Raw genomic sequence first — 72,089 nt, 5'->3', positions numbered from 1 at the left:
TGCACATAGATAGCATGACTCATACACGGTTAAGGAATGAATTTAAAAATCCTAAAGCAGGGTGTTTAAGTTGTTGAAGCAGAACCAAATTTATTACATGACTCAGATAAGAAGTCAGAATCAGGCCTGCCTGCTGGTTGTAACAGTTAATAATTAAACAAAGGCAGTTCTAGTTTTATTCAGGTTATTACCTAAGGCTTGCCTAGGTGTAAAACAATGCAGTAGTGGTTTCGAATCATTAATACGGTTTGGAGATTGTTTTATTACATAAAACATATTTTTCTAGGTGTTCAACACATAGAATTATTGCCAGTTGATTGTAAAAACTGAGTAAAATTGTTTTATTCCTTTTATGCATTCATAGTTAGCCTAAACGTTCTTAAGCAAATATAAATGAAATCCTAAAGTCATGGTATCTAATGTACAGAGATGCAGAATGATGCAGAATCCTAAGCAGGATTTCTATATGCACAAATATTACAGCGTTTAAACATGATTTCCAGAATATGCAGAAATGATATGTTTGTTAGTGCTGTTTAGCCTAAAACAGGATCTTTAAGTGTACATGGCAGTAGGAACATGATCGCAGAAACTCTGATAATTAACATAATTAACGCAGGATTATAAGTGATATGATAGTGAAATGGACATGCTAGAAACACAAGCGTAAGTCCTAGGGAACATGATCTCTAATGCATGAAATGAGTCCTAAGCATGATTTTTATTGCGCAAGTAGGAAGATAAACCTAATAACATGTTTTCTACCTCTTTTGATAGCTAAAGCATGCATAGTCACTCGTTCCCTTTCCACTATCCATCCCCAGAGTTGTTTACAAGTTATTACAGACCAATGTGATTGACTTACATAATAAAAATGTAAAATAAGAAGTTACAACCATAGGAAGCCTGATTCTAACTTCCTCTCTGAGTTATGTAATAAACCACCTCAAATGCCAATATTATTCCAAAGCCTTCTCATATCTGGGTGTGTCAGAGTTCCCTAAGGACCTCAAGGGATCCCGGGTAGTGCTCACACCCAGAATGCATAACCAAAAGAGTAAGCGTAGTGTGGAAAGGCCAGCTTTCATGTGTCCAAGTTCAGAGGGAGCTCAAGGGCCCCAAGGTAAGGCTCACACAAATGGGGCAGAACCTAGTATTCTAAGAGTATATGTGAGAGTGCTTGACATAATTTGAAAAAGAGTTTGTGTAAAAACTGGACTGTCAACTCTATTTTTTGAAAGCAATCAGTAACAGAGATGATTGAAAGCAGTGGTAGTAGTAAACAAAACTTAAACACCTCAAGATGGGATTACACACAGAATTAGTAGCTACACAGGGGGGTCAAGGGATTTGGGGATACATAGACATTTGTCAGTAAGCACATAACCCCAACAGGGGTTTGGTCTGGACATGCACAACAATAGCTGATACTGGCATAATCACAAACCGACCAAAAGAACATAAACACATGGAAGGGATAGGGATTTGGGATTCATAAGATAGCAAGTACACAATAAGTGATTGACAAAGTATGCCTTAAAACACACAGGGGATTGCATTAATCTAAAGGGGAAGGGGAACATTACAGCATGATGGTAATGTAACTTAACAGAACCACAAGCAGAAGTACACCAAAAATGAAAGAAGCTGAAACAAACAAGGAAGCATGTTGTTGTTGGAGCTTTAAAATTAAACTAGGACATACCAGTCAAACAAGCAAAGTGCAGAAAGTAAAGTTTGTAGAATTCCACAGACTAGCCTTGGCTTTCAGCCGACTAGACAAGCAGTAGCATGCACAAGTAGCAGAGAAAGAAAAGAGAGTTTGAGTGTGTAAGTGTGTGTTCTGAACTAGATTGTTCGTGTCTTGTTAATAAAAGCATTAGGGTATTTATAGCTTTGAAAATAAGTGGAAAACAAGTATTGCCTAATCATAATTATAGAAATAATACAAACTAGAATCAATTAAAGACTCGGACTCCCTTTAATTAGGGAGTCATAGTTCAAACGGGTACAAGTTATATCAAATAAGGAAAATAATTGTTTGCAAGACTGATTTTGCCATAATAGAAATAGTAAAAGCATGGTGCATGTAATAGGGACTAAGTACAGAATATTTTCAAGTAAGGAAAGTATAATAACAGTAAATTAGGCATATAAACAGGCATATTACAAATTGATTTTGAAAATTAGTTCAAAGAATCACGGAGGAGATTGGAAATCACAGGGAATCAGTATTATCCAAGGAAAGTATCACAGAAGTAAGGAAGCAATTTTCGAAAATCAGTATAGAGTTACAAGGAAAATACATAGAATCAAAGGTGTAGACATAAGGAGATCATATAGAATCACCATAAATTGTGTGAGCAATCATTTAAATAAATAGTCGAACCTATAAATAACACAGTTTCGGACAAAATCAAAGAAACCTTAAGAACAAATCAAAACGAGAAGCACAAGGGCATATAGAACACACATAAAGCCCAGAAGGTTCATAATAATCATGGAAACACACTGCAAACAAATTCAAACTTCGAATCGAACCCAAAAGTATTGGGATTTCTTGACAAAAGAATGAATTGAGCCAAAAAGAAAGACTCAGGTAACGTTTAAACATACTAAAATCACAGTAATCAAAAGAAATCATTTTTTTTTTTGCAAAAAAGGGTTTTGAAACCCTAGTTTGAAAAAAATAGTGAACTGTTCAAAATGAGAGAAACATTTTTAGGAAAACAAGTGAAAATCTTGAGAATCCCATAGATCCATCACAGATCTAAAAAATCGGAGGATTTTAGCTAGGTTATTTTAAAGAAATAAAAGAGACAAAGAAAAGACCGGTTAAAACCCATGGATTCATCTAGATCTAAGACAGATCTTAAAAAAAGTAAAAGATCTCAAGAGCTAGGGTTTAAGAGAACCCAGAGAGGACGAGAAACATTAGATCGTTACCAATTTTAGCCGGAAAAGCTGTGGATCTGACTCGAACAGCCATGGATGACTGGAAAAAGACCATGGATAGAAGTTGAGCAAGGACTGGACCAGATCACTTCGAGATCTATCCATGAAATCACACAAGCGGGCCACCAGGGGATGTAGGAGACAAGTACAAGTCTCAAAAAGCCATGGGAGTCCATGGATTGGGTGGGGGTTAAAGGGGATTAGGGTGGATTTGGGTAGCGGCGGCTAGGGTTTGAGTGAAGTTGTAGAGAGAATTGGAGAGGAAGGGGATTCAAGGGCGGCGGGTTGGTGAGAATGATTTAGGTTAGGGTGGTCGTTTGTGTTAAAAAGGTAAGGGTGAACAATGGCCATTGATCTTTGTGATCAACGACCAGGATGAGAAGGGGTATGGGTTGGGTAAGATTTAACTGGTTCAGGGGTGGGTTTTAGTTAAAAATTGGGTCGGGGAATTGGGGCTTGATTTGGTTATTATTGAAAGCTCAATGTGGGTACGAGTTAAATAGCCACTTTTCTATTTTTAAATTATAAAAAATAGCAAATAGTTTTTTGAAAATAAATTTAAAGTACTAAAATGATTTATAATACATAATTAATAATATAAAAATAAAAGACTCAATTTTATGAATATAAAACACAATTAAACCTTAAAATGGCTAATATTGCAATTATGTGCAATTTAGCTTTAAAAATACTAAATGAAATTGTAAAAATATGTAAAACTTATTTTAGCCATATTTTGGCATAAATATAAAAATCCAATAGATGAATTATCAAAATAATAATTTTGGAAATAATTATTGGGATTTTATGGATAAAAGGGGAAATAAATCAATTAAAAACCTTTAAAAATATGGAAAAATAATAAAACCCTTGGACATGCTCATATATGCATACATATGCTATTTTGAAGGTATTTTTCATATTGAAAATATATAGGGAAAAATTGGGTATCAACAACTGGCTCCTTATTTATCAATAATCTTTTGGCCAGGAACCCTTACTTCCTTTTTTTGATGTCGTGCTTACATTACATTCTGGAATCATAGCATATCTGTAGGATTCAGATAAGTGCAATCTCCTTCCTTTCTCATTTTCATCGCACTCTTCCTTTAGCATTTCATAGTTACTAGAACAACTTAATTTTGTCTTAATGCCACATCACTCCATATTCCACCCTTTAGGGGAGTACTAAGATTTAGTGCTATGATGATCTAAGTATAGATGTTTTACCTTTTCATCTCTGGCATCTTTCACATCATCGATGACCTTTACTCGCCTTGCGATAATCCTTCTGTACCAAGGATAACAAAATTCCTTACTCGCGAGGGTGACACTTAGTGTAACTGGTACATACAGTCCTTTAAGCTTAGCTTTGCTCACATTATTTGTTTTAGGGAAGCGTCTTCCTGAATGACCATTCTCTGAATTTCTCTTGAATCTTCTTCTGGTATCCATTCTACTATCGCCGGAACAAAATCTGAAATTTTCATGATGTCGATTATTATCAAATCACTCAGTCCCTAATTCATGTTTAGTTTATCTTATTCACCAATCCATGGTTTCTATTACTCTGGGGTCTAACTTTTCCTTCTATTAATCACGTTAGAGTCGCAAACTTATTTCTCGAAATGAGGATGTGACTGTATGGCCTATACTCTCTTGTTGTCTTAAGGCCTATCACCTCCCGTCTCTTTCTTCATTTGACTATAGATTCTGCAACACTCTACTGTTGCCATCCATGTATCACATCTCACTCATAATGCTTCATTATCCCTCTTCGTACTTCCCTGCTAATATTTCTATTTATCACGTTATCCTGAAACTTTTAACAAGACATTCTTTCGCTTTTTACCTTCCCTTGCTCCATCTACTAGCTCTTCGGGCTACCTAACATTCTCCCTCTACTAGGGACGGGAGCCATACTAAGGTATTATTTATCCCTTCAAGGTTTCTAGTTCCTATCTTTGTAGTACTCATATCTAGCTGTACTATTTTAGTGTGCACCATCTGGGTGTCTCACAAAGAGATCTATTAGCACATTTGCAATATCCTTCGAAAATATCAACTAACACAAATAATTCATCCACAATTTTGCCTCACTCTAACCCCAGCCGGATTGTGATATTATGTCCTCCTCTTAAACCATATTTGCTAGCTCCCATAGAGCATAACTCAGATCGGGGTGGCCAATTATACATACATCTGTTACTGTTGAAGGTAAATCAAAATGCTTATATCTCTCTTCCTGAAGGGTAAATAAGGATAATCTTTATTAACTGGGTACCTCGTACCCTTCTTCACCTTGCTTCTTTTATTTACTGCAACTCGTGTCTAACTTTTGATTCCGTTATTCCTTTTTACGGTAAGACTGGATAAGTATTCTTTCCTAAAAGCTCCTTATCAAGAACCGTACACCTTTTAGTACATGCATGATCTGATGAGGACCTCTCATTACTTATCATAAGCAAGATGTAAAAATTGAGTTCTTCTAACTCAACACTTTCACATCTATATCTTTTATTGATCGTCTTTCTGAATGTAGGCATCTTCTTATTATGAATAGAAGTTTGGGATTTGAATTCTTAGAAGTGAGCTCTACTACGTGATCTAAAGTAAGAAGAAAGAGTGACAGTCATAAATGCCATGTAGCCTCCTACTTATAAGTGCGGTGCACAACACACCCATAAACACGACTCTACTAAACACGGCTTGTAGACTCCCTAGGACAGAACTGCTCTGATACCACTTTTGTCACGACCCAAATCGATGGGCCGCAACGGGCACCTGGTACCTTACTCAACCGAGTACCTACATAACGTATCTTTTATATCATACTATCATAGGTAAATAAGCCAGAGAGGCTTGTCATGAGATAAGTACAATAATACATGGAGAAATACTCGACATTGGACGATCCAACATGTAATCCAAACTTATACATATGACGTACGGGCCTATAAAGCCAAAATAATCGCTCGTATACTGAACATAGGCCGACAAGGCCATACAATCGTTTACGTACATGACATTTGTCTACAAGCCTCTAAGGATACATAATTTTCATAAATATCGGGACAGAGCCCCACCATACCAAATAATACACATCTAAATTATACTGACCAAACAAGCAACTCCGGAGCAAATAGAGTGCACCAACATCTTCCGCTGAGCTGATCGCCTACTTGGAGGGATCTCGACCTATCTATCGAGACCTGCGGGCATGAAACGCAACGTCCCCAAGTAAAATGGACGTCGGTACGAATAATGTAACGAGTATGTAAGGCACGTAAATAAATACATAAGAGACATGGAAGAAATATAGAGTACATGACTCAACCTGTAAGCCTGAATAACTTTATAAATCACGAAATAATTATAGTATCATGCATATGCGTATGAATGTTATGTCATGCATAGGTAGATGTTTCATAACATCAGCAGCCTCTGAGGGCATCCCATCATATCATCTTGGCCATTGTGGGCAAAATCATCAACGTATACCAGCTGATCAGGTGGTGGTGCGTATATAATTCCATAACCTTTCCCATATCCCATATACATATATACGCATATATAACACCATCTTTGTCATGGGTCAATGCACATGTATAAATGCATGAAATGCATAAGAAATACATTAATAAGATTTTCTCGGAATGCCATAAAACTCCATATGCCTTTCGGATAAACTTTATCAAATGCGTATTTTTCTGAGACCCATGAACAGAAGATATAATAATAATCCACATGGGGAATCAAGAATATAGACACCCCTAGTATTTCTATGAATAGAGTCATTTATGAAAGTTATGTATTTTGCTCGTTTCATTTGTATTATTTGGATCATGCCAAAAAGAAAGAAGGGATAGCCATAACATACCTGAGCAGATTCTCTTAATAATCCCTCTAATCCACGTCTTTGCGACAACACGTAACGATGGACCGGAGAAGGGGAAAATCCGTATGATATTCTTGGGAAAGATTACACCGTACTTCCTTAGAATCGCAAAATCTCGTCGCTGTTACGTAGTATAATTTTGTATGAAAAATTCTGCACAGAATCATTACCTTGCTGAAATTTATACTTGTTGGACTCATTAAGAGAATCCATCTCTTAATATATTAGTCTTATACCTTAGTGGGTGTGGGCCTCTCTAAGGTGATGACTAAGACCTTAAGAATGACACATTATCAATTAATTTGAAGAGTCATTAAGTTAATTAGGTTGTTTCCAAGTTAATTGTTAGCCATTCCCAACCAATTAGATACCAACATCTTAATTAATTGTTAATCTCCCACTAAAATTAATAATTATCCGATTATCTATATAATTAAAAATTATCTCAAATTACTTAAAATATTACTTATTTTTAATATACTTTATACATCCTACTATCATGGTCATATGGTACTAGTCCATAAATATCGGGTATTAACGCTCGACCCGAATTTTATCCCAACATGCCAAACTTGGACGAAAATTTATTTTTTTGGACTTGTTTCCCCTCTCACCTTTAGGAATTTACTCATCACTTGTTTGAAATAGCATAATCCTTATAATCTCCAAATAATCTTTTCCTTGGACTGATGTCAATTACCTTACGACAAATTCAACATACAATACTATAGGGTGCAACATCGTCGTAATTTAATACTACGAAGCGTAACATCATCATAATGTAGTACTGCAAGGCGTAACATTATCGTAATATCGACGTAATATTACGGGGTGTAACACTTCAACTCTTTCGGAGCCATACATTATGGTGAAATAGAGATAGGCTGGGTACCTAGCACCAAATCAATACTGAAACCGATATCACAATCCGGTGGCATGCTTGGTAAATTAGAAAGAAACACATCGGAGAACTCTCGCACCACGGGCACTGAATCAATCATAGGAGTCTCTGCAGATGTATCTCGAAAATAAGCCTGATAATCTAAAGAAACCTTCTCGACCAGGTGTCAAGCCTTTAAGAAAGAGATAACCCGACTAGATTCTCAAATAGATGAACCCCTCCACTCCAATCTAGGCAACTCTAGCATCGCTTAGGTAACAGTTTTAGCATAGCAATCCAGAATGGCATAATACGGAGACAACTAGTCCATGCCTAGTATGACCTCAAAGTCGGTCATGTTGAGCAACAAAAGATCCGCTTTGGTCTTATAACCACAGAAAGTCACCATACAGGAGCGACAAACCCATCCATAACAATAGAATCGCCCACTGGTGTGGACACATATACATGAGCACCCAAGGACTCATGAGAGCATCCAGATAATGAGCAAATAGAGAAGAAACATATGAATATGTAGACCCTGGATCAAATAGTACTGAAGCATCCCTATCGCAGAAAGAAATAATACCTATGATCATGGCATCTAAGGCTACTACATCTGGTCAGGATGGAAAGGCATAAAACCTAGATGGAGCGCCACCTAGCCTCCACCTCTAGGGAAACCCCTACCCACCTGCTCTCCATCTCTAGCAGGCTGGACGACCGGTATAGCAACTGTTGCGGTAATCATGGACTGATGGCCCTATTGCATGGCCTTGCCCCAAAACCTAGGGCAAGATCTCCCCATGTGACCAAGCTCCCCGCACTCATAGCAACCTCTCGGTGCGGATGATGGCTAACCATGAGTCTGACCCTAGGGACTTAATTACCCACTGGAATAACCCTGAATAGTTGGTGGACGGTAGGAGCTCTTTGGAATGTCAATGAAATAGGGTGGCACTAGTGCATCCCGAGAAGGTATTGGTGCTGAATAAGTGGGTCTGCTAGACTAACCCCTCACGAACTGACCTCTACCCCATACAAGGCGATGCTGAATCCTCTAGAATTTTGAGGTATCTTCTCCCATATCATATACAATTGGCCCTAGTTGTGGATACCCTCAATCTGTCGAGCTCTCTTCACAACCTGCTCATAAGGAGTCCCTATCTCCACCTCTCGGGCCATAGTAACTTGAATATCATAATGCAAGCCTGCAGCAACCTCTACACTCTCTCTAAATCGGTGGGAAGTATCATAAGTGCATGGCGGGACAACTCAGAGAACCTCGCTTCATAATCGGTCACAACTATCTGACCCTGCTGGATCCGCTCGAACTGAACTCGTAGCTCTTCTCTCTGAGAGAGTGGAGTATATCTCTCCAAAAAGAGACGTGTGAACTAGTCAAGAGAGGCAAACCCTCTAGTCTGCTAAGAAGATAGGACTGCCAGCATCTATGAGACCTACCCTCTAACTAAAATGTGGCGAAGTCCACCCTGTTGGACTCCAATACGCTCATGTTGTGCAGCCTTTCTCTACAACGATCAATAAAATCCTGAGGGTCCTAATGTTGCTCACCACCAAAGGCAGGAGGATGCAATCTGGTCCATATGTCCAACAGGTTATGTGGCTCGGTGGTCGCATCTGGTCTGTGCTAAATACAACCACTTCAACTGGCTAGACTCTGCCGATAGGTAATGCACCTGGGGTCTGATATACGGCAGTAGCGTGCCATGGAGCCTGAGTAGTAAAGGTCTATGCTCCCCCTTCTGACTGAGATGTGGCTGGGTCTTTTGAAAAAAACCAGTTTGCGTCATAGAATCCTTGAACCATAGTACACAGCCCATGGCCTATTGAAATCTCGGCGCTGCCGTGAAATTTGTCGGGGTCGGCTCAGCTGCAGGCACCTCACCCTACTCCTTAATGATAGGATCCTTCACTGGATCTGCTGGTGGTACGACGAGAGCAACTCTACTCACTCTTCCTCAAGTAGGAGTTGAATCCCTCCCTCGGCCTCTGCCTCGGCCTCTAGCAATAGGGGCATCAGCTCCTCTACCACCAAGTACATCTGTCACGCACTTTCTCACCATCTGTGAGAGAATAAGAGAAAGATACTGAGCACAACATCAATTGTACGATATGAGATGAAGAAAGAGAAGTTTCCTAATACCCTATAGCCTCTCAAAGATAAGTACGGACGTTTCTGCACCAATCCATAAGACTCTATTAGGACCACTCATTACTTGTGAAACCTATGTGAACCTAGTGCTATGATACCAAGCTATCATGAACCAATTTCCACTATTGGCCGTGATGGTGCCCAACATCGCCGTTAGGCAAGCCAATGGTGAACTACCCATTTAATTACTCGTTTTAGTATTTTTAAAATCTTTGATTTTTATTTAATAAGTAAACAAATAGTAAGTGAGCGTAGCAATGTAAAGGATAAACTAAACGTGAAAGTAAGATAGTGCATTAAATAATCAAAACCCATGAGTATCTACTAGAATTCCCAAAAACCAGTGTCACAAGTGAACGAGCATCTAGTAAAATATACAAAACTCTCTAAGAACTACTGTGTGAAACAGAATAGACATAAATGATAAAACATATCAAGAGAAAGCTCTGGGTGCTATAGAACGAAGCATGAGAAGAAGCTCACCACTAGGCCTCCGGGTAATACAGATGCGCGATCGGAAGAACTCTAGATGTACCTGCCTCAGAACCTACACAATATGTGCATAAGTGTAGCGTGAGTACATAATATACATAATGTACATGAATATTTAATAGGCATGAAATACAACATCAATAATGGAATAAGAGGCAAAAATTAAAGGATCCCTTAACAAAATAACAATTAAAAATCCCCAAATATCACATGCTAATCTCAACAAGGAGGGGGGAAATATGTGTTTATAAATTCTCAAGCCATGAAAGACATATCAAGTATAATCGGGCTCCGAGTGACAACATGCATGAGTTATGCCGAGGTCGTACGACATGATCCATAATAATCGTGTACATACACTACCAAGGTCGTACGGAATGGTCCATGGATGCATCCCATAATATATATATATATATATATATATATATATATATATTGTCGAGGCATTTGGTCCGATCAACTGGAATAGGAAAACTCTTCGGATTATGGTTTATGTATTTACAACTCCAAGGTAAGACCATAAATGAAAATAAATTTTCATCAATAAATAAAAATTCTGCCAAATCTCTAAGTAATGAAGCGTGATTTAACATAATCTTTAACCAAATTTTACTTATTAATTCAAGCAATTAAACTAGCAAGTTAAGTTCAAATAGTGCAAGTAATAGCTAATAAAGGCCTATGTCTACCCAGACATAATATGAATTTTAGCTATGCTCGGACTCTCGTCACTTTGTGCGTATGTAGCACCCACAATTTGTAGAAAATAACAAGTTAAATACCTATGAGGTTAATTCCCTCTTATAAGATTAGGCAAGTGACTTACCTCGTTCCAAGTCCACTTTCCGGTTCACAAATCACTCTAAAAGTCTCAAGTCGGTTTTGAACAATCCGAAACTAGCCAAAGGTTGTACAAACTAATCAATAATTGCTCAAAAGCTCATAATTAACTATTAGAGTAATTACCCAACCCAATTTGGAAGATTCCTAAAATTCACTCCCGGGCCCATGTGCCTGAATTCCGAAATTGTTTTGAAAATTATTATTACCCATAACCTCACAAACATAAATATATAATTTCTACTCAATTGCATAACAATTTTCATGGAAAAATCTCATTTTTATCAAAACCTAAAAATATTCTATTTTTTTTTTAATAATTGTTACCCATAACCTCGCGAACACAAATATATAATTTCTACTCAATTCCATAATCATTTTCGTTTTACAACAAACTCCTAAAATTGCCACATTTTACATGTTAAAATCTACCCATAATCTATGTATTTAACTTGCAATATGCATAAATCACTTACCTTCAATAGCTAGGTGAAAACCCGTCTCCAAGAAGCTCTAGAATCGGCCAAGAAATAAGAGAAATGAAAAAAATAGGCCAAGTCCCGTTTTTATTAGGGGTGTGCATTCGATTTATCAATTCTATAGGAATCTGTAAATAAATAGGTTTTTCAAGTACAGGAATCATAGGGGGAGATAGCAGAGAAAGTACTATTGAAGTACGCGGAGTTCACTTTCTCTGTTGGGTTTGCAGTTCGCGGGAGAGAAGGAGAAAGGTAAAAGCGGCGCTGAAGAATGGGTAAAGGAAATAATAGGGTTAGGGACTTAGGATAAAGGAAATGGTATTATAGAATAAGGGTATATTTGTCTTTTTAGTATATCTTATCGGTTTATCGATAAACCGATAACCGAAGAGGATAAAATCGAAATTGAAATCAATAACTCGATAAGAAAAATTTCGAAATCGAAATCGATAAACCAATATCGATACACCAATAACAAATAATCGATTCGATTTATCGATAAATCGATTCGAATGCACACCCCTAGTTTTTATTAGAGTCCTCTTCCCAAGCCTTCTTTCTTCACGATTGCGAACAATCCCTCGCGATCGCAAAGGCAAAATTGCCTAAGCCCTTGAAAACCTCTTACACGATCGCAAGAAAGCCTTCGCGAACGCAAAGCACAGTCTCCGTCAACCTACACGAACGCGACTATCCTTCGTGAATGCGAAGGGTATTCTACCTGACCAGCCCCCAGGTCCAGGTCTTCTCTGCTAACGCGAGATGGCCACTGCGAACGCAAAGGCCACTGATCCCAAGCCTCCATGAATGCGAACACTACTTCGCAAATGCGAAGAACAACATCACCCAGTCCCCAAATCCTTCATCGCGAACGGGAGGGTCCTTCCGTGTTCGTGAACAAGGAAACCAGAACAATATTTTCTGCAATTTTTGACTTAGCTCCGAGTATTCTGAAATGCACCCGAGCCACCTAGGACCCCGTCGAAATGCACCAACAAGTCCATAAACATAATACGGGCCTTCTCGAACTCTCAGAACACGTAAAACAACAACAAAACTAAGAATCGCACCCCAAAACCAAATTGAATCAACTTATGAACTTCAAACTTCTCACCTAGCTCTGAAAGCGCCGAATCATACTTAGACTACTCGGAATGACACTAAATACTGTGTATAAGTCATAAATCACCATAAGGACATATTCCCATGCTCGTAATCGGAAACAAACCTCGATAACACCAAATTCTACTCCAAACCAAATTTAAAGAACTAGAAACCCTTCAATGAACCAAAATTATCATACGAACCCGATCCGAACATATGCCAAGTCCAAAATTATCAAACAAACCTATTGGAACCATCAAATTTTGGTTACGAGGTCGTTCACTCAAAATGTTGACTCAAGTCAAACTTGGTCATCATAGGCCACTATTAAGGAACTAAGTGTTCCAATTTCAACCCAAACCTTTCTAAACCTAAACCGACCATCCCCCGCAAGTTATAAAATAGTAAAAGAATGTACGTGAAGGGGGCTTTTTCCCTTTGTGTTCGCATGAGCTAGACCACGTTGTGGAGGTCTGGGTCCTCTATCCTTCGCGTTCGTGTGACCTGGCCCACGTTCCCGTAGAGGAGGCTGAGCTGGGTGGCCGCTGATCATTCTTCGCATTTGCGAAGAATCCCTCACAATTCGCGTAGGGTAGGCCAAGCGAGCCTCCATGTTCATGAGGCTCCTGTCGTGTTCAAGATGGGTAAAATTTCCTGGGCCTGTTCTTGCCTTTGCGAACTCGAGGCCTATTCCGTGTTTGCCAAGAAAGAGGCAGCTGGACAGAGAGTTTTAAAAATCGTGACTTAGCCATTTTTGGGTTCATTTATTGCACACTTGGGCGATTTTGGAGCTTCAAAAAGTGGGATTTCAACCTAGCTATTGGGGGTAAGTAATTTCTACCTAATGTGAATTTAATATATAGATTATGGGTAAATTGTAACATGTAAACTTGTGGAATTTATGGGCTAGATGGAAAACCTAGATTTTTGATAAATATGAGATTTAATCACGAAATTGGATATGGATTTTAGTGAAAATCATATATTTGAGTTCAGGAGGTTATTGGTAACAACTTTCTTCAAAATTTTCCGAAATCTGGGCACGTGGGCCCAGGGGTGAATTTTAGAAATCTTGCATTTGGCGTTGGGTAATTACTACAATAGTTGGAATATGGACTTTTGTACATGTATTAATTAATTTATATACAATTTGACTAGTTTTGAATTGTTCGACACAAAATTTAAGAGTCTGAGAAAAACCTTGGACCAGAAAGTAGGCCTTAAGACGAGCTAAGTCTCTTTTCTAACCTTGTAAGAGGGAATTAACTCCATATATAGGTAAACTAAATTAATTTGTGCTGATATTTGTGAGGGCTACGTACGCATGTTCACTGTTATTTGATTTTATTTGTTAATTGTATCGAATGGGACTAAGTTAAGGATTTTAAGATTACAAAAGTTTCAAGTTGAAATTCTTTATTTTGGAAAAATTGAGGGATATTATGGTAACTTGAGAAATTTATAGTAAACCGTGTCGCAAGTATTTTCCACGAGCGAGGTAACTTTTCCACTACTCTCATGGGAGCGGGCCGTTCACCTCGGCAGGTTAATAGATGTATCTATGGTTCGTGTCGTTTGACTCTCGGCTGTGAATATAGTTATGTATATGTATATTTGGATCGAGTCATACGTCCTCGGCATAATTCGTGTGTGATAATAAAACTGGAAGTCCTTTTATATTTGATATTAATTTATTGGCTTGAGAAATTACTTGTTTTAAATGAGGGAAATAATTAGGTTCTTACTAATAGTGAAAGGATTGTTCATTTATTTCTTACTCTAAGTTTTATTGTCATTTCTATCTATCATGTTTAACTAGAGTTTCATATTATTATATTGTTGGCCCTTAGTAAGTGTCGGAGTCGACCCCTCATCACTACTTTTTCGAGGTTAGACTAGCTACTTACTGGGTACATGTTGTTTATGTACCCACGCATGTACCCACGCTACACTTCTGCACTTAAATATGCAGGATCTGAGGCAGGTGCATCTGGTTATCAGTCCGGCGTGCTCACTTGATTACCACTTCGAGACTTTACGGTGAGCTGCATTTCGAGCCGTTCTGAAGCAACTGGAGTCTTTCTTTTGCTTATAGTTTTCTGTCTATTTCATTTCAGACAGTAGACTATTATTCTTTTGTATAATCTACTACAATGCTCATATACTTGTGACACCAGGTCTTGGCACACACTAGTAGACATATGATTTGGGGATCATTTCTATGATTATGATTGCACTCAGTTGCTTTCGTTTTATTATTTACATCTGTTATTTCCTAAATTTTTTAAATTGACGAAAGTTATTTACTTAGTAAACTTATTAAAAATGGGAAACCACTAGATTGTTCAGTGTTAGCTTACCTAGCAACGGTGTTGGGCGCCATCATGGCCTATAATAAATTGGGTCGTGACAATATGGTATCAGTGCACTAGGTTCACGTAGGTCTTACAAGATATGGGCAGGCCTAATAAAGTCTTGCAGATCGATGCGGAGACGTCCGTACTAATCTTCGAGAGGTTATAAGGTGTTAGGAAACTACTCTTTATTTATCTCCTATTGTGCAGTTAATGGTATACTAAGTTCTTTCTCTTATTGTCTCACAGATGGTAAGAACACGTAAGGTGGATGTTCCAAACCTGAGAGGAGCTGGTCCCCTTGTTGCTAGAGGCTGAGGCAGAGTCCGGGGGAGAGCACCAACCCGAGGTAGGAGACGAGGACGTACCAGAGTTTCCCTAGTTGTACCACCAGTGAATCCAGTGGAGGATCCCACTATTAAGGAGTAGGGCGATATGCCTACAACAGAGCCAGCCCCGTTGATTTCATGTCAGCACTGAGCCTTCAAGAGGTCATAGGCCGTATGTTGTGGTTTATGGATACTATGACCCAAGCTGGTTTATTTCCAGTAGACCCAGTCATATCACATGCAGGAGGGGAAACACAGACTCCTACTACTCAGGCTTCTGGGCATGTACCAGCTGTATATCAGACCTCGGGTGTACTACCCATGGGCGAGGCCTAGCCAGTGGCAGCAGCCTTACTTAAGCCCAGACCAGCTGTGGCCGGTGAGCCGTATAATCTTTTGGACAGATGGACTAGGCTACATCCTCATGTCTTCTAAGGTGAGCGACATGAGGATCCCCAGGACATCATGGATAGGTGCAGGGACAAACTTCACAACATGAGTATATTGGAGTCCCATGGGTTAGATTTCACTACCTTTCAGTTGGAGAGCAGGGCCCGTAGATGGTGGAAGCCTTATCTTCTTGACAGACCAGTAGGTTCTCCTCCCATGACTTGGGACCAGTTTGCACAGATTTTCTTGGATAGGTATATCCCACCCTCCTAGAGGGAAGAGTTGCAGTGTCAGTTTGAGCTGCTCCAGCAGGGTCAGATGTTAGTGACCGATTATGAGGCGAGATTCTCTAAGTTGTCTGGCCATGCACTAATGATACTTCCTACTGACGCAGAGAGAGTACGGAGGTTTGCTGCGAGGTTGCATTCTGGTATTTGAGTTAGTATGGCCCGGGAGGTTGAGATGGGCACTTCTTATCAACTAGTAGTGGCTCGAAGGATTGAGGTCTACTGTCAGAGAGGTAGAGAGCAGATGCAGCGAGACAAGAGGTCCTATTTTTCTGGAGAGTTTAAGGGTGCCCCGGATGGGGGCAGAGGTCAGTTTGGGAGGGGTCATCCTAGCAGGCCCACATATCCAGCACCACCACCTTCGTGGGGTACTTCAGCGTAACCCTATTTCAGTGTCATGCCAGAGGGTTTATACAGCCCACCAGCTATTCAGGGTTCTTCTAGTGGGTACTAAGGTCATCAGGGTTCTTCCAGCGCCTATTTTAGTGCCATGCTAGAAAGTTCATACCGCCCACCAGCTATTTAGGTTTTTTCTAGTAGGTATTCAAGCCAGCAGGGTCAGACTTCAGTGCAGCAGTCTCTTGTACCGAGAGGTTGTTACGAGTGTGGGGATCTAGGTCACATGAAGAGATTTTATCCCAGACTTTGGGGCAAGGAAGTACAGTAGGGTCATCATCCCATAATTACAGCACCAGCCGTCTAACCGCCTAGAGGTGGAGGGAAGGCAGGTAGGGGCCATCCTAGAGGTGGAGGCTAGGAATGGGGAGGTCAGCCAGCTACTGTTCAGTTAGGCAGAGGCCAGCCAATTAGTGCTCCAACTAGGTTCTATGCTTTTCCGACCAAACTAGATGTAGTGGCCTCAGATGTCGTGATCACATGTATTATTTATGTCTGCGGTATAGATGCTTCGGTATTATTTGATCCAGGGTCTACCTATTTATATGTATCATCTATGTTTGCTTATTTCCTGGATATTCCTCGCAAGTCCTTGGGTACTCATGTTTATATGTCCACTCTTATAGGCGATTCCGTTGTTGTAGATCAGATCTATCGGTCCTGTATGGTCACATTTTGTGGTTACGAGACTAGAACAGATCTTCTATTGCTGGATATGACCAAATTTAAGGTCATCCTAGGCATGGACTGGCTATCCCTATATCATGCCATCCTTTATTTCCATGCAAAGACTGTTACCTTAGCAATACCAGAGTTGCCTAGATTGGAGTGGAAGGGTTTGTCTATCGGTACATCCAGTTAGGTTATCTCTTTTCTGAAGGTTCGACATATGTACAAGAAGGGTTTTTAGCTTATCTAGCTTATGTTCGGGGTACTACTGCAGAGAGTCCAGCGATTGATTCAATGCCAGAAGTCCAGAAGTTCGCCGATGTGTTTCCTTCTAACCTTCCAGGCATGCCACCAGATCGTGATATCGACTTCTGTATCAATTTGGCTCCAGGCACCCAGCCTATATCTTCCCCACCATACCGTATGGCTCCAAAAGAGTTGAAGGAGCCAAAAGGAGAAACTTGAGGAGTTGCTAGCAAAGGGGTTCAGCAGACCAAGTGTATCACCTTAGGGTGCACCAGTGTTATATGTGAAGAAGAAAGATGGGACTTTGCGAATGTCATTTGATTACTGCTAGTTGAACAAAGTTACCATTAAAAATAAGTACCCATTACCGTGTATTGATGATTTTTTTTGACCAGTTGCAGGGTGCTAGGGTGTTTTCCAAGATAGACTTGATATCGGGGTACAATCAGTTGAAGATTTGGGACTCGGATGTTCCGAAGACTGCTTTCCGTATTAGATATGACCATTATGAGTTTCTAGTGATGTCCTTCAGCTTGACTAACACCCCAACGACGTTTATGGATTTGATGAACAGGGTGTTCAGACCTTATATTGATTCGTTTTTCATTGTCTTCATTGATGACATATTGATCTACTCGCATAGCATGGAGGAGCACGAGCAACATTTAAGAGTGATACTTCAGACCTTGCGAGAACAAAAGTTATATGCTAAGTTTGTGAATTTTGGATAGATTTTGTGGCATTATTGGGCATATTGTACCAGACGAGGTTATTAAAGTGGATCCCAAGAAGATTGAGGCAGTTCAGAGTTGGCCTTGTCCCACTTCGGCGACTAAGATCAAGAGTTTCTTGGGGTTAGCAAGTTATTATTACCAATTTATGGAGGGCTTCTCATCCATTTCAGCACCTTTGACTAGATTGACCTAGAAGGGTGCTCCGTTCTGTTGGTCCGATAATTGTGAGGCAAGCTTTCATAAGCTCAAGATAGCTTTGACTATAGCACCAGTTCTAGTGTTACCTTTCGGTTCGGGGATGTATACGGTGTATTGTGATGCTTTGCATATTGGCTTGGGTTGTGTACTGATGCAGGAAGGGCAAGTTATTGTGTATGCTTCATGTCAGCTGAATATCCATGAGAAGAATTACCCTGTACACGATCTAGAGTTAACCGCGATTATTCATGCTCTTAAGATCTGGAAACATTATCTTTATGGGGTGTCCTATGAGGTTTACACTAATCATCACAGCTTGCAACATTTGTTCAAGCAAAAGGATCTTAATTTGAGGCAACGCAGATAGCTTGAGTTACTGAAGGATTATGACATCACCATTCTTTATCATCTGGGCAAGGCGAATATGGTTGCGGATGCCTTAAGAAGAAAGGCAGAGAGTATGGGTAGCTTGGAATTCATTTTAGTAGAGGAGAGGCCATTAGCTTTGGACATTCAGTCCTTAGCTAATAGACTTGTGAAGTTGGACATTTCAGAGCCCAGCCGAGTTCTTGCATGCGTCGTTGCCCAGTCTTCACTATTGGAGCAAATGAAGGCTCGACAGTTTGATGATCTGCATTTGATGGTTCTCAAAGACACGATACTACAAGGTGGTGCCAAGGAGGTTTCTATCAGCGAGGATGGTGTTCTGTGACTCCAGGGTCGTATATGTGTTCCTAATGTCGATGGCTTAAGGGAGAGGATTATAGAGAAGGCACATAGTTCTCAGTATTCCATTCACCCAGGTGCTACAAAGATGTATCGCGACTTAAGACAACATTACTGGTGGTGGCGGATGAAGAAAGATATAGTTGAGTATGTAGCCAAGTGCCTAAATTTCCAATAGGTTAAGTATGAGCACCAGAGGCTAGGTGGCCTACCCCAGCAGATGACTATACCAGAAAGGAAATGTGAATGCATTACTATGGACTTCATAGTTGGGTTGCCGTGGACCTTGCAAAAGTTTGATGCAGTTTGGGTCATTGTCGACAGGTTGACCAAGTCGGCACACTTCATTCCAGTTGTGACGACGTATACTTCAGAGAGGTTGGCCTAGATTTATATTCAAGAGATAGTTCGGTTACATGGTGTGCCTATTTCTATCATATCAGATAGAGGCCCTCAGTTTACTTCTCTTTTATGGAGAGCCATACAGAGTGAATTGGTGACCCATGTATAGCTTAGCACCGCATTTCATCCATAGACCGACATGCAGTCGGAGTAGACAGTTCAGATCCTGGAGGACATGCTTAGAGCATGTGTGATTGACTTTAGAGGGTAGTGGGATTGATTTTTGCCTTTGACCAAGTTTGCTTACAATAACAGTTATCAGTCCAGCATCGAGATGGCTCTATTTGAGGCTTTATATGGTCGGTGATGTAGTTATCCCATTGGGTGGTTTTAGCCTGGTGAGGCTAAGTTATTTGGTACTGATTTGGTGAAGGATGCCTTGGGAAAGGTAAGGATGATTCAGGATCGACTTTGCACAGTACAATCCAGACAAAAAAGTTACGCGGATCAGAAGGCTCGTGATTTATCATTTATGGTAGGCAAAAAAGTTCTCTTGAAAGTCTCGCTGATGAAGGGGATTATGAGAATTGGGAAGAAGGGCAAGTTGAACCAAAGGTTTATAGGCCCATTTGAGGTGCTGAGAAGAGTTGGGGAGGTTGCTTATGAGCTTGCCTTACCTCCCAGTCTATCGGGAGTTCACCTAGTTTTCCATGTGTCTATGCTCTGGAGGTATCATGCCGAATTGTCACATGTGTTAGACTTCAGCACGATTCAGTTAGATGAGAGCCTGGATTATGAGGAGGAGCCAGTTTCCATTGTTGCTAGACAGATTTTCCAGTTGAGATCCAAGAGGATTTCCATGGTAAAGTTTCAGTAGAGGGGCCAACCAGTCGAGGAGGCGACCTGGGAGCCTGAGGAGGACATGCGGAGCAGATATCCACACTTATTCAACACTCCAAGTATGATTCTAAACCCGTTCGAGGACGAATATTTTTTTAAGTGGTGGAGAATGTAACAACCTGACCGTTTGTATTGCTTGCTAGAACCATGTTCCCCTAAATAAGATTTCTCGTACGTTTTTTTTACTGTTTTATGACTTGAAATCGGAACACTTGGTTCCTTAAGGTTGGCTAAAAAGGTCAAGTTGACTTCGGTCAATATTTTGAGAAAACAACCTCGGAATCAGGATTTGATGGTTCTAATAGGTTCATATGATGATTTCAGACTTGGGCATATGTTCGGATCAGGTTTTGGATGACCCGGGAGCGTTTTGACGCCTAACAATGAAAATTGGTTCTATGAAGGTTTTTAAGTTCTTTAAATTTGGTTTGGAGTAGGTTTTGGTGATATCAAGGGCCGAATGGAATTTTGAAACCGGGAATAGTTCTGTAATATCATTTAAGACTTGTACGCAAAATTTGGCGGCATTCCGAGTAGTCTAAGTATGATTCGGCGCTTTCGGAGCAATTTCAAAACGTGAAGTTCATATTTTGATCCTATTTGGTTTTGGGGTGTGATTCTTGGTTTTGTTGTTGTTTAACGCGTTTTGAGAGTTCGAGAAAGTCTGTATTATGTTTATAGATGTGTTGGAGTAGTTGGACAGGGTCCCGATGGGCTCGGGTATGTTTCGAACCGCCCAGAGTTAAATTGAAAAGAACCAAATTTTCTGGTTCCTTTTAGCAAACGCGGACAGACCCTCGCGTTCGCGATGAACGATTGGGATACTATGGGCTGGGGGGGATTTTTGCCTTTGCGTTCACGTGAGCTGGACTGCGTTCGTGGAGGTCTGGGTCCTCTAGCCTTGGCATTCGCGTGACCTGGCATGCGTTTGCGTAGATGAGGCTGAGCTGGGTGGCCGCTGATTATTCGTTGCATTCGCGTAGGCTAGGCTAAGCGAGCCTCCGTGTTCGCGAGGCTCCTTTCCCATTCGCAATGGGTAAAATTTCCTGGTCCTGGGCCATTGCCTTCGCGAACGCGAGGCCTATTCCGCGTTCACGAAGAAGGGGCAGCTGAGCAGAGAGTTTTAAAAATCGGGACTTAGCCATATTTGGGTCCATTTATTGCACACTTGGCCATTTTTGGAGCTTCAAAAGTAGGATTTCAACCTAGTTATTTGGGGTAAGTAATTTCTACCTTATGTGAGTTTAATATATTGATTATGGGTAGATTTTGACATGTAAACTTGTGGAATTTATGAGTTAGATGGAAAACCTAGGTTTTTGATAAAAATGAGATTTAATCACGAAATTGGTTATGAAATTTAGTGAATATTATATATTTGAGTTCGTGAGGTTATGGGTAACAACTTTCTTCAAAAATTTCCGGAATCCGAGCATGTGGGCCCAGAGGGGGGAGGGGAATTTTAGAAATCTTGCATTTAAGGTTGGGTAATCACAACAATAGTTGGAATATGGACTTTTGAACATGTATTGATTAGTATTGGATTGTTCGGCACTGAATTTGAGGGTTTGAGCACAACCTTGGATCGGAAAGTATACCTTGGGACGAGGTAAGTCTCTTTTCTAATATTGTAAGAGGGAATTAACCCCATAGATGAACTAAATTAATATGTGCTGCTATTTGTGGGGGCTACGTACGCACGAGGTGACGAGAGTCCGTATGTAGCTACTATTCATGCTTATATCCGGGTAGTGTTAGGTTTACACCATGCTTTATTGACACTGTTATTTGATTATATTTGTTAATTGTATCGAATAGGACTAAGTTGAGGATTTTAAGATTTCAAAAGTTTCAAGTTGAAATTCTTTTTTTTGGAAAAATTAAGGATATTATGGTAACTTGAGAAATTTATATTCAACCGCACCGCAAGTATTTTCTGCGAATGGAATAACTTTTCCACTACTCTCATGGGAGCAGGTCGTTCGCCTAGGCAGGTTAATAGATGCATCTATGGTTCGTGTCATTCGACCATCGACAGTGCACACAGTTATGTATATGTACATTTGGATCGGGTCATACGTCCTCGGCATAATTCGTACGTGATAATAAAACTGGAAGTCCCTTTATATTTGATATTAATTCATTAGCTTGAGAAATTACTTGTTTTAAATGAGGGAAATGACTCGGTTCTTATTAATGGTAAAAGGATTGTTCATTTATTTCTTAATTTGAGTTTTATTGTTATTTCTATCTATCATGTTTAATTAGAATTTCATATTATTATATTGTTGGCCCTTAGTAAGTGTTGGAATCGACCCCTCGTCACTGCTTCTTCGAGGTTAGACTAGATACTTACTGGGTACATGTTGTTTATGTACTCACGCTACACTTCCATACTTACATGTGCAGGATCTGAGGCAGGTGCATCTGGATATCAGTCCGGTGCACACACTTGATTACCACTTCGAGACTTCACGATGAGCTGTCTTCCGAGCCGTTCTGCAGCAGCTGGAGTCTTTCTTTTGCTTATATTTTTCTGTCTATTTCACTTCAAACAGTGGACTATTATTCTTTTGTATATTCTACTAGAATGCTTATATACTTGTGGCATCAAGTCTTGGCACACACTAGTAGACTTATGATTTGGGGTTCATTTCTATGATTATGATTGCATTCAGTTGCTTTCATTTTATTATTTTACATATGTCATTTCCTAAATCTTTTAAATTGAGGAAAGTTATTTACTTAGTAAACTTTTTAAAAATGAGAAACCACTAGATTGTTCAGCGTTTGCTTGCCTAACAACGATGTTGGGCGCCATCACGACCTATAGTAAAATTGGGTCATGACATATTACTTGCATTACTGTAAAATAACTGAGTATTGGCTTAGCAATGTTGTTGATGTTTCCAAACTCTTTCAATAGGTTATGTTTATACACTAAATAAATATATTCTAACATATGAAATTTATTTAACATAGGTGATAAAGAATAGTCATAAAATATGTGCACTTCTTGAATTTTAATCAAATTCATATAAACATTAGAGAAGAGAATATGAGAATTCTCGATAGAAAGAAAAATGCAGCGCTAAATTCTCTTGCGTTACTTTTCGTTTAAGTGTTGTTTACAAATAATATATTATTTGTTATAATAATCTATATATATATAGAGAGAGGGCCACAAGCACGGTTACGTGTCATCTCTCATTGTGCAAAAATATCATTTATCTTTTTTCCCCTGATCTTGCAGACTTTTTCCCCGGATTCTTTAAACTTTTGAAAGCAACTTTTACTTATCCTAATGAATGCGTCTCTTCATCTTCTAACTTATTTCTTCCAATTATCTATTCCATTCTTCTTCAGTCACAACGCCTCCCTCTCACACCACTTTTACAACTCCTAATGAACAAGAATTTCTCATCTGGCGGAGGTATTAGGGTATGGATTAATCCCCTAGACAGAGGATAAAGAACATGGATTGCTTTCTCCACGGAGGATTAGGGCTTCATCCCCAATAAGGATTACACAGCGCAAGGTAAATCTCCTCTTTCTACTTATACCATTTTTCGGTATTCATATTCTACGTTCTCCATTCTTTCTTTATTTCAGGTAACTTGTACCAACCAAATTTACATTTCTTGGTTATTTTTTTGGCCCATTTTTGCGAGATTCCTTTAATCTTGAATGGAATAAACATAAATTACATTCTTTGCACATGGAAGATTTGAAAATTGACAGTAATTAATTTTCTTCAGCTATTGAACGAGCAGAGAACGAGATTATAAGGAGCGCACCCAATTGAAGATGAACAATATGTGGAGCATATGTTACCATCTTTTGCATTGTTTTTCGGGGAAAATGATGTATACTTTACTTTGTCTTCCCTCTTTACTTTGTTACATTATCAGACTATTTGTGCATATATATGTAAGGATGCATTAAGGATGCTCTATCTATTTTTAAAATATGTCGCGAATCTTCTAACCTCTCTGTGATCTTAGGCGAGACCATGCATCCTTTCATATAAAGGGGACACGTAATGTCTGACACGGCAGAGGAAATCTATAGAGAAGAAGCAATCTCCAGTTATGGGAAATATTGGCTGGTACAAATTCTTCTTGTTTGTCGGTGGTTAATTCCATGCGTCTCTGTATTAAATCCTTTTTTCCCTTTTTTTTTTACGTTAGTTTTTGGCAGTGTACGACTACAAGTCTCCCAGCTTGGGAATTTGGATGAAACTGTTTAATCTTCTTTTTCTATTCCATTTGGATGTTATCGTGTTTGTCTAGAAAGCGTGATTAGTGGCATGTATGAGGTCAAGGATAGGGATTCGGGCGAAACTTTGTATCCTCTCCTTCTTCCTTTCCATTTAGCTTTCACAGTATTTTTCTTGAGAGTCTGATTTACGTTTAAGAGAAAAAGACTTAAAAATAAAAAACTGTGACAACGAAGTTACTTTGTTTGATTGTTTACAAGAAAGAATCACCAGTTAAGAATAATCTTCCTCTTTACCTTCTGTTCTTCGAGCCAAAAATTCAAATAGTAACTAATTGTAGCAAAGTTGGATGAAGAAAGAAAATTGAAAAAAATAGATGAAGTGGAAGGGAAAAAGAAAGAAGGAGACAGAGTGCCAGGAGGATGTGAGAGGTAGTGGGTGAAAAAGATTCAGAGAGGTTCCAAAGATAATAGATGATTATACTTAAAAGTGTAGAGTCGTAGGTTTTTTACGATTGTCAGAAGCAATATATAAGCCTTAATAGAAAGGTCGCAAAATACATTATTCAATCAGTTTCATAAAACATCTCACCACCATCAAATAGCATATCATCTTATTGGCTTTGCTATGTACATGTTTTTGTTCTCATCTCTGTCTTTCAACATTTTGTTCTAATTTATATTCTAGCTGCATTAGTTAGAATATACCAACTCATTTAGTATGACTTTTCTTAATTGAATGTTCCTATCTAATTTTCCTCATGAGGCTATATAATCAAGATTTTTTTTACATTTTAGATTGAAAAGGAACTACTGAATTTGGTTAGTGCATTGGGTATAATCAATTGCTCAACAAGCATCAATTTACTTTTCAGTTCTATCCATTATTTTTCCATAGTCTGGATATGGATGAATTCATTGGTCGAGTGACTATTAAAGATAAATGTTCAACTCCTTTACCTAATCGGCATAGTTAAGAAGTAGCTTATATACAGTTATATCTCTTTGAATTTTCAAGATTCTGGCCTAATAACTAAGGACTCTATTGCTTTTGGGAATTTGGTTATATCTGTTAGCTATTTTGGGGACTTTGTTTATATTGGAGTTTGGTTATATATGGTAGAATTACTTTTGTTTTGAGATACTTTGAAGTGCTGCTGCTAGAAGAGCAGTACACAGTGCTCCACTTATTAATGCTGGAGATTGTCCTGGACAATCAAGCCTAGTTTTGAATCTATTTAAAATAATTTTATTTCTGAGACTTGAGACTGAATAAGTTTGCTTGCCTTTTTATCCTAGCATAATTTTAGTACTTTAATCTGGTGGTTATACACTAAAGAAAGTTTATCAATATGTGAGGACTGATTGATTCGTTAAATAGGTGGGTGTTGCAGACTTTCGCCGGCTGAATTTTGAGGCTTTATTAAGAAGATGGAAGTCCTGGTTGTTGCTGAATTGAGCAACCAATCAAGCGGGCACAACTGAAGCAAAGAAGGAGAAGGAAATAGTGGTTGAAGCCGAAGCTGAGAATGACGAGAAACCGGCACCATAAAAGTTGTTGTTCCTCCTAAAACAGAAGTTAAGAATAGTAAAGCCATATTAGTCAAAGTGGAAGAACACCAACAACAGAAACAGAAGCACAAAATATTTGATATGACAGTTAAAAGACAAATTTTACCCTTCATTATTCATATGTAAAAATTTTCTTATCATCATTTTCTTTTCCCCTGTCCTATTTCAATTTTTACAGGAAGACAATTTTTACTCTTCATTATTGTTCTCTCTTTCTTCCCTCCCTATCCCTTTTTAAGTTTGTGCATAAATTCTCAAACCGTTATTTCCTTTTTGATTCCTTAGAGCCTTTTCATCAATATAGTACTTTTTAAAAATCCACTTCTAAAAATTGTATTTCAATATTTTTGTTTCTTAAATCGTATGATAATATGGAGGTTTATTTAGACGATAATAGAGGTGTTGTAACTTAAATTTTGTTTCACTTTCGAGTTAGTAAAAAAAACTTAATGCATAAAAATTTTAAACTTTTTTACTTAACCAATTGTGATCATTGTAATAGTTTATGGTAAAAACATGAAAAAAAATGTTTGATTAGTAGAGATTGATTGAGTTCTTTTATGTTCTTAATTATTTAATCATTTTCTATTTTAATTTACGATCGCGCGAAGCGCGTGCAAATTTACTAGTATAATAATAATAATAGTAATATTTATTAATAAATGTAGTTAGAGACTTTGAGCTCTAATGAGGAGAAAGAAAGTTAAAAATGAAAGAAGAATGATTTTGGGTATCACGCAATTACTAAGAAAAATGATAAATATCTAATTAATAAGCAATTATGGGAAAAGGGGAATGTATGAAACATTATAAGAAGATTTAAGAAGATGATAGTTTGAGTTTATAAACGAAATGGTTTAAAGAATATAATAAAATCGAGGAATAAAAAAGACGCAAGACATTATTGAGATAATTTACTTAAACAATATATATATATATATATATATATATATATATATATATATATATAGTAATTACATATTATTGGGCGTTAATGTTGAGAAAAAGTTTTAAAATAAGAAAAACATAATTGTATTTTCTGGTTTAAAGATAGATTATGTCACCTTTCCTTGATATAATATTTTAATTAATCTAATTAAGCAGGAAAGAATGGAAAGTGAAGGCAGAAGGAATAGCAGATATAGAAGGGAAAAACAGCAAAAAAAATAGAAATAAGCTATAACAATAAACAAATAGAAAGACTCCACAAAGAAAATCACTTTACTTTATTTTAATTGACTATTACATCAACATCGTAAGAGTACTAATTTCTTGAAACTTATTTTCAATTAAAGAGATCAAAGAGCAGTTTGATTAAGGAAAATACGTCAATTTTACATAAAACTATCTCATTGCATGTGAGAGATATTTATCTACTACTTGAGGTGAAAATAACTCCAATTTATTTTCAATTGCTGTAATAATTTTATGGGGCGCCTTATTTGGCCGCCCCCATTTGACATGTACCCTCTTTTTAAAAAAAAAAATTAATTAGTATCCAAAGTACATGTAACTTCAAGTTTTTTCCTCCTCCTCATCCTCCTTCTTCTTAGCTACTTTGGAAACAAAGGTGAAGGAGAATTTACATAGTATTTGTGAGCAAGTTTTAAGGTAGTTTATGGTGTTTTACAGTAGTGAGTTGCTGCAGCGCTCCTTTCTTTGCAATTGCTTAGGGCTTCTTCATCTCCTTCTTCATAATTGCAAAATGGGTCTGTTAGATTTTTTTTTTTGACAAATTTATGATTGTGTTTCTTCTTTATGATAATTGAATGTTATGTTTTAAATTTGAGATAGTTTGGAGTAGATTAGATATTGAATCGTGTATTGAATTATTGAAATTTGAAAAATAAATTTCTGTTTTTGGGCAACTTGCACTTTAGACTTATTTGGCCTTAAGTGCATGAAAATATTTGATGCACTTCAACCTATTTGGCCTCAAATGTAAATTTTTCACTTCAGACCTATTTGGCCTTAAGTGTATGAAAACATATGTTGCACTTCAGACCTACTTGTCGTAAGTGCAAAGTTTCACTTCAGACCTTGTACTTCAGAACTATTTGGCCTTAAGTGCATCTTAAGTGTAATTTTTGCACTTTAGAATTAATTGGCTTTAAGTGCATTTCACTTCAGACTTTTTTTCTTCAAAAGTGGGTAGACTTGCAAATTTTTGTGCAAAGTGGATATAAGTTCAATGGTAACCCCAAAATAAAATATAGATGCAAATGCCCCCCAACTGCTTCACCCACTGTATTGGTAAATATTTGCATTATTTGTTACACCTGCAACAAAACCTCAGCTTTAACACAAGTTGGGGTTTAAAATATTAATATTTTAGATGAATCATAATCAGAAAACTATATTGAGTAATAGACATATTATAACGATTCGACCGGTCGTTTTGTGTATTTGAGTCTCGTTTCCCCTTTTGAAGTTTTACACGTGTATTTTTCCTTTATGGCTTGCGAGATTGGTTAATTTCGTTCCGGAAAAGTTTTGGGTTAATCTTGACCCTTTGTTTCTTGGTTTAAAGCCTAAGTTGAAAATGTTGACTAAAGTTTGACTTTTGTGAAAAGAATCCCGGAATGGTGTTTTGATAGCTTCGTATTGTAATTTTGTACTATGGTGTATGCCCAGAATTTAATTCGGAGGTGTCTAGGTTGATTTGACTTGTTTTGCCGGAAGTTGGCAATTTGAGGTTTAGAAGTTTCACTAAGTTTGACTATAGGTTGACTTTGTGGCTATTGGGTTCAGAATCTGGTTTTGGACTTGGAATAGGTCCATTTTTCTACTTGTAACTTGCCTGTAAAATTTGGTGTCATATGAATTTGGATTGATAGGATTCGGACGTTTGGTTGCAATTCTTGAGGTTCTTGAGTTTTCTTTTGAAATTCACACGTTTTGATGTCCAATTCATAGTTCTAGATGTTATTTTTGTGTTTTCATTGTGCGAGCGAGTTCGTATGATGTTGTTAGACTTATGTGGATATTCAGTTTGGAGCCCCAAGGGCTCGGAAGAGTTTCAGATGTGTTTCAGAATAGTTTTGAACTAAATTAGGATTGTTGGTGCGTTGATGCCTTAGGTGTCGCAATTGCGAACACCAGCATCGCAATTGCGATCTTAGTAGGGGATCTCAGGTGTCGCATTTTGCGATGCCTGGATCGCAATTGCAAAGTAGTACCTGGGCTGGGTAGTATCGCATTAGCAATATTTCGTCGCATTTGCGACTGGAACAGGCTTCGCAAATAAGAAGCCAGTATCGCATTTGTGACTTTCCCCTTAGGTTGTTAGTAGCCATAATTGCGAGACTTTCTTTGCAATTGCGAGGGTTCACAATTGCGAACCCAGTGTCGCAATTGTGACATCTGCAACTGAACAAAAGGCTGAAAAGTCAGGATTTCATCTCATTTTCCTTATTTTAGAACCATAGACTCGGTAAGAGGTGATTCGGAGAGGGGATTTTCACCAGCAATCATTGGTTAAATAGTTTTAATTATTTTCCAACTATATTTCATGATTATATATGAGATTTAACATCAGATTTATGAGAATCAAAGAGAAATTTTGGGAATTTTTGTCTAAGTTTTGAAAAATGAAACTTTGATATTTGAGAGTCGAATTGGACTCGAATTTGAAAACAAACACATATATAGACTTGTGGGGTTACGGGTAGTCAAGATCTACCCTTGGGGGGAAAAGGGAACTATCCTTAGGATCTGGGTTGATTGTGTTATTTGAATTATGTGGAAGACGTGTACACGAGATGACGAGTATGTACACAGGCTTATATGTGGTATTTTGACCGTTTTAGACTCTTAGGCTTCTTCCATGCATTTAATTGAAATTGTCATAACATATTATATCTTCCATGGTTAAATTTACTCTCACATGCTCTATATTTGACGTTGTTAGCACATGTTCTATCTTTTATTGTCAAGTTTGCTCTTATATGTTTTAGTTGAAGTTGTTACCTCTCTTATTGTCTTGTAACCTCTTTTATTGTTGCAATATTCTTGTTTGAAGTTGTTTATTATTAAGATATCTTTTCTCATTGAGTATTTCTCATTTATTTTGTTATTATTGAGATTCTTACTCATATTGTGGTTGAGTCGTAGGCTATATGTTGTAGTAACATTGGTATTGTTGATTTTTGGCAAGTGTTGTGGCATATGGGCACGTGTGGTGCGAGTTGATTATTGTGTTGTGATATTGATACACATGCGATGGTATAAGGATAGGGGTTGATAGGCATGTGGTGAGATAAGGTGAGATTTATACGCATGTTACTAGTATGAGAATTACTTGAAGCCATGCTGTGAGATAAGGGGGCTAAAACGCGTGTAGCTATTTCGGGAAAAATATTTTCAAAATAAATGCAATGCTCACGAGGTGATATAAGGAAGATTGTGATTACGACCGGTGAAATGAGTCCGTTCGGTTATGATTTTTTTTGTACATTCCATATTAAAAAAGGCTTGCACTAGTCAATTTGAGCTAGAATTGATCATTCATCTTCTTGCCTGGTTCAACTATTTAATTAACCAAATCTGAAATGAATTGAAAGTCACTCAAGAAATTAAACATTAAACAGCTCTAGGTCAAAGATCCATAAGGTACCTTGATGGAGAAGCGCAGAGAAGACAAGTACAGTACAGTAAGGAAAACTGCTATTGGTATTACCTCTGATGATTGACAAGAAGAGTTGGGAATATCTTTTACAAGTAAACAGGCACCAATACACTCGAGCGCGCGCTAGGAGTCCTTGACCACTGGTGTCTTAATTATCCTACTACTGCAGTTATTTAACTAATGAATGGTTTTGAGGTGTTGAAATTATTGGATAAGAGCATAATTTGTGTCTTCGATCAACTTATCACCAGCTGTCGGGGGCAAGTTATGCCGAGAAATATGCTTATGAACCTGTGCGTGAGTCTCAGCCTCATGTTGGAACATGTTGACCAACTCCTGCAACTCAAGTTTCCTAATTTCGACCTGCTCTTCACTGATCGGCTTTTTTAACCCGAGGTATAGCAAGCCAACAGCAATGAGCACGATGCCTAGGACGACAAGGAGGACTGAGAATAGACCGAACGCATAAGGTGTGTTCGCAGCTCCAGGGATCCCGTCCACATTGATTCCAAAAAGACCGGTGATGATCGTAAGAACAAGGCCACATCCACCAAAGACAGCTAAATTATGAGAAACTCTGAGACTCTTATCCTGAAATTGGAACAATGTCCGAAAACATTACATTAGATGTTGAGAGAACTCTTAAGGAAAGGCCTTAGTGAAATGAAGTTTAATCATCTGGTATTAGAATGAAGTGGAACCCTAGTCGATTGAACATCAAACAAACCTGCAACCATGCACGGAGATTGCTCTGCATGACATCTTGAATTGTAAATATGCGTCCACGAACTGCTTCTTGCTCTTCAATCATTTCCCTCGTACTCTTTCTTATTCCTTCAAGTAGAATTCTAGTTGTATTTCCTCTCAAATGCTGAAGAAGTTCAAAAACAATCTCTTCCCTAGCATGAAGTGACCATTTCACTCTAATAACCTGCGTTACACTACATAACCAGTATCACTCGAGAACAGTTCTCATACTTGAACATTCAACAAAGCATGCAAAAGACAAGGATAAACGGCCTATATTATGTTGCCAACATTGGAATTTGAAATACATGATATGGTGAATAAATATTGCATTTTGAAGTGATATCAGTCGACTCCATCCCCAACACGAAGGTCTAACAGGGTTAAAATGTACTTAACATGTTTTGGCGAATAGCATACTCCCAGGAAAGTGATTATCAGCACAAGATCAAAAAGTCCTGAAGAACTTAAAATTCATGTAAATGCTACCCAAGGTAAAAGTTTGAAGAGCCTAAACACAGAACTTTTACTGTCACCGGCTCTCCGCTATTTAATACCACCAACCCCCTGATACTTAATAATAGATACTCAAGAAGGGTTCTTCAAAATTTCACTTTTTGGATATAATGTCCCGATCCATAGGATTTATAGAATTGGAAAAGGTGAAGTCAGTTTTACTTCTTGAACTGGGATCTTGTTCCCAACCACAGCACCTCCTTCAAATAGGAAACTTGAAAAGCAAATAATAATTGACAAACATGATAAGAATATATTGGAGTAGCTGCAATAAAGTTCGCAATGTAAACAAATACCTTCCAATGGATATGATTGAAGAAAAAGCTGAATGGTCATCTTAGGCGGTGTAATCCTATGGCAAGACCCATAGGATAGATAAGCAGCTTAAGTAATATATACTGTGACTTGCTACTAGTAAATTTTGTGCACTTCTCTCAGTAAATTCAGCTGAAGAACCCAGATTTTCTATACTTGAGTCAATTTACTACGATAAGCTGTTAGAAATTCTGAAAACCACAGAAATCTCTCTTTTGTTTGATATTTCATTATGATGGCAGGTTCATCTTCTTCTATTGGCGTCTAAAGGGAATATGACACAGCAACCAGTCCAACACTATTAGGTGATTCATCTATAACAAGATAAAATGCTAGTGTAGGTCATATTTCTTGACCCGGAAGGAATTTTCATGATGCAAGGAAAGAATAGCATGCTTCAAAGCTAATCCAGAATTACCAAGATATGACCAATAATATGCAATAAGTTGTCATGATTGATACTCCCTATTTGATATAGAAAGATTTGGGAAAGTAAGAAATTCAATCAGGGAACAAGGTAGACCTGTCTTGATAATCTTCTGATTTCCTGGTTGAGAATTATTACTAAGAGATTCAGATCTTCCTTGTTCCTCCTATTAAAAGAAAAGAAAACTTATTTATAACAGAATATGCGACATGAAAGAGTAATCGCTTCCAGGAAGCGAAACTATGACATGAAACTCTTTTACCTGTTAACAAACTTCAATTCCACTTCATCCGCTCCACCAAATATCGATTTCCGAAATAACCTTCGGATAAGCACGAAAAAAGAATTAGGTTAGGATTACTAGATAATAAACATCTGTTGTGTCATGGTTTTTCTTCACTCTGATGCTTAGAACCGTTACATGTCAGTTAATTATCCAAAATTCTGTAAAACTTGCATTTAAGGACCCTTCTGTTAGTTCTCTGACAAATAAACAAGTTTACACCGTAGTTTGCTAAAATTATTGGGATAAGACAGAACAAACACTTAAATTTCCGTCGAAAATGACATAACTGCACTGTCCTCACCCCTCTTTCAGCTCACTAGTACAACACCATTGATTTTTTCTCCACGGGAATATAACACCATTGACTTTAAGTGACAAAAATCACTATCACCCATCACTTTCACCACCCCCATCCCCCAAACAAAAATCACTTACTAAACACTTCACTACCTCCTATGAGAGTATGAAGAGTAAAGCATGAAGCAGACAACAGGGATAAATTCATCCACATTGATTGAAATACAATTTTTAGTGTCCTCATGCTGACACAATGAAAACAAGGTGTACCCTTTGGCAAATCCGATTTACTGGAGCAAACTTTTAGCAGGATAATAGCACTTACGGCAATGGTGAAATGACGTTGTCTTACGGGGTTGAGTAATATGGTGATGCTGCTTAGGTGAATGTGGCAGCAATTGGACCTCTTTAGTCTAAGGGGCAAGAGAGAAAGAGATGGCTACTAGGCTTAAGAAGTTCCTGTTCTCTTTGGAATAGAGAGTGAAGTAGAAGACGATAAGTGAACTGAATACACCTTTTAAAGTAATTGACCAGCATAAGTGAGCATAAAATTGCCATGTTAGCGGAAATCAAGCATATATATTGGACCTTAAGAGAAGGAGTGTGTTGAAGTGTGTGACCATCTCATCTAAAGTATAAGTTGTTAGAGAGAGGCCACTACATTTTTATTTACTTATTATATCTCCAACACTCCTTCTCACGTGCAGGCCTGATACTTTTTAATGGGTCAAGCACATGGAAATTCTTTGATAATGGATGGCGGTAAGACTCGAGCAGAGGCACTCTACCTGCTCTAATATCATGTTGAAGTGTGTGACCATGTCATCTAAAATGTTTAAGCTGTTAGAGAGCACACTTTGATTTACTAAATTAAGTTTTCAACAGAATGCAATCGTGCATGTGCCAATTTCATGAGCCTGAAGATGCTAACTGCATTTTTGAAACCCTATATAGTTACAAAAACCAAGCAATTACTTCCATATCAGAATTAACAACTTCTCATTTGACCTTAGATGAATGAACCTTACATGAACAGAAAGTTTCTCACTGTAGCTAGCAATTTGGTAGTTGCATATAATGGTAATTCTAGTCTCATATTTTATTAGAAGGTAACAAAATTTGTAAGGTGAATCTTGCAACATCAAATTGCAATGTTTTCTGAAGCCAACCCCTCTAAATAGATTTGGCTCAAACAGTGAGGCCCTTTGCAGATGCGTTTCTATAATAGTACAAAATAAAGAACATCCATAGCAAAAGGATTGCATACTCAACAGAAAGTGTTTGCATACTTAATATGTTAACAGCTCGATGAGTCTCTTCCTACACAAGAACAATTTGATATTGGACGCTGGGGCATTGCAGAAAAGCGTCCACTGAAGTTAGGCTTCAAATGTTTTCTACTACCAACTAGTTCTACAAGACCACACAGTTCACCAATTTCGAATGAGAAAGCAGTTTTCTTACCTGTCATCCCACCTAGCAAGGCGGCTAGCTAAATGCGCAATGACTTCATGTACTGTCCTTGGTGCATTATAGCCACCAGCAAGAAGAAGTTCCTATAGTGAAGAAATCAACAGATTATATGAGCCAAAATGTTAAGAGTCAGATACAAATACTTCTGCAACCAAAAACTAGAAGTCAAATTGAGATAAGAAGGATGTAAAGCTGAATAAGCATAAACGACCAGATGGACCAACACATAAGTTGTGAGAAAGGGCAATGTTTAGCATCCATAGAAAGGACAACCTGAACTTCTGTGATACCCAAAACATTGATGCTTTTTGCTGATCCTTTCACGTGCAAAACCGTAACTAAAAAGTTCTGTGCTTGCCAAGAACGAGTTACAACAGGGATGTCATCTTCATCAACATATGGATCACCAGCAGATTGCCCCAACAGCTCAAATAATAGCCCTCCAGCCACCCTTACTGGGACCTAATAAAATCCAACTTCTGTGAAAATGACAATATGATCTTCATTTCTTACAGCAGAAAGAAGGCAATCCCTTTCATTTTAGCTCTTTTATATTATGATATGAGGTTGTCACTGATACAGATAAGATTATTATCTCTTTACCTCCTCAATTCACAATGACAAGAAGAGAAGGCATGAAGCAGAAAAAATTGTAAATGTTGTTAGAATATTACTTTTGCAAGTCCAAACATTATAACTAAAACTGTTACATTAATCTAATAGAAAAGGAACATCACAGACAGTTGATAAATTAAGAAGATCCAAGATGGTTAGAAGCAAATATGTTAAACCCACTAATTACAATAGTCACTTCTGAAGCAGGTTGTTGAGATAATCCATATGTAATAGTAAGTTTTCAATCTCAAGGATGAAATGAAGATGGGGATAGTATATTTATCAAAGTACAGAATCATTCACCTCAGTAGCAGTTCAAAGATTATCAACTTCCATAGAAAAAAATATGATTGCCTTGGGATATAAAATTGGTGCCAGAACTAATAGTCATTAACAAAACACCGGTCTACCCATCTACAACCACCTATGATAAAATATCATGAGAACATGATCATTCTCTATAAACAAAATTTATATCAGATTACTGTTGATTCAATCAATTTTCTTAGCCACCAAGTGAAACATGTTAAGACAATCAAATTACTGCACTATCTTATAAGCAGATATATTTCTCCAAATGAAATTCACAAGTAATTGAAAAAGAAAACTGCAGCTGTAATATAAAAAAGTTTATCACGGTTAGAAACTTTTACACTTTTTAACACGCTCTTACCCCCTCCGTTCCAATGTATTTCCTTTTAGTCTATCCAAAAAAGAATGACACCTTTCTATATTTAGAAACAATTTAATTTTAAATTTTCCATTTTACCCTTGTGAAATGATTTATAGCCATACAAAAGTCTTTCTTTCTTTCTTCACTCCTTGCCCACTCAAACACCATTTGAGTTATGCTTGTCAATTAATGAAATATTTTTTAAATTACAATATAAAATTTGTTGAAAGTATAAATAGATAATCTTTTCGTATTATTAGGTTATAAGAATAACAATAACTTTTCCTAGATATTACCACAAAGGTTTTGAGAAATCAAAATAAGTCATATAATTACTATCATGGGCATAATTTCTTCCTATATTCAACTACCTAAATAAATCAACATTATCTTTCTAAGAATTTACACTTTTTTCTTTAATTTGTATTGTATTTTATAGCACAAAGACATTATTTAATAATAATATATATAATTTTTTAAAAACTTATATGCTTATTGGTATAGAATTCACGCGCAAAGCGTGTACCATGAGACTAGTTATATTAAAAGCGCGAACGCCCGTACCGAAATATTGTTCGTTTTTTTATCCTTAAAAATAGAATTCACAAGGGACAACAACAACAACAAAAAGTCCCACAATTGAGGTTTGAGGAGGATAGTGTGTACGCAGACCTTACCCCTACCCTGGGAGGGTAGAGAGGTTGTTTCTGATAGACCCTCGGCTCAAGAAAAATGGAAAGAAACAGTAGAAACAAGCAGAATTCACATGGGACAACATTGTCATTTAATTATTATGAGGACTTTGAAAACAATAAAAATTCTACTTGTTAAATCATTCCTTATTTGAACTAGGTAGGCAGTCCTAATATTTAGAATTTTAATATAAAAGAGCTTTATTTCCTTATAGGTCCCTTTAATTTGCTGAATGAAATGTAGTGAGATTATTACTTCTTCCCAAGTTTATCTTTTTCTTTTTCTTACTTTGTTAAAGTTAATTTAATCGTTTTAAACTAACTTAATTAGATTATCAATAAATTCATTAGTTAAAACTTAATACAATTGACCATTGTAACCAATAAATATATGACATCTATAAGGATTTAATGCATTGGTGATCGTGGTATGGATTTAAGTTGTATAATTTTCGAATTCTTTTTATAATATCAGTGAATTGTAACACGTGATAGTTGTTAGGTACCATTTTTAATATATTACAATGTTATATGAAGAGATTACCTGTAATTATCTTATAAGTTACATGGTTGGGTAAATACTTTCTACAGCAGTGCATAGAACTTAAATTCAATATGATAGTGATATAAAGGACACAGTGAGGTTTGTTGACAGTACAATTTGTTTAACAAAATGTATAGTAAGGTTTTCTCCTTTAATTTTATTAATTAAACTTACTGTGAATTGATCTATATTCAAGAAAATTATTAAGATAGAAAAACCATCGTATTTGTTTTATTTCAATTTGAACATCTCTTTCAACCTTTCCTATTTTCTTTCTTCTTTTAACAAAAAAGGAATCTTAAATTGAGATGGTAAATAAGTTTTTTGGATAGTAAATATTTTATTTTAGACTAATAATTAGTGTTTTTGTAATGTCAGATTCCCAGGGAAGCTTCTTCTAAGCCAATACTTCAAAACATACATTAAATTTATTTCATCTTAAATCCTCAAGGATAATTTGTTGTTGTTGAAACTGAAAAGGAAGCATAATAGTCTGAGAAATTAAAGTGATAAAATTATGAAACTGAAACAAATTCTAAGTTGAACATCTCGACGGATGATTAAGGACTTCTATATTATAATTTCCTTTATCAAGTTAGCGATATAAGATCAATATTCATTTTTTTTCATGAACATACACTTCTCTTTTATTACTCAAACACAAATTTTCATAAAACATTTATGCAATTTTTTTAAAAAGTTGTACTCATTGAGATACTATACACGAGCAATGCGCGTACCTAAAGACTAGTATATATAAATATATTTCACATGTTAAGCAACAGATAAACTACTAAATGTCAAACAGGTCAAGAACTAAATGTCAAACAGGTCAAGAATGCGCAGACATCAACGGAAAAAAAAAAAGTAAGCGAGTAGAGTACCTCGTACAAGAGGTGTTTCATTTTTTCACTTATTAGCCGACCTTCATCTCTTAAAGCAATACTAATTGCAGGATGTAACCACAGGGCATGGCTGAGCCATGCATCTACAGAAGGATGACCAGCAGTCACATGGCACCACCATATAGGTCCAGCTGGACGCTCCCAATAGGGAGCGGCTAAATCCGCAACAGTGAGGCCATCTTCATCATCCATGAGATCAAACTGCTGGGTGGACCATCCAGCATCCGCTTGAACAGTTTGCACCAGTTCAAAAATCCTAGCCCAACCAATAGGAATCCAACGGCTCCCTCCAACTCTATCCAAATTATGAAGATGCTGGTGGGGAGAGCTTTGGCTGTCCATCTTGCCATCAGCTGGAGAAATTTCCTGTGCTCTCGACTCAACAATAGGGGTAGAATCCAGCAAACTGTCCCCGTTGGTGCTCTCAGCAGAAGCCTCGGCCGCTTTAGAAGGCTTTCTAACAATTTCATTATCTATTTCATAAAGTGGTAAACCCTTTGTAGAAGATTTTGATCCAATTTTTTTCTGTCCACTAACAAACTCGAAAGCACAAATAAGACCATCAGTCCAGAGCTCACTCCCTGGCATGACATCCTTATGGTAGTGCCCTCTATTACTCTCTGGCTTCCTTAGCCTATAGCCCTGCGAAGAGTAGCCCTCGCTCATACCACCTTTATTCACTTTCATGAACAGCAGAAGCACAAGAAAATCACAAGTCAGCTATTTTCTTCTCAGCATAAGGAGTTTGCAACACGAACAGTGTCTGTTGATATTAAGTTAACAGAAAACCTTCTGAATTCGCAATTATGATATTACTAGGATGTTCCTCAAAGGCATGCCTGAAAAACTAGGATCACGAGTCTAGTTGAGAGGGCATGCAAACGAGTAGCTCAAGATTAAATACACTAAAATAGTAAGACATGTTTTACAAACTTTTTGTTATTTTTATCCTGCAATTGGAAAATGAACGAAGCGCCATTTGGTTGGGACCACCACCACCACCACCACAACAACAACAACAACAACAACAACAACAACAAAAAAAAACCCAGTGTTTTTCCCACAAGCGGGGTCCGGGGAAGGTAGTCTGGTTGGGACTAGTGGTAAGAATAATCCACGCACAAATTTCAATATTTATTAATATAATATTTGGTTTCGTTTATCTTTTTCACATAAAACTTAGCATTATTCAATAGAATATTTGATTCCATTTTTAGTTTTTCCATAATTAATACCCATATAAGTTATACTGTAATCAGTGTATTATTTATGCAGGACATAATGAGGAATACATGGAAACCACCAAATAACAAAATAACCCGTCAATATAGTATCAATATTTTATTTTGCTAAAAGAATAAAAACATATTTTGAACTATACATGGTATAATAACTTTTAACACAACAAACCAAACATTCAATAATAAGTAATCCCTACATTGCACTCCATGTATTACTAATCCATGCATTACTAATCTTATATCACAATTCGTGTATTACTAATCCCCGGACAGCTCGCTTTTAAACCAAACAACCCCTAACAATTGCTCCACATATCAACCCAAGAATACAGAAACACACCAAAATAGTAGTAGCTAAGTTGCAGGAACAAGCAAGGGATAGAGGGAAAGACAAATTTTATAAGGATACTAAGAGTATTAACCATAATAAGTTGTCTTCCCACAAGCTCATCCATTTATTTAATATACAAAGGTTTAATTAACACTGGAATTCAAACTATCATACAACTTCAATTACTTAATTGACTATCAGAATTTTGCCCATCATATAACAAGCAAGATTTCAAAATTACCAGTTCATTAAAGCAAAGAACACCGTAGAGTGAATTATACATGTCTCCTAAATTATGCAAGACTCCATTTATCTTGTCTTTAGTCAAAATGTTTTTAACAACAAGTATCAAATTGCTTTGTGAATTCCTCCCACTCTATGAAGTGTAAACAACAAATGTTACTTTTAGATGCAGTTGCGTAATCTGCAAGCATAAGAGACCCAGAAAGTCCAAAGAAGAAGAAAAGAAATGACTTACATATCTGTGAAATCGCCAATGGAAGTATGGAAAGGATACGATCCACAGGACACACGAAATCAGTAAAGTAAAGATGATACCGATAATTAGCTCATTTCTTCAGTCACGATCAAAATATAGAAATGGGTTATGGAAACTACAGACATCCATCAATAGCACGAAGCCGAGCGAATTGGACTAAACTGTAGTTTAGTTTTTTCTTTATTTTTTTAAACTCATAATAAGTACTCCCTAGGATGGATTTTATGGTCTTTTTTCTCATGCTCCGTAATATTTGATTTTTTCAAATATAAATTTTCTTTTCCAAAGTTGCCATAGAAGTAAAGAGCTTAGGAGTATTTGTTGTAACTGCAATAAAAAAAATTAAGGTTAATATGGTTGTATATGGGTAAAATCGCGTTAACGCATACCTCGATTTTTCGGTGGAAAAAATGAGGTAAGAGTATGAATATATGAGATCGAAATCGAAGCTGAGAACTCTTTGTATCGAGGCCCGAACGGAGTGCCCACCATCGAACCTGATGAGACAAGACTCCCCGAACCCAGAACGAGCTCCAAGACCTCGGAAAACATGGCAAACAGCTGCACAAACAGGGGACCATGATATCCGCATCCAACCGGATATCATGGCGCATGTAAGGCCCCAAAATTTTTTATCTAAAACCCGGAATTTTATGGTGCCAAGTTCGATTTATGCATTATTCGCCGCGGTTCGGACTTTTTTGGATTGAACAGTACGCTACAGAGTTAAAGGAATATGTTTTGCAGAAGTACGGTTTCTGCGGCCCATTATGCGGCCGCATAACCACTTTGCGGGCCGCACTTTGGCCGCAGAGTGGGGCAGTCTTTTTGGCCAATTTTGAGGTTAGTTTCACGGTCAATTATGCGACCGCATAACCATTTCGTGGGCCGCACTTTGGTCGCATAATCGTCCTTGGACTTTTGCGACGGGAGGTTCTGCGGACCGCATATTGGTCGCAGACCGGAGCAGAAAATTCAAGTCCCTGAGGGCCACTTTTTGCGATCATTTTGCGGACCGCATAACCATTATGCGGTCGCATATACAACTGCAGATCCTGTTCCGGGGCTTCATATTGGGGTTTTTATAACCCGACCCAATCTCGTTATATAAGCATTTTGGATCATTTTTCTGGTAAAAACTGATACTTTTATGGTGAGAGAGAGAGAGATTAGAGCGGGGAGGTGCTCTTCAACCTATTACTCATCAATTCTTGCTCAAATCATTGAAGATTAACAAGGAAATTCACTAAGTCTTCACCTTAAAGATAAGAATCTATGCCCAAGCTCTTAATTTCGAAATTCCACTAAAAATGAGTACTTAGCAAAACCATCTGTGGGTAAGGGAGTTGTTATCTTGCATGCATGTGTGATGAAAGAGTGTAGGAGGATTGTGAGTTAAAAATGATAAAGAATGGGGTGTGGGATGATGGAATCTTTCACAAAAGGGTCTTACAAATATAATGCACACCTAGTGTTTGATAATGAGCTCATATGAGCTAGAATCATGATCATCTTTCTAATGTTTGGTTCAACTTATTATATTGCTAGAATAGATTGAAGATGCTAAGAGTTCCGGAATATAGTAGGATTTAATGAAGCTTTATTGAGGTATGCATGACTAAAACCCCCTTTTCTTAGAAATTGAACCCCCTTGATGTCCATGCAATTAGTGTAAGTTCCAAAATTGATCGATGTAGAAATTGCTATTCCAAATGTGCTTGTGTTGCAAGAATATATGTGCAATACGTATTTCAATACTCTCATTATGATATCTTGCCATTTGAGGATGTGTTAAAGATATGGAATATGTGCTAAAATGCCTAGACTTCATGTCGAGTTTGAATAAAGATTGTTATGCCAAAGTATGTGAAAGCCTTTATACACCTACGATTTTTAATTGATCTCGTGTGTCCTTAACCTCTTGAATTAAAAGGCTTGTTTGTTGGAAATGATAATAATGTGAAACGTAGGAAAGAACTTGAATTATGAAATGCGGCCAAGTGCCAAGTGTGTTGTAACGATTGTGGCCACTAGTGCCGAGGAAATTGAAATATGTGAGGGAAATATGAAATGAAATGATTGATGTAAAATAGTAATGTCTTGAGTGAGACGGCCTAGCCGATCGGGCTGTAATCGGACGCCATGCCACACACATGGTGGTATTGTACTGGAAATTAAAACTGGAAGTTGAAACAGAAGCTGAAACTGAAATTGTGATTGTGATGAATGTCTCCAATGAGACGACCTAGACGATCAGGTCATGATCGGTCTCCGTATAAAAGTACGGTGGTATTATGGATGATGAGGTATCAATACTAATAATGTCCCAATCTAAAGCTATGGAAATTTACTTGAAAGTTTATGTGATCCTTGATTTGGTGTTGTGATGCTGTTTAAGGCTTTTATTGATTTGATGATTACTTCCTTCTTGAATTATTGTTCTTTCTAATGAGATAGTGTTTAGTTATACATACTAGTGCTATTCGACGGTACTAACGTCCCTTTTGCCGGGGGCACTATATCTTTAATTGATACAGGTGGTTCCACAACAAACGACATCGACCGGTGTTAGCGGTATACTCCTCCCAGCAGTCTTGGCAAGCCCCATTTTATTTCGGGGTCGTACATCTTTTGTTCCTTATGTATTGTACTTGAGGTACAGCTGAGGCCTTGTTGCCAGCACTTTTGTAGTACTCTCTTTTGTATCTTTAGAGGCTCCGGAGACACTATGTGGGTTATATATGGGTATTAGAAAGGTCAATGAATTATGTTGCATTTTGGACTTTTGTTCCACTAAATCGTAATGTGTATGTATTTTGGAAATCTAACAATGATGTAGTAAATTTGAAATGATTTAGTAATGTTTGCATGATTTTCCTATTATTTACTTAATGAAAATACACCTCCTTTTGATCATAGTGAGTTGGGTGGAAAGTGTCTAACATGCTTTCTCATCTGGCTTCACTCGGGTGAGCGCTGGTCACGCTCCCCGAGGTTGGGGTGTGACAAACTTGGTATCAGAGCCTAAGGTTTAAAAGTGTCCTAGGATGTCTCGGAGCCATGTCTGGCAGAGCCCTTCTTATTGGTGTGTTGTCAACCACATCTATAATTATAATTAGGGGGCTACTTGGAGATTTAGGAATAATATCCTTCCTTGTTGATCTATATCGTGCGATAGAACTAAATGCGAGGCTGTTCTCCTCTAACTCGTGCATTGATCTAACTTTCAGTAAATGGAACCTATGAAGAAAGCAAGAATTGGCCAAGAAGCCAATGCAACCCCATGAGTGGCTGTTGATTCCTACTTGATGGTGTGGGTGAGGATAATCCCCCAACTATTACATTGCCTGATTCTTCTATATCGGAACAGACTGCACCAGCTCCTACATCTACCGAGGGTGCAACGATCCTTCCACTGATATTCCTGTTCCACCTCCAGCCCAGCTTCCGGTTCTGGTATTTCTGATGGGGATCTTAGGGGAGGTATCCAGATGCTGACACAGTTAGTGGCTTCTCAGGCCTAGAGATCAAATGTTGCACCCAGCTTTTCTAGCCAGCAAGGGAATTCTGTCAGTTTTAGGGTAAATAGATTTCTTCAACTAGACCATCTAGTGTTCACAGGTGCAAATCCCGAGGAGGATCCCCAGGATTTTATTGATGAGATGCACAAGACCCTAAGGGTTATGCGTGCAACTGAGACCGAGGGAGTGGAGTTGGCTGCCTACCGTTTGAAAGGGGTGTCCTATTCCTGGTTTGAGTTGTGGGAAGACTCCCGCGAGGATGGGAGCCAACCGCCAAGGTGGAGTGAGTTTGCTGACGCCTTTATGGATCATTTCCTACCTGCTGAGACAAAGGCAGCCCATGCAACTAAGTTTGAGAATCTAAAGCAAGGGAGCAAGAGTGTGTGGGAGTACCACATGGAGTTCGCACGCCTATCCAAGTATGTTATTCACATATTGGCCACTATGGAGGCTAGGGTGCGTCGGTTTGTTCAGGGCCTTATTACTTTCATTATTAATGAGGCTTTTACAGCTGCCTTGAATTCTGATATGAATTATGGGAAGATGTTGGCATTTACTCAACCCATAGAGAATCGTAAACTGAAGAACAAGATGGAGCGAGAGGGTAGCAGCAAGGCCTGATCTACGGGCAACTTCGGGGAGTCAGTTGGTGGGGGAAGATCAGCCTTTAGGGGAGGTCATCAGGGCCATCCCAGTCTGTTGCTCAGTCTTCAGCTAGTGCAGTGGAGTCATGGCCCAATCAACAGCAGCAATGGAGTCATTTTAGGCCCAGTTAGGGCAACAGGGGACCCCACCAGCAGGGTCGGTCAGGAGGGAGATCCCACTAGCAGAGGAGGCCCTCATGCCCCAGGTATAGGAAAATGCACTTAGGGATTTGTTACATGGACTTACCTATATGCTATGGGTGCGGGATGAGAGGCCATATTTAGAGGGAGTGTCGTGTATCCCGCCAGGGTGAGGGCCGGGGCACAACACAACCATCCAGTCCTACAGCTGCTACATCCTCAGCACCCTCTCCAGCTCGAGGCACTCCAGCACTCGCAGGGCATGGTGCAGCTAGGGGTGGTGCGCAATGTTTGGGAGGACCCAGCCATTTCTATGCTATGAGTGGTTGCCATAGTGCAGAGGCGTCTCTAGATGTTGTCACGGGTATTCTGACTGTCCAGTCTCATGATGAATATGCTCTTATTGATCCCGGCTCCACCTTGTCCTATGTTACCCCTTATGTTCCTAGGAAATTTGGGATAGAAGCGGAACAACTTCATGGGCCGTTCTCTGTATCTACTCCAGTTGGTAAGTCTACTATGGCCACGCAGGTTTATAGAGATTGTGTTGTCACGGTACGTGGTCGGTATACCATGGCGATCTCGTCGAATCAGGGATGGTTGATTTTGATATAATAATAGGAATGGATTGGCTTTATTCATGTTTCACCAAGATCGATTGCCGAACTAGAACTATGAGGCTTGAATTTCCTAATTAGCCAGTTGTTGAGTGGAAGGGGGATAATGTGGTGCCAAAGGGCATGTTTATTTCATGCCTTAAGGCCACGAAAATGATTAACAAGGGGTGTATCTATCATTTGGTCTGGGTCACGGACACCGATGCTGAGGCACCTACACTTGAGTCTGTACCAGTTGTGAATGAATTTCCGGATGTCTTTCCAGATGAGCTCCCTGGGATTCCGCCATATAGGGAGATTGATTTTGGGATCGATGTGATGCCAGGCACGCAACCTATATCTATTCTACCTTATAAAATGGCACCGTCAGAATTGAAGGAGCTGAAAGAACAATTGAAGGATTTGTTAGAGAAGGGCTTAATCCGACCGAGTGTGTCGCTTTGGGGCACACCGGTTCTCTTTGTAAGAAAGAAAGATGGATCGCTATAGATGTGTATTGACTATCGGCAACTCAATAAGTCACAATAAACATAAGTACCCACTACCAAGGATAGATGATTTATTTGATCAATTAGAGGGTGCTAGGTACTTCTCCAAGATTGACTTACGATCCGAGTATCACCAATTAAATATAAGGGAGCAGGATATTCCGAAAACAACTTTCAGGACCCGGTATGGGCACTTTGAATTTCTGGTAATGTCTTTTAGGCTAACAAATGCCCCAGCAACTTTCATGGATCTTAGCAATCGAGCCTTCAAGTCTTTTCTTGACTCTTTTGTGATAGTGTTCATTAGCGACATTCTTGTATATTCACGAAATCGAGAGGACCACGCCGGTCATCTCAGGGCAGTTCTGCAGACTCTTCATCAGCACCAATTGTATGCGAAGTTCTCAAAATATGAATTTTTGCTTGAATCTGTTACATTCTTGGGCCATGTCGTCTCTAGAGAAGGAGTGCAGGTTGATCCTCAAAAGATTGCAGCAATAAAGAATTGCCCTAGACCTACCACTCCAATAAAGATTCGTAGTTTCTTGGGTTTAGCCAGGTATTACAGAAGTTTGTGGAAGGGTTCTCTTCTCTTGCCTCTCAGTTGACCAAATTGACGCAGAAAGAGGTTAAGTTCCAATGGTCCGATGCTTGTGAAAGGAGCTTTCAGGAATTGAAATCAAGATTGACTACGGCACCGGTATTGACTCTGCCAGAGGGTACATAGGGGTTTGTGGTATATTGCGATGCTTCAAGGATCGGGCTTGGGTGTGTGTTAATGAAACATGGCAAGGTTATAGCTTACGCTTCTAGGAAACTCAAGAATCATGAAAAGAACTATCCAGCACATGAATTAGAACTTGCGGTGGTGGTTTTTGCATTGAAGATTTGGCATCATTATCTGTATGGGGTCCATGTAGATGTATTCATGGACCACAAGAGCCTTCAATATATTTTTAAATAGAAGGAGTTGAATCTGAGGCAGAGAAAATGGCTTGAGTTGCTCAAAGACTACTACATCGACATTCTATATCACCCGGGAAAAGCCAATGTTGTGGCGGATGCTCTTAGCCGGAAATATATGTGAAGTTTGGCTCACTTGGAGGCGTATCAAAGGCCGTTGGCCAAAGAGGTTCACCAGTTGGCTAGTTTGGGAGTTTGTCTTGCGGACTCTAATAAAGGAGGAGTAATTGTGCAGAATAGGGCTGAATCATCACTTGTGGCGGAGGTAAAAAAAAACAATACAATGATCCATTATTGGTACAACTGAAGGAGGGGATTCATAAATACAAAACCACAACTTTTTCTCTTGGCATGGATTATGGTACACTACGGTACCAAGGGCGACTATGTGTTCTAGATATTGATGGTCTTCTGGAAAGAATCATGGCGGATGCTCACACTTCTAGGTATTATGTGCACCCAAGTTCTACAAAAATGTATCATGATCTCAAGGAAGTCTATTGGTGGAATGACATGAAAAGGAATGTGGCGGACTTTGTGGCAAGGTGTCCGAATTGTCAATAAGTGAAGGCCGAACATAAACTTCCTGGTGGGTTAGCACAAAGCATAGAAATTCCCATTACAGAAACGAAAGATGATTAACATGGATTTTGTGGTAGGGTTACCGCACACTCTGCGCAAGTTTGACTCAATTTGGGTTATTGAGGACCAACTCATGAAATCAACACATTTCTTGCCAATTAAATCTACTGATACGGCAAATCAGTATGCTCAGTTTTATATCAAGGAAATAGTTAGGCTTCATGGAGATCCATTTTCCATCATTTTCGATCGAGGGGCTTAGTTCAAAGCTAATTTGGAAGATTCAAACGCTTGAGGACATATTGTGTGCTTGTGTTTTTGATTTCAAGGGTAGCTGGGATGATTATCTGCCACTCATAGAGTTTGCTTATAATAATAGTTATCATGCTAGCATTCAGATGGTACCATTTGAGGTGCTATATGGTAGGAGATGTAGATCTCCCATTAGGTGGTTCCAGATTGGGGAAGCTGAATTGATTGGACTAGACCTCATATATTAGTCTATGGAAAAGGTTAAGATCATTAAGGAGCGGTTAAAAACTACCTACAACCGTCAAAAGTACTATTCAGATGTTCTTGGGAGATTTGGAGTTCAAAGAAGATGATTGGATATTCCTGAAAGTTTCCCCCATGAAGGGTATAATGTGGTTTGGAAAGAAAGGAAAATTAGGTCCGTGGTATGTCGGGCCATACAGAATCATTTAGAGGATTGGTCAGGTGGCATACAAGCTTGAGCTACCACCCAAGATGTCATTGGTGCACCCGGTATTTCATGTGTCTATGGTGAAGAAAGTAATCAGAGATCCGTCGCTTATCATGCCAATTGAGACTATTGACGCTAATGAAGAACTATCATATGAAGAAATTCTAGTTGTCATTCTTGATATGCAAGTCTGAAAGTTGATAAATAAGGAAATTGCCTTCGTGAAAGTGTTACGGAGAAACCAACAAGTTGAAGAGGATACTTGGGAGGCCGAAGAAGAGATGAAGAAGAAGTATCCTCACTTGTTTGAATATTTGTGTAATCTTTTTTATGAAATTGTCACCTATGAATTTTGTATCACTTGTTCAGTTAATGTAAAGGTGTTCCCTTTTGGTTATATGTTGTTTATATAGCCACGTTTGGTGTTATTTTCTGTTGTGTTACGTCAGTGGATTATGTATATGTTGTTAGGATGTGTTTTTGGGGTTCTCTAATAGATGGATAGGCTTCAACTTATGAGATTATTATAATTCAAACAGCTTAACCCTTCCCGATAGTTGACCCTATATGAGAGAACTAAAGATACGACACCTTGTCTTCCAAATCAAAATGTTTGTGATATGTGCAAAAACCTAAAACATTTAATCTGAACCCTTTCATGAGTGAAACCACATAGCCAGGTCATCTAAATATTGGGATGAAATCATGTATTGGTGAGAGAGAATGAACATCTATGAGTTAGACATGTTTCTGCCATAATAACTCTCGGGCTGCAATACTAGGCCACTTCATGGGCAACTACAATACTATGAACAAAGTGAGCTACTTACTGTAGAATGATCTACGTGGGCACGAAAGTCATACTGCAATGGGAAAACAAAAGATCTTCCTATGTCGGGTTTGTGAAAACCTCAAATTTCTCAGAAACTTTATAGGGACACGTGACTACTTTAATTGACATGCACACATATGATAAGAGCTGAGATATGCTCTCATGTTACTAGACAGTGAAAAGGTTTCATGATGATACTCGCAAGAGAGTAGAGTCACTGTTCAAACCATAGAAGCCATATACACCAGAGAGTAAAAGAGTGACTCGAGAAGGATCACAATACTGGGCTTCTTTACATTGAACTTGACCCACATATGTAAACTTTATGACGGTGCATGCATAAGCACAAGTTAGCAGATGTTATCCATTTGATTGAAAAAGTTTTGTAAGAAATTCATCAGGTGTAGTCCCTTGTTGAGATGTTTAGGGAAGCAAGTGGGAAGTATTACCCTAGGATTATGACTCAATTCAAGAAATCATTATAAAACTCAATTCCCCAAGAGGTTATAAGTAAGATAATTGTGATAAAGAGGTTTAACGAATGATATGCCTCTTTTGAAGAGTAGATGCAAAGAATGGCACATAAGGTTGTTTCGGCTCTATCCAAAATCCCATAGAGACATAAGGATTGACATATGACAAAGTGGAACCGGGATCAATAAGAGCATACACATCATGAGATTGGAAAGTCAATATACCTGTAACCACACCTGGAGAAGCTTCCGACTTTTGACGTCTCCTTATAGCATAAAACCTGTTAGACCCTCCCGAGCTCTGAATACCACCCCTAGCTACTCCATGCCTTGTGGGCATTATAGTGCATCAAGCTAGGGGAGGCGCTATGGATGTAGTAGCGGCAAAACTGGCTGGCTGTGATGCACCCCGCCCACGCTTTGGCAAGACAAATAACAATCCCTTTGAAAGTGACCTGCCATACCACACTTGTAGCATACATTGGTACCCTAATGACATACTACCAGATGACATCTCCCACTCATCACACAACGTAGTTGAGGTCCACTAAACTGACTCGCTCCACTGACTTGATATTTATCCCCTTTACATACATCATAAGCATCCCATGTATCCTTCCTCCAAGCTTCCAATGCGGGAGTACAAATTCCAGTATCGGTTTGTTGTGTGGGCCTTTGGAATTGCCCATATTTACCACCCCAGACACGCTGATGAACATACTCACAACATGACACCAAATGTTCCTTCCCGCCTATTGGATAGACCGGGATTGGTGTACCCAACCTAGGGCATTTGTTCTTCTTGTGCCCTCTCTTTCCACAATCATAACATATTTCAAGAGTCATCCAACATCTCCCCAAGTGACACTTCTTACAAACCAAACAATCTGGCTCATTAGCACCAACAACCCCCTTTTGTTTCTTAGGTGCTCTTACCGCATGATTTGGTGGTGCCATGACATTGGTAGGAACCATGACACTTCCCCAAGAAAGAAGTTTTTCCAACCCTTCCACAGCTCGAGGCATTCTCCCAATGAACTTGTTTACCGTGAAAATGGTAATAACAATTAAATTTGATTTTATGGTTCTAAAAATACATGATCTATTTTTATACTAGTTGTTAGGCAATGAGTTCTAAAGTAAGAGACTAGAAAGCAAGATTATAGCTAGAAAACGAGGTAATAGTCAAACCAAATGGCTGGAGGTCGGGGCCTCGAGCTGCCGTATACGAGGCCCCGAGGTCGAATCTGGAGGCCGGGTTAGGGCAATAAAGGGGAAACTAACAGTTATGAGAGCTAAAATGATAGCTCCTTATGGTCAATGGTAAGCAATGAATAATGAATAATAAATAGAACACAATAAATATAAGCAATAAATGAAGTAAAGAGATAAAGAGAATATGTTAGAGAGTATAGAGAATGTTCTTGTGTATTTAGTATTGAGCAACATATGTTTACAAAGTGACAAGGATCCCATTTATATATGAGGGGGAATCCTAACATAGTACAAATGCATTAATTACAAAGATATGGAGACGGTACAACTAGTTAATGCTTTGATTCATTTTTGGACTAGTCCACTAGACTTTGTCAGCCTTATTTATGTGCCTTTGGGAACTCCCCACTTTCTCTCCGTAACTGTCAGTTTGTACTGCCCCGAGGTTGAGTGTTGATGGAGCTCGAGGGATGAAAATCGACCGTAGTCTTCAAGTCTTTGAGATGTGCTTACGAGGTGTCGTAACGATGGAAAATTGGACCCTTCGATTTTACCGTATACAGCTAGTCCCCGAACTTCCTATGATGATGTTATACTGATGATGTCATACTTATGACATAAGCCCTTGTGACAACTGAGGCATCCTGTCGACCTATCTTTCCAGAATTACTCAATGTACTGCTGACTCTTATTATTCAAAGCGATAATATCGCCATCGGTCTAGTTACCAAAAATGTATTGACCGTGTCTGCCTATATGTCTTTCAAGGACATTGATGGCGCTGTCGGTTATGTTTTTCAAAAAAATTAATTGTGCCTGTTGGTTATGCTACCCTTTCTCTATAAATGGGAGCTTTCTGGAACCAATTCTTTATTCAAGTGTTGTTCGATAGCCTTTCACCCCTTTCTTCTCTTCATCCTCATCCATTATTATTTCCCATGTTTGGGGCCCACGTCCTTAAGGTTACATGATGACGTTCTCATCAGTCGCGCTATGGCCTTTTTCCAAGGCTTTCCCTTACCGAGCGAGATTGCACTAACTTCTTCTTCTTCTTCTTCTTGTTGTTGTTGTTACTGCTATCATCGTTGGCTCGAGGCGATGAGATCGGGGGCCGATTTATTCCGACTCAGGAAAATGTTTGGACTCTACACCGCTACTCAAGAGGGTGTTCGTACTTTACACCGCTGCTCACCTCCCTACCCCAGCCTAGTGTGGCACTTCATCTCTTTTGCTTTCCGCGGGGTGAAGTGGCATTTCTGGCGGGTAACTTGCATGGAACAATGTCCCAAGAAGTGGACTCAAAGTAGCCATGCAGGTAAGGCTGACGCTCGCCAAGTCTTCTATTGAGCCGTGATCTTCTTAGCCTGGTAAAAGCTTTTGCTCTTTGGCGGGCTATGACTTTTTCTTCATCTTTTTCTGCTTCTTCACTTTCCTCTTCTCCATCTTCTCACTTTACTTTTCTTCATCTTCTCCCTTGGAGATACCATATTGGAAGACCAAGAAGAGACCCCTGAGGAGGTGGTGCTCGAAGATACTGCTGCCAAGAATGTACCCCCGAGAATAGATTAGGCTCTTGGCTTTTACTATATGTATGCTTTTTTTGCTTCTTTGTTTATGTGTAAGGGCCACTTGTGGGCTTTTGTAATCATATGTAAGGACCCTTCATGGGATTTTGTAATCGTGTGCTTATGAATACAAAGATGTTTCTTCAATTTGCTTATGATTTATGCTATATTTCTTTTTATCTGCGTTTGCGGAGAATTTGAATGCACGACACCACCGATTGGTGCGAGTATCGATCCCGGGTGCAAGTATTTCTTCTGGCCCTTGATTGATTAAAACGATTCCCCGTAGAACCCTTTGCCGTTCCTTGGACCGGGCCCGGATCAGTTTGATAAACTCGGATCGTCGGGATCCCCGAATTTGAGTTGAATGGGAGTAGGTCTTTGAACTTTCAGTATGAGACTTAGCCTTTTAGTCCCCGTGATAGTCCTCGATGAGGGGATTTGCTCAATGCCTGAGGATAAAAATAGCCTTTGGGCTTTCGGGAGCAGTCCCCAAGTGGGCTCGGGCTACCTAGAGACTTGTTTTGAACTTAGTGTAGATTGCCTTAAGGCGTTGTAGATAGATTCTGGATGAGGGCTTACCCTGTTTTAGATAGTACCTCGAAGCCCAGCCCGTATGAGTAGGTTTTTAGAGCTTATCTTCTTTTTGAGAGAAGCCCTCGAGATCGGGTACCATCTCGAGTCTCGCAATGATATTAATGGCTCCTTAGAACATATCTTCTTCTTGGTGGAGGTCCTCAAGATCGGGTACCATCGTGGGATGTGTATAGGTGCCAATGGCTTCTTGGAGCCTATCTTCTTCTTGGTGGAGGTCCTCGAGATCGGGTACCATCTCGGGACGTGCAATGATGTCACGGGCTTCCTGGAGCCTACCTTCTTTTTGGCGAAGGTCCTTGAAATCCAGTACCATCTCGAGGTTCGTAATGATATTGATGACTCTTTAGAGCCTTTCTTCTTTTTTAACGAAGGTCCTCGAGATCTAGTACCATCTCGAGGCTTGTAATGATATTGATGGCTCCTTAGAGCCTTTCTTCTTTTTGGCGGAGGCTTTTGAGATTGGGTACCATCTCGAGGCTTGGTTGATGCAGGGGTCTCTACCCCCAAAACATTGTATGGCGGTGTCAAGTTTATGACATGGTTACGAAATGACCGAGGCGATCCCGCCGGCACATCCTTCCAAAGCGATAAAAGCTTCAGCCAGTATTTTTAATTGACCTTTGAGGCAGGTGGGTGGTCGCCTCTTTTTCCATAAATAGGGTTGTCTTCGCCCTTTTAGAGATTCCGCTATTCTATGTAGTTATCCTCTTTTATAGAGTTCTCCTTTCCTGCGTTAGGTCCTTTCTCATTTCAATTTTGATGCCCTTGCTCAAATTCCCACTCCAATTCTCTAGTTTTATCACAATCATGGCTTCCACGTCAAGGTCCGCTCAGCAAGGAGAAGGGAGCGTCGAAATCTCTCGTTAGAAAAGACTCCCAATGTTCGAGGTTATTAGGAGTATGCCTCGAAGTTCATTTCTTTAATAGGAGAGGAGCACCTTGAGTCAGTGAGAAAGGACTGTGGATAGGGAGAAAAGGTAGCATTGCGGGTACCTTCCCCGGAGGAGAGCATCATGGACCGTGCCGATGGATTTTTTAACATGTACATGTACCCCTTTACGCTAGGCCCCCTTGATAGGGTTGTGCTCAACTTCTGTCGAAAGTACCAGGTTACTTGGTGCAGATTCACCCGTCATTTTGGCGAATAATATTGATGATTAGGTTCCTTACGGAAGAAGTAGGTCTTGAATTCGCTCTTAGTCATCTCATCAAGCTGTATCAGCCCTTTCACCATCAAGGCCTACTGACCCTGCTATGCTGATCCACCATACCTTTCGTTGTTGACGATGAAGAAGATGAAGATCGGGGATAGATGAGCCGATTCGTCCGGGTACAGACTGTCGATATTATTTCGGTGGAGTTTCTGCCATTTCCTGAGGAATGGAATATTTCACGTAAGTGGTACACTCGTGCCTTCGTAGTTTTGTTTATGGCGATGGCAGGCTTTGTAAATGTGACTTATTTTCCTTTTCTGCAGTGGTTTCGTGGATGCCGGGCAAGGTTCCCGATCTATCGAATTGGGTTCGAAAGTTGGCGACCCACTCAACTTACAATGAGCGTAAGTGGCGAGCTTTATATAAGGATAGGTGGGAGGCAAAACACCACGGTACGTGCTATATGATTTTCTCCCCCTCTCTCGAAAGGGTGCTTTTTCTTTTTGTGCACTAAATCTGTCACCGTAGGCATTGGGGAGTCCCTTAAAGCAAGGTCGTGCCTTTTAGGAGAGGGATAAAGACCGTCGGCTTCAGGACTGAGGGATGATAATAATAACAATAAGCAGAAGAGATCTTTGTAGGACGATAGTGATTGTAGTAAGACGAGTCTGACCCGGAGGCTTAGAGAAGGCATATCAGCCGAACCTGCAGCACCTAAGGTCTCTGGCTTCAGAGAAACGGTCCCACCTCCACTTCCATCTTTCTTTACTGTCGATGGTACTTCGAGGAGTGAGGGTTCTCTGCCGCTGGCTTCTTCTCCCGTCAAAGGCACTTCGAGGGATGTTTGACGCAAGGGGTGCATATATCGGGCGACCATATCCCAAACCGGGGCGATTCTTCTGGGGTAGATGGAGCCAGACCAGTAGATGTACGTTTAACACTTGAGGAAGCTCAGTAGCTTTACTTGGAGGTAGGTCCAGGCCGTTCGTACTAGTTTTATAGTTTTGTAATTTTCACTTTCTTACCATGTTTCTTTTCCAGAAGCTTTTAATAAGCTCAAATCTAAGCTGCTTCATCGTGAGGCCAGATTGTGAAAAGCCATTGACGGGGAGAAATCCCTTAGGTTTCTTTGCGATGAAAGGGAAGATGAGTTGGCACGTTTACGGTATGAGGCAAGTCAATGCTCGGATTGTGAGAGCTACCTAAAGGAGCAAGTAGTTTTGTTCTGAGAGAGCGTGTGTTCCTTATTCTAGCTCCCGAGGCTAATGTTTTGTTTATTTTAGTTCCAGAAAAAGACAGAGGACCTAGAGCATCTTCGGAATGGAGCTGACCGAGCCAAGCGCGAGTACGATGAGTTGAAGGCTCAGGCGGACGTTCAAGCTTCAGTGGGGAAGGGTACTCTGGCTAGGGCCTCCACCTTTGAGGTTCAACTTTGCTTAGCTCGTGATAATAAGTTGGTTCGAACAGATATGATTACAAAGCTCAAGTTTGAGCTTTTGAAGATAAATGCCGAGGTTGTGGATGCCCGGGCTGAAGCCGTAATGAGCCGAACTAAGGCTGACAAAAAAGTGGTGGTCTATTTGAAGGACACTGCCGATGCTCAAGCAGAGCTGAGAAGGTCTCTTGACCACGAGGGAAGGAGCAAGGAATACGCACAGTGTAAATCTCGAAGGAAAACCCTCGAGGATATCCATGCTTGGGGTTTTTACCTCTCGGAAGAGGTGAAGCGGGTGAAAGTGAACGAATATGGCGCTTGGTCACTTCTGTCTGATGCTGAGGATAGCGAGGATGAGGCTGACGGGCCATAGTCCCCAAGGGGGATGTAGATTTCATTTTCTATTTACGTACATAGTACTTTCAAAATACATTGTAAATAGAGCTTGTATTTTCTCGCATGTATGTATGAAAGGAAAACCTCGCAGTTTCATTTCTCCTGCATTTCTTTTTGCCTTGAATTTAGCCAGATGAACTGGTCTTTGAGTTAAAAGGAATCCTTAGATCGTGGTATGGACCTGGGGCTCATTAGGCTGGCCCGTAGGCTTTTACGCTCTTGGTCGATACAACCTTTTAGTATAACCCGGCGTTCAAGCTCTTATTCTTGTGCTATTAGGCATGTTTGGTCAACTATTTTGGGTCCAGTCTCCGAGTCGAGTATCGACTCGAGCTCATTCGACCCTCAAGTTTTTGAATTTCAAGTTGTCCCTTAGGCTCTTACGTGTTGGGTCGGTACAACCTTTTGTGTGGGTTGGCAACAGCGGCTCTTACGCTTTAGGTCTATGCGACCTTTTATGTGGGCTAGCAAAAGTGGCTCTTACGCTTTGGGTCAATGCGACCTTTTATATGAGCCAGCTTTAGTGGCTCTTATGCTTTGGGTCGATGCGACCTCTAATATAGGCTTTATATTTCCCTCAATAAGGATTTTTTGAAATAATGTTTGCCTGACGCTTCGACAGTTTGATAAAAACCTTGATTGTGAGTCGTTATATGGAGAAGATCGAGCACCTCGGGAGGTTTGCCTTGGTGGTGGAGTATCTCGAAGCCTGTATTTAGGAGCTGACATGGTCGAAGCTCTCTTTCCTATGTCGAGGGTAGCCTATTTAACCGGTTCTTTTCGAAGTAATTAAAGTCTTGTGATTTTATAGCGACGGTCGGGCATCCCCGAGTCGTGTTAGTTTGGCTAGTATAGCCTTGTGACCATAGTTATTTGTGTTTGGCCGAAGCCTTTCAGTCCCGAGTGAAGTAATTTCGGCGTCTATATTGAGGGTATGCCTTTTTAGGGGTCTTACAAGTTCGATATATAGCCTTAACTTTGATATCGGGTTTATGCCTTTAGTAAGGTCTTACAAGTTTTACATGCCTTTGAGGTCTTACAGTTTTGTCACTTGGTACAAGTGTGGTTTATGCCTTGCTTGAGGTCTTACAGATATTGCTATTGCCTTATATAGGTCTTACGAGACGGAGGCTTCCCGCATGTGGTCTTATGGCCTCGGGTTTTGATAAGTTGATGGGGGTGGCGATTGGCGGAAGTCCCCGAGTCATCGAGGGTTTCTTGGCTCGGGAGCCATTACTTGTAAACTTGGTATTGCCTCATTGAGGGCTTGCGATTTTGGAGTTTCCGACCCGGAGGTTATGTGGCCTTGAGTTTTCGACGCCAGTCCCCGAGCATTTGGGACGTTTTTGGCTTTGGAGCTATTTTGTGATCTTGATGTTGCCTTATTGAGGGCTTACGAGTTAGGAGCTTCGACCCGGGGGTCGCATTATTTTGAGTTGTTGACGCTAGTCCCCGAGTGTTCGGTACGTTTTTGATAGAGGAGCCATTTTTGCAAAAAAACCGAGTTTCTTTGATTATATGGTACAAGTATACATGTTTTTGCTGTTACGGGCTCGATTGTTCTATGTGGACACGGTTCGTTCGACCGTTTGGCCCGGTACATTATTTTCCGATCGAGACCCCACTTAGTACATCTTGGCTTCTCCGAGTAGGTGACCTTTCGGGGGGATGCCCCCCAATATTTGAGGTTGATTGCAAAAGAAGCCTTGAATACTTGTTCGGTCTTCCTTAGGTAGCATATAGATGTTGCCTTATTAAAAATCTTGCCGGTAAAACTCTTCTTGGGATAAAAACCCGATTGAAGGAAAAGAGTGCAACGCATGATTTTGAAACCTAGGGCCTTCGAGTTGGGAAACGCTTCGGCTATTTTTATCAGGTACCTGCATTCAGGTCAGTATAAAATGTAACTGAAAAATGGGAATATACATACCTTAATGCTGACGGCGCTTCAGATCTCGATGGGATTCAATCGCTTGTAACGAGGACTCGGTACGGTCCTTTGTTTTGTTTAGTCAGGCTTAGCCAAAGACGTAGTTTTCTATTACTATTTTACTGTTTGATTACCCTTTGGCTCCTTTGAGGGTGGAGGTACTGGTATCGGCATCACATCGTGTAGCGCAAAAATTTCTCTTGCCGCATGCTGTTCCCCGTAGATGGTTTTAATCCTATCCATTGTCAGGAATTTCATCATTTGATGGAGGGTGGATGGTACTGCTCTCATACAGTGTATCTATGGCCTTCCGAGTAAGGTGTTGTACCTCATATCTCCTTCGATGACATGGAATTTGGCATTTTGGGTTGTGCCGGCCAAGTTGACTGGGAGGGTGATTTCCCCTTTTGTTGTTTCTCTCGCCATGTTGAATCCATTGAGGACTCGAGAGGCGGGCACGATTTGGTCAAGCAGTCCGAGCTGCTCTACCACCCTCGACTTGATAATGTTGGCCGATCTACCTGGATCCACAAGTACACGTTTAATTCGAAATGTATTTACAAGGAAAGAGATTAATAGTGTGTCGTTGTGAGGTTGAGACAAGGTCTCGACATCCTCGTCGTTGAAAGTGAGAGCATCCTCGGGTATGTAACCTCGAGTTCGCTTTTCTCTGGTGATGGATAATTTTGTTCTTCTCATCATGGGCTCTGGGGAATCGATACCTCCCAAGATCACGTGGATTACATGTTGTGGCTCATTTGTTTCGTTCTTCTTGGTCGCCTCTCTTTCTCGGAACTGATATTTGGCCCGGTCGCTGAGGAATTCTTGGAGGTGACCTTTACTGAGTAGTCAGGATACTTCTTCTCGGAGCTGGTGGCAATCCTCGGTCCTGTGGCCGTGCATGTTGTGAAATTCACACACTAAGTTATGATTTCTTTGTGAAGGATCTGATTGCACAGGCCTGGGCCACCTGGTGTCTCTGATTTTACTAATGGCGAACACGATATCTGATGCGTCGACGTTGAAGTTGTATTCCGACAAGCGAGGTGCCTCCGTTGGTCCTGTGTGCCTATCGAATCCAGCTCCGTTGATAAGTCCCCAAGGATTCTAGCCTCGGTCCATCCTTCGATCATTACGGGGTATGTTGTGCCTCGGGGTGTATCTCCTGTCTTCGGTGTATGGTTGGTACCTTTCTTTGTTTGGATTTGGATCTTTCGCTAGAAGCCTACTTGGGTATACCGAGCCCAAGGGGGTCCTAGTTGGTCATCCTCGACCCTGATTTTCGATTGATATCGGTTGTGAATGTCCGACCAGGTCACGGCGGGATATTCAACCAGATTCTATTTCAGTTGCTTTGAAGCCACCGCGCTTCGTTCATTCAGACCTTGAGTGAAGGCCTGCACTGCCCAATTGTCGGAGACTGGTGGTAGTTCCATTCGTTCAATTTGAAAGCGAGATACGAACTCTCGCAACATCTCATTGTCCCTCTTCTTGATCTTAAAGACATCAGATTTCCTTGTTGGTACTTTGATGGCACCAGCATGTGCCTTTTTGAAAGAATCTGCCAGCATGACAAATGAGTCTATGGAGTTAGGAGCTAGGTTGTGATACCACATCATGGCCCCTTTTGAGAGTGTTTCCCCGAACTTTTTTATCAAGACGGACTTGATCTCGTCGTCCTTTAGGTTGTTGCCCTTCACTGTGCAAGTGTAGGCGGTGAGAGGTTCCGTTGTACTTCGGAAGCTCGAGCATTCTAAACTTCTTTGGAATGGGTTTTGGGGCCGCTTCCTACGGGAACAGCTTTTGCATGAACTTATTCGAGTCTACCCCTTTTAGAATCGGGGGTGCGCCCAGAATTTGATCGACCCTAGAATTATAGGTCTCTACCTTCTTGTTGTTGGCTTCTATCTTCTTCTCGCCCAACTCAATCCTCTTTGTGAGGTCCTCGAGCATCTTTGCAATGGCGGGGTCGGTTGCTGACCCATTGTTGCTTGACCTCTCTGGTACCTGCTCGGCTGGAGGGGCCGTCCCCGGTACTACTGTGTTGGGAGTTTTTTGGTGACTTTACAGCTGAGCAATCGCCAGCTGTTGTGCCTATAACATTTCAAAATAATGTGAAGGCTAACCTCCCGTTCTTCCCTAGTTGGGGTTTTCTGAGATTCTTGTTGGTCTCCTTGGTGCACGCGCCTGTTAGTGTGGGAGCTTATATCGACGTGTTGGGTGTCGCGTGAGCCTGTGTCCACTGGAATTCGTTCTAGTGCATTCTCAGAGTTTCGTGATGGTACACCAACACCTGGAACATCCACACCATTCTCTCCATGGTTTTCAAGATTGTTGTTCACTGAGTAAGACATTTTGACCTGAAATCAAAGATCTTGGGCAAGAAAAAGTGTGAAAGATCACTTGCATTATGTAGTAAAACCATTAAAAAAATAATCACTATTATTTTTAGCCCCACGGTGGGCGCCAAACTGTTTATCGTGATAATAGTAATAACAATTAAATTTGATTTTATGGTTCTAAAAATACGTGATCTATTTTTATGCCAGTTGTTAGGCAAGAGTGCTAAAGTAAGATACTAGAAAGCAAGATTATAGCTAGAAAACGAGGTAATAGTCAAACCAAACGGCTAGAGGCCAGGGCCTCGAGCTGCCGTATATGAGGCCTCGAGGTCAAATCTGGAGGCTGGATTAGGGTAATCGAGGGGGAACTAACAGTTATGAGAGCTAAAATGATAGCTCCTTATGGTCAATGATAAGCAATAATGATGAACAATAAATAGAACACAATAAATATAAGCAATAAATGAAGTAATGAGATAAAGAGAATATGTTAGAGAGCAGAGAGAATGTTCTTGTGTATTTAGTATTGAGCAACAAATGTTTACAAAGTTACAAGGATCACCTTTATATATGAGGGGTAATCCTAACATAGTACAAATGCATTAATTACAATGATATGGAGACGCTACAACTAGTTAATGCTTTGATTCGTTTTTGGACTAGTCCACTAGACTTTGTCAGCCTTATTTATGCGGCTTGGGAACTCCCCACTTTCTCTACGTAACTGTCGATCTGTATTTCCCTGAAGTCAAGCATCGATGGACCTCGAGGAATGAAACTCGACTGTAGTCTTCGAGACGTGCTTACGAGGCGTCGTAACGATGGAAAAATGGACCCTCCGATTTTACCGTATACAGAAATCTTGTGCAATTTCCCCCAGATTCAATGGTGGGGACATTCCCTCCTTGCTGGTTTGAACTCATGAATTACTCATCTGGAAAATGAGACATAACGAGGATATTAGCTCCCTATCTTGAGCTCTATCGCACGATCTGGAATATAAAAGAAGTGTGAAATTTCCTAAATGTCCAAGTAGCCTCCTCATTATAGATGTGGCCGACAACACACCGATAAGAAGGACTCTACTAGACACGGCTCCGAGACATCCTAGGACACTTTAAAACCTTAGGCTCTGATACCAAGTTTGCCACACCCTAAACTCAGGGAGTGCGACCGGCGCTCAACCGAGTGAACCTGACCGAGCAAGCCTGATATATTTCTTTCTACCCAAACTCATAATGAATAATGAGGAGATGTTCTCCATTAATCAAACACTAATAAGATTTCATTAGCAACTTCCATTTCATTTCCACTAGCAGTTTCATTCATAATTTCCAAAATATTACAGGTTTAAAGAAATAATGAAAAAACATGTTTGCCAAATACCGCCATTTCTAGTTTTGACTCCCAACATCAACCACCACCCACAACCTCTCTATAGAGCCTCTAAGTACAACTGAAGAGTAATATAGAAATTTCGATAACAAGGCCCCGACTAAACCTCAAAACACAGTACATGAGAAAAAAGATACATGACCATGAAATGAAGTAGGGCTCACCAAGTCAGTTGAAGAAAGTGTACCGCTATCACTTATCAATGCTGCCTGCTGTGGAATCACCTGTATCCATTAATGATGCAGCTCCCCCCGGCAAAAAGGACATTAGTACCGTTGAATAGTACTAGTATGTATTGCTAAAAGTTCTCTTTCAAAATAGAATTCCCATATAAGAAAAGAAACACCATAGAAATAGCAAGTCACAATCAACCATATCCAGATGTCCAGTTAAAGCATAATAATTTTCAAAATACGAATTTAAATACAATTTTGGTTGGGAGATCAATAGCACCGATATACACCTATCTTTGTTAGCCCGGAGTCCGATCACACCCGATCGGCTAGGCCATCTCCCCACGAACAATGTGGTTTGCCATGTGATGCGAAAGAAAGTTGTTACCAAGAGTAGTACCGCCATGTGCGCAACATGGCGTCCGATCTCCACACGATCAGCTAGGCTGCCTTCCCACATATGCCGTGTGGGTTGTATACGTGGCGAAATCAGAGGACTTGATTTTTCACTATCAAGTCATTTTGAAAGAATGCCTCGAGACCCCAAGGACGGGAAGCCACGACTGAGTTCCCTACCTCAGGGCTCGTCGAGGCCCGACTTAGAAAAGATGGAAATCGAAGCCAGAACGGAAGGGGAAGCTCCCAAGGCATGCGGCTAGGTCTGGCAAAGCCGGCCTATCTAGGGCCTACACCGAAACGTCATATCTAGCCATCCCATCTCCATACTTAACAATTAATGCATGTTGTACTATGGCCGAGTTCCCCTCCTATATAAAGGGAACTCACACTACCTTGTAAAGGGATGATGTTGCTCCATTTCTCCACAAGTGCAATAATATCTCTCTCTTTCTCTTCTTCCTAAACTTGCTCATTCTTGCTGGCCCGATGCCACTTTAATATTTATCGCTATCTTACTTGTTCTTCATTTTATTGCTTGGAATTGGGTATAACAAGCCTTATTTATTTATATTTTAACTGTTATTCCATTCTCGACTACCCCCGATAGCTCGAGCTCGACCTAGACGTCGACCCCGAGGTCCCGTATTGATCAGTCCTATATCCGGGCAGCAAGCCCCTCGGTTTGATTACTTCCTCGTTTTAGCTTGCATTTCATCATTAAACTTCATATTCTTAGCATCAACTGCTCTAAACAACTAGCTCGAGAATAGATAACATATATTTAGAATCTCATTTACAAATTTAATTGTTGTTACCATTTTCACTGCAAACAGTTTGGCGCCCACCGTGGGGCTAAAAATAATAGTGATTATTTTCTTGCTGGTTCCATTGCACAAACACACGTTATCTTTCACACTTTTTCTTGTCCAAAGATCTCTTGGTTTCAGGTAAAAATGTCTGGCTCGGTAAACAGAGTTGAGAACAACCACCTTGAAAATCACGATGAAAACGGTGTGGCTGTTCCAGTGGTTGGCGCGATGCCGCAGAACTCTGATAACGCATCTGGGCCAACTCCAGCGGACGTGGGTTCGCAAGGCGCGCTGCAGGTCGACGAAGCCTCGCACACCGATGGGAGCATACAACATATCGACCGATAGGAAGCTCAACAAACCCCGGCCAGGGAAATACAGGAAGTTAGTTTTCACGATATTTGAAATGTTGCAGGCACAACAGTTGGCTATTGCTCAGTTGCAAAGCCATCTGAAGACTCCCAACACAATAACGCCGAAAATATCTTCCCCTGCCGAACGAGTACCCGAGAGATCAAGCAACAATGAATCAATAATAGGACCTTCCATAGCGAAGATGCTTGGGGATCTCTCTAAGAGGATCGAGTCAGGTTCGTGGAAGTTCATGCAACAGTTGCCGCCCGAGGAAGTGGTCTCGGAACCTGCTTCACGGAAATGCAAAATGTCGGAACTCCCTAAGTACAACAGGACCTTTGATCACGACGAGCGCATCACCGCTTACAAATGCGCGGGAAAAGGCAGCGACCTTCAAGATGATGAGTTTGAGCCCATATCATTGAAGAAGTTTGGGGAAACACTCTCAAAAGGAACCATGATGTGGCGCTGTAGCCTAGCGCCTGACCTTACAAACTCGCTTACCGTACCAGCAGATTCCTCCACAGAGGCACATGTCGATGCCATCAAAGCAGTAATGGGAGAGCCCGACACATCTGAGGCCGAACAAAGAGAGAATGAAACGGCATAGGAAGTCGCACCTTGTTACCTGATAGAACGAATGAGATCGCCCCCGGATTCGGATGACTGGGCAACACAGGCCTTTACCCGAAGCCTGAACGAACTGTGTCTGACGACTTCAGGGCATTTCAAACGAAGCTTGATCAGACACCCGGCTGAGATCTGGTCGGATGCCTGTACCTGGCACCAACCACGAATCAAGGCCGTGGACGACCATCTGGGAGCCTCCTCGGGCTCGGTATACCCAAGCAAGCTCCCAGCAAAGAAGCTAATGCCAAACCGATGGAGGTACCATCCATGCACCGCGGATGGGAGGAACACCACAAGATGCAACCTACCTTGCAACGATTGGGAAATGGCTCGAGGGAATCATCCTCGAAGAATATTCAGCAGAACTAGATTCAACGAGGTATGGCTGGTAGGGACACCCCGCCCAACAGAGTACGATTTCAGCATTGCTATACCAAACATCGTGATCACCATAAGCGAAACTAGGGACACCGAGCGTCTCAGACCTATTCGACCAAGTTCCCTTAAAAGGAACCATAACCTGGCGCGAGAACCGCATAGCATACGTGACCACGGGGTGAAAAATGGCCACCAGCTCAGGAGGGCAACAACCATACTACTCGATAAAAATCGCCACCAAGTACCGTCGAGCGATCAGGCTTGAATCCAGCCCCAAGGGAGGAAGGCAACTGGGAAGAATGTAGCAAACAAGCAGTGTCGTATTACCACGACAGTGGAGGAGCGGCGACACCCTCCAAGGACTCATAAAATGGAGAGTAAAAATGTTCGTTGCCAGGGAAAAACGGGTCCAGGGATATATTCCAGAGGACACCCTTACATCCAGAGAAAAGGACACCGAGACTTCGCCTCGGCCTCACACTGACGCATTAGTAACCGTCTCCCTCATTTGATCTATTTCAAATAAAACATGTGTTCATGAATTCAGGTGGTTCGATCAAGCACACCAACGATGTCGGACCAAAGTCAATGGGGCGGTCTGGACTAATAGACCAAATTACTCCCACATCTCGAATCTCTAACGGATTCCAAACGATGATCGCCAGAAAGTCCATTCTCTTGATACAGCCCGTCTAAGCTCGGGCCGGGATGTCGAGTTCTGTACCATCAAAGAAGGTGCAAGGCACGGACGTCTTATTTAGACGGCCACAGGCACACCGCCCGGAGACAGCGTCGACCCCATTTTGCCAAAAGGATGAAATCCCACGCAAGGGGCGGGATTAAAATAGTCGACAGGGAGCAATACGCGACGAGGGGAAATTCCTCACCATATGATGCATCGCCGGCATCAATACCTCTACCCTCAAAAGGATTAAAGGGAACATACCAAATCTTGAAATGTCGCCTACACATCCCGCGGTGAGGCAGAGCTGCTTCACTCCTTTGATTATTTTTTCACTAACCTGTATGCAGACAATCAGCCGGGACATTCGAAAGTTCTAACTCTACCCGAAGATCCCAAGGTCTTAATAGGGCCCGCCGTGCTTTTTCCCCTCAATCGGACTTCTGCCCCAAAGAGGGTCTCGCCAGCAAGATTATTAGTAGAGCAACGTACCCCTTGAGGAGGATCCGATAAGTTCACAAGCCTTCTTCGACAGTCAAACGACGAGCGGTGTTCTTCTTTCAAGGGCGCCATCCCCTCAAAAAGATCAGGGAACGGCAGACTGAGTTTCAATAGGGAATTATGTACCGGACCAAATGGTCCGAGGAGCCGCGCTCGGGCGGGCCGAGGTCACAACAATGAAACGATATATGTTTACGCCGAGAAATAAAAGAATATCTTTCGGCATCTTGTTCTCCAAACAAGGAAATCGTAGTGTACTCTCGGCATGAACCCTTCCACTGAATGCATCCCAAAATATTCAGGGACTTAGCGTCAACGATTTGGCACCCGTACAACCCTAGGGTCGGAACCTCGGGCTCATAAAACTCCACCAAGGTAACTCCGAGCTCACGAATAAACAGCCTTCGAGCCTAAGCGAACTCGATGACTCGGAGACTGTCGCCAATCACCATGCACTAGAAAACTCGAAACTGTAAGACCCCGAGCGGGCAGACTCGGTGTAACCAGATTTATTCTATAAAGCAACACAAACTGTAAGACCTCAACAGGCATGACAAACTGTAAGACCTCAACAGGCATGAAAATCCTGAAGTTTAGGCTATACGTCGCATGTGTAAGAATCTCGAAAGGGCATATCCTCGGTGTAGACGCCTAAACTATCACTCGGGATCAAAAATGGCTCCGACCAAACACATATGACTATGGTCAAAATGGCGGATACGGCCAAATTAACGCGACTCAGGGACGCCCGACCGTCGCTAAACAAAAATCACAGGCCATTACTTCGAATATACTTCGGAAAGAACCGGTTAAAACAGTCTTCCCTCAACAGGCAAAAACGAGCTTCGACTATGTCAACTCCAAATCACAAGGCGTCAATATACTCGACCTATGAGCTAAAAACCTTCTGAGGTGCTCAAACATCGCCGATAACGACATGAAATTGAGGTTCTTCCGGAAATGACGATGGGTCAGGCAAAATTATTTCAAAAGACCTTAATGAGCAGAAAACAAAGCCTACAAAAAGCCCACAGGCAAAACAACGTAAAAGCCATTGTCGCCAACTAAACGAGCCTCTGGGCCGCATACTAAAAGGTCTCTATGACCAAAGCGTAAGAGCCATTGTCGCTAGCTTGAAAATTGACAACTTGAGGAATAAAATGAGCTCGAATCGTAACCCTATTCGGAGACTGGATCCAAAATAGTTAACTATACAAGCCTCCGGGCTACATATTAAAAGGTCTCAACAACCAAAATAGCGTAAGAGGCACTATCGCTGGTCTGAAAATCGAAAGAACTTAAGGGTCAATTAAAGCTCGAATCGCAACGCAACTCGGAGACTGGACCCGAAATAATTGAAACAACAGACGCCCGAGGGCGAGAAATAAAGGCCACCGTCGTCCGCCCATGCAGGATGGAAAGAACTTAAGGGTCAATTAAAGCTCGAATCACAACATGACTCGGATACTGGACCCAAAATAATTGAAATAGCGAATGCTCAAGGGCAAGAAATGAGAACAATCACCATCTGCCCGCACGGGCACGGAAGACGGAAGGTCAGGCAAGCTCAAGTCAAGGACTGACTCGGAGATTGAGCCTAAATAGCTGGGCAAAGCACAGAGGACCCAACGCCTGCTCACGTCAAAGATCGCACTTAAAAGCCTCCGGGCCTGCCTGATTAGTTCTAGACCTACGGGGCTCCCGCCAAACACGAAAGCTATCCCTCCTGGTCAAAAGCAATATAGAAAGAGATGCAGAAGAAATAAGGCTCCAAGTTTCCTCTTATCTTACATATGCAAAAAAGGCGCACTATCCATCTATGAATATGCTTTACAAGTATCAAATATAAAGCGAAAAAACAGCGGAATCTACACTCCACTCCAAAGGGCTACAGCCCGTCAGATTCACTCTCCACGACGTCAGCAAGAAGTGACCGAGCGTCATGCTCGTCCGCCCTTGCTCGAGCCAATTCCTCCGAGAGAACGAAGCCCCTAGTGCCAATCTCTTTGAGTATTTCTCTTCGGGATCTGCAACGGACGTATTCCTCGATCCTCTTCTCCCAGTCGAGGGCCCGCTTCAGCTCGGCTTGGGCATCAGCAACGTCCTTCATACGAATTGCCATCTCCTGATCAGACTTGGTTCGGCTTAATGTCGCTTCAGCCCGGGCACCGATTATCTCAGCCCTAATATTCGAGAGATCAGACTCATGTTTCCCTATCATATCCGCTTGAACTATAGCGTTGTCATGGGCCAAGTGGAGTTGGGATTCGAAGGCAGGAACCTTGGCCAAAGCGCTTGTCTCCTTTAGAGCTTGAGCTTGCATATGAGCCCTTAACTCACCACAAGCATTTCTGGCGCGGTCGATGTCGCGCTTGAGGTACTCCAAGGCTTCCGTTTTCTGCAGCTAATATAACAAAAGGGGGTTAATCTTAAGGTCAAAAGGAGCAAAGCGCGTGTTACAAAAGCTTACCTGCTCCATTGGATAGCTGTCATAATTCGAGCTTCGGTACGCCTCATATCGCCAATGCAGCAACTCAACCTCCTTCTCCTTGCTAAGGAGCCTAAGGGACTCGCCCTCATCTAGAGCTTTCCGAAGCCTGGCTCCTTGATGAAGCAGCTCAAACCTAAGCCTATCACAAGCCTACAAAGGGAAAACTCGATGAAGATAGAAGGACACGCAATACAGAAAAACTGCGCCTAAACTCACCATGACGTGAAGCCGGTGGACTTCCTCGAAGTCCGAGCACACTCCTGTTGATCCTGCCTCTTTGGCCCCAGGAGAACCAACCTCGAGCGAAGCATATTCACTCGGAGGAACCACTGTCCGAGAATCAGATACCCCGGGAACAGCAGGCTCGGACGATGCCCTCTCCTCGAAGACACAGACCCGTTCAGCGCCACTAAAAGCTCCATCACACTGCGGGTGCCAATCCTATTTATCGCCATCATCCCTCAGTTTGGAGGCCGACGCCTCCTTCCCCTCCTTCGGAAGAGCATTGCCTCATCCCAAAGAACTGCCCGATACCTGCAAACAACAAAGCCAGTACAAAAGAAAGGGGGAAATGTTACCTCAAATATACGAAGGCCAAGGCAAAGGCAGCGTGCGTGCATACCTTGGTAATTCGCTCCCCATCTGATGCGGAATACAACTCGTCAACTACGCTCATCGCAGGTCGAATGGGTCACCAGCCTCCGGACTCAGCTGGGCAGGTCAAGAACTTCACTCGGCATCCATGAAGTTGCTGCAAAAGGGGAAAAACACGATTACTCAACTGATTTTTGCTATAAGCAAAATCTGAAAAAGCACCAGACAATCCGCTCACGTGCATAATTGCATCCCCCGGGAAATGGCAAAAGCTCCACAGGGATAATTTCAGCCGTCCGGACCTGGATGAACTAACCGGCCCCCTCTTGGTCCCTATCTTCTTCGTCATCAACAACAAAGGGCGTGGACGAATGGCACCTCAGGGTTAGCAGGCCTTGCTGATGAAAGGGCCGGTGCAACCTGACGAGGTGGCTAAGCATGAATTCAAGCCCATCCCTCTCAGCAAAGAACCTCATCATCAGCACCACTCGCCAAAATGACGGATGTATCTGTGCCAAAGTAACCCGATACTTTAAGCAAAAATCAAGCACGACCCTATCAAGGGGGCCAAATGTGAAAGGATATAGGTATACGCTCAAGAATCCATCAGCAGAGTCCGTAATACTCTCATCCTGGGAAAGCACAACGTTATCCCCTCGCTCCATCCACAGTATCTCCTCACCATCTCCATATGTTCCTCTCTTATCAAAGACACGGTCTTTAGAGCGAACTCCCGCGGTTCTTGAGCGCCGGGAGTAGCACCCCCACTCCCTACTATGGTGGCCCTGAAATAGTTTCCATGACTATGGTAAAATTGACAGATCAGGGCAAGGATGTGTGCCAACGCTTTTTGTGCCTGAAGAAATGAAGAACCCTATGCCAAGGCGGGAGGATAGTTATCTGAAATAGTAAGGTCTTTCGAAGAAGCCAAAGCCGCCCCACATATATGCGGGAAACAATGACAATTCACCTATCTGGAGTGAGCCCCGGGAGGCCAATGACCTTGATACAGATCGATGGGGTGATTCCTGATGCCAGAAGCATCCTTCGACGAGAAGCCAGGACTCAAGGAGTCGGCCGTGTTATCTCCAGTTTCGAGGCAACATTCTACCTCGAGGATCCTTGCCAAAAAGAAGTTGGATTTTGGGAAGCTTTCTACGCCATCACTCGACTCAAGGCAGTACCCGGTCTCATGGTTTCCTTTTCTATAAAGAGGAATGACCACGGGAAGCTCTGATCATGAAAGCTCCACAAAGGCTCAAGGCAGCACCTGAGTACAAGCAACTCCTCAACAGAAGTCTACCCTATACGCTTTAAAAATCTATTTGCATCAAGTTCAAAAGTGACCCCCAGGTACCCAAAGCTGACCTTCATTCAGGATATCATTCTCGAAATCTCCAAAACTCAGCTTATTATCTCCATACAACTCGGAGGGCCCGACAGCCCAAACCTATCAAATCTATTCAGGCTTGGTTTGAGGTATGACGAGGGTCTCGAAAAGAAGCCACGTTGATCGGTAGAGGATCGGAAAGAATGCTTGCATCCGAGTTAGATATCAGCGGTCAACAATAGAGGAAGACATTCAAAAGGCCTCGAAGGGCACGAGAGCATACAATTACAAGGCAAAAATCGAAAGCAGAAGTCGATGGGGTATATTTATATTCATAAAGATCCATGTACAACAGCCCTCGAGGGGTCATTACATACAATTACAGAAGCTTACAGAGGATCTCTACGCATACAGGAATAAACAAAGGGATGCAAAGACGAAGTATAAGCCTCGAAGACCGGTCCACCTTCGAAGGTCCGCCTCCTACAACGGGCGCCTCCGGACGCACATCCTTGGAAGTTTCATCCCAGCCTTCCACACTGATATCCCCAAGGGATAAGGCGAGTAGCAGGGAGGGATGAAAAAATGCCATAGCTCTCCGAAGCTCGAGGACCCTCGCTGGCTAAGAGAACCTCAGAGAGACAACAGATCGAACAAGCCTCGGTCCCGCTTACACGACTACTTAGAATACATTTCTTGGAACGTCTAGCTGTGAAAGCCCCCAGCTTGGGGCAGAGCACCACATTGAGCTGGGATATGAAGGTGAGTAACAGTGTATAATACGAGCCCCCTTTTGAGCAGCGATATGTAATCCAAAGAGCTTTCTGCAAATAAGGAAAGTTGGCCCTCGTATGTCACCATCTCGAGCCAACAACAATGGCCATGGCAAACATGTCAACAACCATAACAACAATAGGGCAGCACGATCATGCTCGATAAAGGGGAGCCTCGGCAAAAGGCCATACCACAATCTAAGGGAGCTCCTCCAAACGGTCTCAAGGCTATGATCCCCAAGCATGATCTTCAAGGATAGAGGAAGATGGTAAGAAGAGATGGGCAAATGAGCCAAAAAAGCACTAGGATAGGAAAAACAACACCAAGGCACCCCCATTTATAGGGGGTAACGACACGGTCATCAAGGCTTTGGAAGATCGATCGGCGGATACAGTTACTACATTCTTGAAAGACCGAATTGTTAGCGGTACATTAACCTTGAAGAACGGGAATCGGCAGTGCATTGAATGAAGTCAGAATGTACAAGTCCATGGGACATCCCGGTCGCCACAAAAGCTCATGCCATGAGTCGCATCATTGGTGTGACGTTGCCGTAAGATGCTCGAGGAGTCAAGTGTCAGAATCATTTCCCATCACTTCGTTCTTGGAAACACGGAGACTATCTGTACGTGGCAAAATCAAAGGACTTGATTTCTCGCTATCAAGTCATTTTGGAAGAATGCCTCGAGTCCCCGAGGACGGGAAGTCACGACCGAGTTCCCTACCTCGGGGCTCGTCGAGGCCCGACTTAGAGAAGATGGAAATCGAAGCCATAACAGAAGGGGAAGCTCCCAAGGCATGCGGCTAGGTTTGGCAAAGCCGGCCTGTCCAGGGCCTACGCCGAAACGTCACATCTAGCCGTCCCATCTCCATACTTAACAATTAATGTATGTTGTACTATGGACGAGTCCCCCTCCTATATAAAAGGAACTCACACAACCTTGTAAAGGGCTAATGTTCCTCCATTTCTCCACAAGTGCAATAATCTCTCACTCTCTCTCTCTCTCTCTCTCTCTCTCTTCTTCCTAAACTTGCTCGTTCTCGCTAGCCCGAGGACACTTTAATATTTATCGCTATCTTACTTGTTCTTCATTTTATTGCTTGGCATTGGGTATAACAAGCCTTATTTAATTATATCTTAACTGTTATTCCATTCTTGACTACCCCTGATAGCTTGAGCTCGACCCTAACGTCGACCCCGAGGTCCCCCATCGATCAGTCCTATATCCGGGCAGCAGGACCCTCGGTTTGGTTACTGCCTCATTTTAGCTTGTATTTCATCATTAAACTTCATTTTCTTAGCATCAAATGATCTAAATAACTAGCTTGAGAATAGATCACGTATTTTTAGAATCCTATTTACAAATTTAATTGTTGTTACCATTTTCACCGTAAACATGTTGACTTTTCTAATTCATAGCTATTATTAGTTTCATCCCAATTAAGGGGAATAATCATAGTTTCACCAATATTTCAATTTCATCCCAAATGAGGTGAATAATCACAATCCACCCTTACACCAGCACATATAGTTTCAAGTGTGGTCCTTATGACCCACCTTCCTTGGTTTTGCTAATGATACTCCCAAAAATATTTTTGATTTGCACA

The 72,089-nt window shown here is 40.7% G+C and overlaps 3 protein-coding genes and 1 long non-coding RNA gene across 8 annotated transcripts; 3 read left to right on the top strand and 1 right to left on the bottom strand.

Annotated features, from left to right (window-relative positions):
- Positions 1-17,136: 17,136 nt before the first annotated feature.
- On the top strand, positions 17,137-17,714 carry LOC138886054 (uncharacterized). The gene is made up of 2 exons (XM_070167080.1): positions 17,137-17,428; positions 17,524-17,714. Exons 1-2 carry the CDS (start codon positions 17,137-17,139, stop codon positions 17,712-17,714), a joined length of 483 nt encoding a protein of 160 aa, XP_070023181.1.
- Positions 17,715-20,027: 2,313 nt separating this feature from the next.
- LOC138886053 (uncharacterized) lies at positions 20,028-20,372 on the top strand. Its single transcript, XM_070167079.1, has one exon. It carries the CDS (start codon positions 20,028-20,030, stop codon positions 20,370-20,372), a length of 345 nt encoding a protein of 114 aa, XP_070023180.1.
- A 3,372-nt stretch (positions 20,373-23,744) lies between these two features.
- LOC104235661 (uncharacterized) lies at positions 23,745-26,396 on the top strand. Its single transcript, XR_713240.2, has 4 exons — positions 23,745-23,933; positions 24,154-24,261; positions 24,400-24,503; positions 25,995-26,396. It is a non-coding gene; the product is annotated as an uncharacterized lncRNA (long non-coding RNA).
- Positions 26,397-30,838: 4,442 nt separating this feature from the next.
- Positions 30,839-40,567, bottom strand: LOC104235659 (uncharacterized). 5 transcript variants are annotated; one of them, XM_009789470.2, is made up of 8 exons: positions 40,353-40,567; positions 38,282-39,141; positions 35,147-35,335; positions 34,865-34,956; positions 33,080-33,139; positions 32,914-32,983; positions 31,540-31,743; positions 30,839-31,403 (listed from the first exon to the last, which is right to left on the bottom strand). In XM_009789470.2, exons 2-8 carry the CDS (start codon positions 38,987-38,989, stop codon positions 31,017-31,019), a joined length of 1,710 nt encoding a protein of 569 aa, XP_009787772.1. In that variant the 5' UTR covers positions 38,990-39,141; positions 40,353-40,567; the 3' UTR covers positions 30,839-31,016. The 5 variants fall into 5 exon arrangements, with proteins under 5 accessions (XP_009787772.1, XP_009787775.1, XP_009787773.1 ...); XM_009789473.2 differs by having other exon boundaries at positions 38,282-38,982; XM_009789471.2 differs by having other exon boundaries at positions 38,282-39,149; positions 40,353-40,554.
- Positions 40,568-72,089: the final 31,522 nt, after the last annotated feature.

The sequence above is a fragment of the Nicotiana sylvestris genome, chromosome 2 (assembly GCF_000393655.2).
Source record: "Nicotiana sylvestris chromosome 2, ASM39365v2, whole genome shotgun sequence".
Lineage (NCBI taxonomy): Eukaryota > Viridiplantae > Streptophyta > Magnoliopsida > Solanales > Solanaceae > Nicotiana > Nicotiana sylvestris.
Note: the sequence above shows the minus strand (reverse complement) of the source record. Positions and strands in the feature narration are given on the sequence as shown.

Coding starts and splice junctions, on each gene's coding strand:
- LOC138886054 (XM_070167080.1), top strand. CDS start 17,137: ATGTTTGCTTATTTCCTGGATATTCCTCGCAAGTCCTTGGGTACTCAT. Junction 17,429..17,523: donor GTGGAAGGGTTTGTCTATCG/GTACATCCAGTT, acceptor GTACTACTGCAG/AGAGTCCAGCGATTGATTCA.
- LOC138886053 (XM_070167079.1), top strand. CDS start 20,028: ATGGTAGGCAAAAAAGTTCTCTTGAAAGTCTCGCTGATGAAGGGGATT.
- LOC104235659 (XM_009789470.2), bottom strand. CDS start 38,989: ATGAAAGTGAATAAAGGTGGTATGAGCGAGGGCTACTCTTCGCAGGGC. Junction 35,336..38,281: donor TGAAACACCTCTTGTACGAG/GTACTCTACTCG, acceptor GGATTTTATTAG/GTCCCAGTAAGGGTGGCTGG. Junction 33,140..34,864: donor CTTGCTAGGTGGGATGACAG/GTAAGAAAACTG, acceptor GCTTATCCGAAG/GTTATTTCGGAAATCGATAT.